A 72089-nucleotide genomic window follows, 5' to 3' on the forward strand; every position below is an offset into this window, starting at 1 on the left:
ATATTAGTGTGGACCAGCATGTTTGTGTGTGTGCTTTTTCAATACTAATTCAAGTGATAAATATGTGTGTGTGAACTTTGAAATTGTACTGATCATAAAACCGTTTTAGGGTCCTATCCTAGACGAGCAAAAGACTGACTATGCTGTTTCTGAATGACCTTTGATTTGGTTATAATTTGAATGTGCTAAAGTGTTAAAATGTATCAATGTTGTTAGTTAAACCACCTGATTCACAGGTAATGAAAATCACACATAATTTGACTTACAGGAAAATTGATTTTGACTATTAGCATAAACTATTTTCAGATGTTTTATGTGGGTATAACATTTGAATAAACTGCTATATAGTATTGAAATATAAACAAATTAAATTGGGGTTACAAATTCACATTAGTGTAATCCAATTTGTCTCTGAAATAGTTACAGAACTTGCCTGTAGAGTAAATGGTAGTTTATGGGCTCCACTATATTCTTTTCGATTATGAGGAAGTTAAATTAAAAATTGCTTTGGCTAAAGGTATCTGAAGTATTTCCATAAAAGACAGAGTACGAAAAAGTGCTTGTACAGTGATATGTTATTGAAATTCTGATACTTATGGGTTAGTTAAACCAGGACGCTTCTCATGCTTCACTTAGTCTCGTGATGTCTTTGATAACATTTTGGTGCTGAATTAATTAATGTTTGAGATGATAATTATTATCAGTAGAAGTAAAATGCCATTTACCTTTCTGTGATTGCCAGTTTATGCAAGTAATAACTGCTGCTATACACCGTTCAGTTCGTCTGGATGTCGTTTGAGTTTATTGCACTTTACAAAAAGAAAAAGAATGAAAGCCTTTTTTGAAAAATCATATTTAAATTCTTTGAACTTCATGTTTCTAATTACTGTGCCTTATTAGGCTGGCGTCCGTTTATTATTTCATTCACGAGACCTTCATTACTTTCTTAGCATCCATAATTAAAGTCTTTGCCCTTTATACGAAATTCACGTTCGGTACCCTGTGTCCATTAGATAAACACAAGGTCAAACTTCAAAATTCTTCCCTAAGGGTAACACTTATTGTTTGTTAACGTAATATTTGGCATAAAACAACATACGTACGTAAGTGTTATAAAGTATCGAGAAATCAAGGTTGGGTATGACTATCAGCGACATCACATTAGGATAAATGGGATTCATACAGAATTCCCACTCCTTCCAACAATATTCCGTCCATGAAAATATTGTCGCGACGTGGGAGGAAAACACAGAAGCATGCCTACAGCTGGTTAGATCAAAACACTGTCGCCTTCTTTAATTCTTATTCTTTTCCGTTTCAGCATACCCGTGAAGAATTGTTTAAAGGAAATACGGGTGGAACTGACGCAGCAAAATTTGAAAAATTCTGTGCATTAAGAACAGAATAGACCCGAAATATAAATTATTACTCAAACACAGCAACTCTTACTTGTGTTGACACAACGAGACTCACAGTTTTAACACGACTTACATTCTACATTAAATTTGGACCGAGCTGCTCAGCTCGGAGGCTAAGTGGGCATGTTTCAGAGACATGTGTCAGGCATTCAGTCTTTGTCACCAGGTAAGTAGCGTGTTGTTTATCACACTGACGTGAAATATAGGCAGATGAAATGAGCACTTGTTAGGACATACTCACTTTTTGGCCCTTACGGAAGGAAACCGAAGGAGTTATTTGTTCCAGCAAGAGAAATTAAAAATTAGATGAGATACAGATGGCTAGGGGTAGCGTCTTTCACTCATAATCAAAACGTGTTCGATCCCCGCCAGTGCTTAAATTTTGATGAATAATCAGCATTGGCGGCCGAAGACTTCCGGCATAAGAAGTCATCCTCATTCTGCCAACAGCCTTGTCAAAGAGGGCGGAGGAGCGGATAGAGGTTCAGGGCACTCTCTTGTCCTAGGGGTGGGAAATTGCCCCTAAAGGCGGAAGAATCAGCAATGATCAACGACATGAGGATGCAGAAGGCAATGGAAACCACTACATTAAAGACACGTAACGTGTATCCACAGGACATGTGGCCTGTAGTTGAAGAAGTGTCATGATGATCTCACCATTGGCAAAAGATTCTGGAATAGTCCCCCATTGGGATCTCCAGGAGGGGACTGCCAAGGGGAAGGTTACCATGAGAAAAAGATTGAATAATCAACGAAAGGATAATGCTCTATGAGTCGGGGCTTGGAGTGTCAGAAGCTTGAATGTGGTAGGAAAACTAGAAAATCTGAAAAGGGAAATGCGAAGGCACAGTCTAGATATAGTAGGGGTCAGTGAAGTGAAGAGGAAAGAAGACAAGGATTTCTGGTCAGATGTCTATAGGGTAATATCAACAGCAGCAGAAAATGGTATAACAGGTGTAGGATTCGTTATGAATAGGAAGGTAGGGCAGAGGGTCTGTTACTGTGAACACTTCAGTGACTGGGTTGTTCTAATCAGAATCGACAGCAGACCAACACCGACAATGATAGTTCAGGTATACATGCCGACGTCGCAAGCTGAAGATGAACAGATAGAGAAAGTGTATGAGGATATTGAAAGGGTAATGCAGTATGTAAAGGGGGACGAAAATCTAATAGTCATGGGCGACTGGAAGGCAGTTGTAGGGGAAGGAGCAGAAGAAAATGTTACAGGAGAATATGGGCTTAGGACAAGGATAGAAAGAAGAAAAAGACTAATTGAGTTCTGTAACAAGCTTCAGCTAGTAATAGCGAATACCCTGTTCAAGAATCACAAGAGGAGGAGGTATACTTGGAAAAGGCCGGGAAGATTTCAATTAGATTACATCATGGTCAGACAGAGATTCCGAAATCAGATGCTGGATTGTAAGGCGTACTCAGGAGCAGATATAGACTCAGATCACAAAATAGTAGTGATGAAGAGTAGGCTGAAGTTCAAGACATTAGTCAGGAAGGATCAATACGCAAAGAAGTGGGATACGGAAGTTCTAAGGAATAACGAGATACGTTTGAAGTTCTCTAACTCTATAGATACAGCAATAAGGAATAGCGCAGTAGGCAACACAGTTGAAGAGGAATGGACTTCTCTAAACAGGGCCATCACAGAAGTTGGGAAGGAAAACATAGGTACAAAGAAGGTAGCTGCGAAGAAACTATGGGTAACAGAAGAAATACTTCAGTTGATTGATGAAAGGAGGAAGAGCAAACATGTTCCGGGAAAATCAGGAATACAGAAATACAAGTCGCTGAGGAATGAAATAAATAGGAAGTCCAGGAAAGCTAAGACGAAATGGCTGCAGGGAAAATGTGAAGACATCGAAAAAGATATGATTGTCGTAAGGACAGACTCAGCATACAGGAAAGTCAAAACAACCTTTGTTGACATTAAAAGCAACGGTGCTAGCATTAAGAGTGCAACGGGAATTCCACTGTTAAATGCAGAGGAGAGAGCAGATAAGTGGAAAGAATACATTGAAAGCCTCTATGAGGGTGAAGATTTGTCTGATGTTATAGAAGAAGAAACAGGAGTCGATTTAGAACAGATAGGGGATCCAGTATTAGAATCGGAATTTAAAATAGCTTTGGAGGACTTACGGTCAAATAAGGCAGAAGGCATAGATAACATTCCATCAGAATTTCTAAAATCATTAGGGGAAGTGGCAACAAAACAACAAAACGACTATTCACGTTGGTGTGTAGAATATATGAGTCTGGCGACATACCATCTAAATTTCGGAAAAGCATTATCCACACAATTTCGAAGACGGCAAGAGCTGAAAAGTAAGAGAATTATCGCACAATCAGCTTAACAGCTCATGCATCGAAGCTGCTTACAAGAATAATATACAGAAGAATGGAAAAGAAAATTGAGAATGCGCTAGGTGACGATCAGTTTAGCTTTGGGAAAAGTAAAGGCACGAGAGAGGCAATTCTGACGTCACGGCTAATAATGAAAGCAAGGCTAAAGAAAAATCAAGACACGTTCATAGGATTTGTCGACCTGGAGAAAGCGTTCGACAATATAAAATGGTGCAAGCTGTTCGAGATTCTGAAAAAAGTAGGGGTAAGCTATAGGGAGAGACGGGTCATATACAATATGTACAACGACCAAGAGGCATTAATAAGAGTGGACTATCAAGAACGAAGTGCTCATATTAAGAAGGGAGTAAGACAAGGCTGTAGCCTTTCGCCCCTACTCTTCAATCTGTACATCGAGGAAGCAATGATGGAAATAAAAGAAAGGTTCAGGAGTGGAATTAAAATACAAGGTGAAAGGATATCAATGATACGATTCGCTGATGACATTGCTATCCTGAGTGAAAGTGAAGAAGAATTAAATGATCTGCTGAACGGAATGAACAGTCTAATGAGTACACAGTATGGATTGTGAGTAAATCGGAGAAAGACGAAGGTAATAAGAAGTAGTAGAAATGAGAACAGCGAGAAACTTAACATCAAGATTGATGGTCACGAAGTCATTGAAGTTAAGGAATTCTGCTACCTGGGCAGTAAAATAACCAATGACGGACGGAGCAAGGAGGACATTAAAAGCAGACTCGCTATGGCAAAATAGGCATTTCTGGCCAAGAGAAATCTACTAATATCAAATACCGGCCCTAATTTGAGGAAGAAATTTCTGAAGATGTACGTCTGGAGTACAGCATTGTATGATAGTGAAACATGGACTGTGGGAAAACCGGAACAGAAGAGAATCGAAGCATTTGAGATGTGGTGCTACAGACGAATGATGAAAATTAGGTGGACTGATAAGGTAAGGAATGAGAAGGTTCTACGCAGAATCGGAGAGGAAAGGAATATGTGGAAAACACTGATAGGGAGAAGGGACAGGATGATAGGGCATCTGCTAAGACATGAGGGAATGACTTCCATGGTACTAGAGGGAGCTGTAGAGGGCAAAAACTGTAGAGGAAGACAGGGATTGGAATACGTCAAGCAAATAATTGAGGACGTAGGTTGCAAGTGCTACTCTGAGATGAAGAGGTTAGCACAGGGGAGGAATTCGTGGCGGGCCGCATCAAACCAGTCAGTAGACTGATGACCAAAAAAAAAAAAAAAAGGAAACAGATGGCTTGGGCATGTAGTGTGGTTGGCAGTAAGCAATGGACAATCTGTTTCTTTAAGTAATTTGCATCGTTTTATCTTGCTTCAACCTTGATGCGAAAGAATATACTTCACTGTCGGAGATTACACTACGTTGGAAGATTTTCTGCGATAAGTTCCATCACCTAGATTAAGAAGCGTTAGATCGCTGTATTTGTCTTTTCCAGATTCCCAGTTACAAACTGTACATTGTGTTTAAAATAAAAACTGTATTTCCTTTAAAATATCCTTTGATTACAGCTGTTAAGAGGTTTACGAGAAAATAAATTTTGCTGTGAGTATTATCATTCGCCGAAAAGTCTCGATAGAATACCACACAAAATAATAAATGAAAATCAGAATTGCGCCTTAGGCTGAACAATGACACAAGTAGGAGTGTCACAATGTACTTCACGCAGAATGTAACTTGGCACTTCCCCTTGTAAATCCTGGGACTAGGAGACGTTTAACAAATAGTATACTTTGTATTGACAATATTTGGCAGTACGTGGTACTATTTTTGCATAAAGCTTCCAATGTCAGCTATATAACATTGTTTTACTGATTGTTACCTGTCTGTGTCCCTTCTGCTTCCGCAGTAACAAATTTGCAAGTTAATGTTATATTACAACCGCTCTACGAGGATTGTGTGTGTGGGCGGAGCGACTGCGTATATCCGCAAGAAGTGCCGAGTTACGTTCTGCGACAGAATTCATCTTCGAGCACCAGTGGGAAAAAACCGCTTTCTGTCTTTATACGACAGTAATACCACCTACACTGCATGCAGATGGTATGTACGCTAAATATCTCAAGTGACACGCATTTATCAGCAGCACGAAGATAGTAACTGTTAACATTCCATCTTGTCACGGAGGATACTTCCGTGAAGCAGCATAAAGTCCAGAGATGGCAAGTGTGTACCGAAACTACGGATGCTTTGTAAAACTGTTATCAATATTCAACCATTATTATTATTCAACTGGTATATCGATGCACCTCCTCGGTATAATGGGTTCTCGTAATTCTGCATTTGTTTCTCTTTTCCCTAAGTATTGCATGTAAGTAGTCACTGTTATTCCCCCACATTGCCAAATACTGCCGTTTCTGTTGTGCTCTTCAGTTTAAATAAAAGGTGTTGACAGCTATTTGCATGTCTATTAAGGGCATATTCCTTCATCTCTACATACTTTCTCCAACCTACATCTGTTTGTAGAAGCTTTGATCTGGCTGTGGAAATTTTGTGCCTCAATTTCTCGCTGCTTTCTAATGCTTATCAAACTATACCTTTCTTCAGCCAAGTTTTGCTGTTATCTCTCTGGTAGTTGTATTAATGTAAGTTCAATGTAATTAACATGCCTAACAAATTTTCTTTTATTTAATACAATATAAATCTGAACAGTTTTTTTTTCATAATAAACAAAACTTGTCAAAGCTTGTGCGAAACTAATGACAGACCTCTTACGGAACAAATTTAAATGAGAACATTTTTCCTTTTTGAAAGTAACAAAAAATTTTCACTTAACAGTCACTTATTTTGAAACATGTATGAACAATGTGATGTAACGAAAACATGGATATAATACTTTCTATAAAACCACAGCAATAATATCACTTAGATGTTCTATCGAAATATCAGCATAGCAGTTTTTGAAAAACATTTTCCGTCTCTAATTAAGCCTCGAAACGCTTTACATGAACATGAGCCAGTAAATAGTGACTTCCTACGGTGAACAATTTTCTGAGGTAGTTCTCATTTACCGTTAGGCCTCAGTTGTACTTTTTAATTAGTTTTTATCGCTTTCGATGATGTTCAAATCTGAGGAGTTGCGTCACAAACCCGTCTTATCTGCTCAGAACCAAATATCAGAGTACTGACACTACTCTTATATTTGGTTCGGAGTATAGAAGACAGGCTGCTTACGAAACTACTTACAAGAGAACCTCCTCCTCGCACCCCCGTCAGATTTATTTATAAGTTGGCACAGTGGATACGCCTTGAAAAACTGAACACAGAGCAATCGGGAAAACAGGAATAAGTTGTGTGGGACTATGAAAAAAATAAGCAAAATATATAAACTGAGTAGTTCATGTGCAATATAAGCAACATCAAGAAGAGCGTGAACTCAGGAGTGCAACGAAACTAGAGGTGCTTTGGAAGTCTTCCCTCGCGCGAAAAGTTTGATTTTTTATTTTCAGTTTATGTCACATCTCTTTTTGGGAGTGATTATCACATCCACAAGGCAACCAGAATCGGGTAACGTAGAAGAATCTTTTTACCCATTCGCCAAGTGTACAAGTTAGGTGGGTCGACAACATATTCCTGTCATGTGACGCACATGCCGTCACCAGTGTCGTATAGAACGTATCAGACGTGTTTTCCTGTGGAGGAATCGATTGACCTATGACCTTGCGATCAAATGTTTTCGTCTCCCTTTGGTGAGGCACGTCCTTTCGTCTACTAATCGCACAGTTTTGCGGTGCGGTCGCAAAACACAGACACTAAACTTATTACAGTTAACAGATACGTCAATGGACGAACGGGAAGATCATATCTTTGCGAAAATAAAGTAAACCTTTCACTCGACGAAAGACTTGAATCGAGGACCTCTCGTTCCGCAGCTGCTCACGCTAACCACGGAACGACGGCGCTCATGAGCTCACACTCTCCTTGATGTTGGCTATCTTTCGCATGGACTATTCAGTTTCTATATTTTGATTATTTTTTTCATAGTTCCAAACTACTTCTTCCTGTTTTCTAGATTGATCTGTGTTCAGTTTTTCAAGGCCCATCCACTGTGCCAACTGAAAGGTGGCTACACTGAGTCACAGCACCAGAGATTGCGCCATAGAGTATTATTTCGCCGCCTCCACTGGCAGTAGTTGTTCAGAGAATTTCGAGGGCAGTTGTATTTCAGAGGTTGCCGTGGGAAGTGCTTGTTGAGAGGATGTCGCAAGCAGTACTAGTTGAAAGCATGTCGTGTGCAATTATTGTTCTGTTGGGCGAGAGAGTAGATGCTGTTCGGTATGTGTAATGTATAGATGGAAAATGTTGCAATGATCACAGTGTATTTTTCGTCAATATACGTGGAGGTAACAAAAAATTGTTTATTTGAAATTTCCTAAATAACAATGCCTGTTGGTCACACGTTCAGTCAACAAAGCATCTGGCTCGTGTTTATGTATTGGACTGTAATTCTGGTTTCTATGTGCAATTATCTGGCTTATTTTTAATTACTTTATTGTACAAGGTGTTTAAAATTTCTTGTCGTATTGAGGAAGAACCGTGCCAGATACATATACGTTGAACCACACTACCACACACAGAACAGTTACACTTGTGTTTTGTTTAGCTTTTATAGTTGCTGGGGACTTAATTAATCAATGGTGTTGACGGAAATTTCCTTTCATTCTTTATTGTTATTATATGCAGTCAGATTGGGTACTAATGCTACTCAGGGCAAAGCGGTTATGAGACTTTGTAGCGGCATACACAGCTTCTAAAATTATTATATTTTCATTATATAACTAAGTCCCCATGCACAACTTATAACTAAATCGGAGGGGGGTGCGATGGGGAGGTTCCCTTGTTAGATCTGAAAATGATTCAGAGTAATCGAAACATGCAGTCTAATTAAAAATGTGCTGCTTGAGACGTAACAACAAATGAGAATTTTCTTAAATGTCTATGCAGTTGCTGCATCTCTCAAGACTATTATGTGGAGTTCAATACAATTTTCGTTTCGTACTATTGTCTTATGCAGTCTCAGTGGGCTCTAGCTTCAAATGTCCTTGCCGAGAAGCCGAAAAAAAAAAGTTTGTGAGCCTCCTCCAAAGATCAGTCTCTCCTACAGGACGTGCGTAACGCTGTCGATAGTCGTGGCGCCGTCGGTGTATCGATTCCTGTGCGCGCTCAGTCGACCTCTTCGATGACGGGCCCGTCGTGCTGCTGCTGCCGGCTGCCGTAGCCGCCGCCGCCGCCGCCGCGGCCGCCGGCCTGCTGGTGCAGCCTCGACATGAGCGGCGCGCACAGTCCCTGCACGTCGCGCAGGCGCTGCTCGTAGTCGGCGCGGTCTGCGCCGGGGTGCGCGTCGAGCCAGCGCAGCACGTCCTCGCAGGCGTCCCTGGCGCGCCGGCGCTCCCCGTCGGGCAACCTGCAGCCAGCGTCGTCCAGCGCCTGGCGCGCGCCGTACACGTAGCCCTCGAGGCGGTTGCGCGCGGCAACGCGCTCGCGCTGGCGCTCGTCCTCGGCGCGGTATCGCTCCGCGTCCGCCAGCATGCGCTCGATCTCCGCCTTGGACAGCCGGCCCTTGTCGTTGCGGATGGTGATGTTGCGCGAGTGGCCCGTGCTCTCGTCGCGAGCCGACACGTTCAGGATGCCGTTCGCGTCGATGTCGAACGTCACCTGCAACAGTGGAGCAGCAAGTTATTTCATGAGGTGCTACATTCCTCTATTCACCATAAGACGCGTGACAGAGTGAACAGGCCTCATCCCCCCTGCACGCCTTCTCCCTTCCTACTCTCATCTTGGTCCAACGTTACGCTTAAACATACGCTTCCATAGCTGACGATGACGATGATGTTTGGTTTGTGTGGCGCCCAACTACGCGGTCATCAGCACCCGTAAAGAGTCCCACTCTTTACACAGTCTAATCTAGCCACTTTCACGAAAGATGATGACGATGAAATGATGAAGACTACACAATCACCCAGTCTGCGGGCAGAGAATGTCCCCAACAGGGCCGAGAATCGAACCCGGGACCCCGGGATCCAGAGGTAGCAACGCTAGCCACTAAACCACGAGCTGCGGACACACCTGAAGACATATGTACACACAACATAGTGAGCGCTTCGTGCACTATAGTAAGTCTTGAAAGTCACTTCGGGTTTGTTGCCGGATCCTAAAATCGGCCCGATTCGATATTTCAGAGATCCAACGGTTCGCCATCTTCAGGAGAATGCTACTTCTGCTGATGAGTCACCCAGCGGGACCGATTAGCAGAAGCAGGATTCTCCTGAATATGGTGAACAATTGAATCGCCGAACTACCGAATCGAGATGATTTTAGGACCCGGCAGCAAACCCGAAGAGACTTTCAAGAAAAACAAACACCGTTTACAACTCATTTATTTTATTGGATAAGCATGCTCTACATCATCCTATCCGTCTGACACTGCACTTGCAATACCCATTATCATCATCATCATCAGTTTACTGCCAAAGGGCAAGTTTTCACTTGGTAGTTCTCCAGGCTGTCCGGTCTTCTGTCATCCTCTTCAGGTCTGCATAATTTCCTCTTTCCTTTATGTTGTCTATCATCTTGTATCTCCTTCTTCCTCTCGGTCTTCTCCCACAAACCAATCCCTCCAATGCATCTACTAGCAAGCACTCCCTTCTCAATGAATGTCCCAACCAGTTCTTTTTCCTATCTCTTACAACCTTCAGCAGACATCTTCTCACACCAACCCTTTCCAATACTCTTTCATTACTTACTCTTCCCATCTAGCTTATTCTCTCCATTCTCCTCCACATTCACATCTTAAATGCTTCTAACAGTTTTTCATCCTCTCGTCTCAGCGTCCATGTTTCTGCCCCATATAGTGCCCACAACCCACACAAAACATTTGCCTAGCCTTTTCCTTAGTCCTTGATCTAATTTGCCACATACAAGTCTCCTCTTTCTGTTGAATGCCTCTTTTGCTAAGGCAATTCGAGTTTTCACCTCCTGGTGACATCTCAAGTCTTCTGTTATTGTGCTTCCAAGATATTTAATTGCACGTACTTGGCTAATAGTAGATTGTCCTATTCTAATATTTGAAAGTCTGCATCTTGTTCTGATGGCCTTACTCTTTGTTTCCGCTGTGTTTATTTGCATCCCATATTCAACAAAAGCTTCATACAGATCTTTCAGCGTGTTATTCTCTGTCTGCTCACTTTCTGCCACTAATACCATGATATCAGCAAATCTTTTACATTCTACTCTTCTTCCACCAATACCTATTCCTCTATTCCCATCTAAGCTCTTCGCAACAATCTCTTCAAGGTATACTTTAAACAATAACTGGGAAAGGCAACAAACTTGCCTGACACCTTGTCTAATGCTGCTTCCTTCTGATACTTCATTTCCAATCCTTATCCTTACTTTCTGGTGTAAATATAGATTCTGAATCAGTCGTCTCTCTTTCCAATCTACTCCTTTCCCCTTCAAAATATCCATCAGCTTGTTCCACTGAACTCTGTCAAAAACTTTTCTAAATCTATAAAAACAGCGAAGATTGCTCTACCTTGTTTCATATATCTTTACCCTATTGTTCTTAACAGGCCAATAGCATCTCTTGTTCCTTTTCCTCTTCTAAATCCGGACTGCTCTTCTGCAATCCCTCTATCCAGCTTGCCATATAGCCTTCTACTCAACGCTTTCGCTTGAGAACTTAGACTGATGGTCCGGTGATCTTCACATTTTTCAGTATTTCTCTTTTTCTCTATTGGTACCATAAGTGTTGCAAGGAAGTCCTCAGACCATTCCCCTTTGTCATATATCTCGTTACAGAGGTAGACTATTTCTTTTCTTGCCTTGTTTCCCAGACTCTTCAACAGTTCTGCTGGCAAATCACCAATTTCACGTGCCTTCCTATTCTTCATCTCCTTCAGCGCCTTTGCAATACCCAGGTAGCGTACATGAAAACAGCTTGTTTATAAAACCGTCTACATCGGTCATTAAAATTTATTTATTTATTATGACGTTTCGTCAACTTCCGTCCACATGAGTCACAGGTTTTACTATTGACACAGAATCTTCTTTAATAAATTCTAAGCTTTGTGATGGAAGTAGCAGAAACACTTTAATAAATAAATATATTTTAATAATCACTCTAGACGGTATTGTGCACAAAACATTGATAGTAATGCAGACTCTTTAGGAAACTATTTCAGTTTTTGGGCCAAATAAATATTAACAGACCACCGAGACTTGGTTTCCTATCCAACATGAGAGGGTGTAAGGTAATGGCAATATTCCAATAGCAGGGATTTGTGATTTCTTTGAATTCTTACGGTATGTAGTGATTCGCAACATTAGGGGTAGCGTCTTTGCTAACCAAAACGTTTTCGTTCCCTATTTCGAACCGTCACCAGCTTAAATTTTGAAAAAAAAATCATCAACAGTGGCGGCCGAAGACTTTCGCCGTAAGAAGTCATCCTCATTCTGCCAACGTCCTTGTCAAAGAAGGCTGAGGATCGGACAGAGGTCCAGCGCATCCTCTTGCCAATGGCGTGCGAAACTTCCGCTAAGGGCGGAAGAATCAGCAATGATCAACGGCATGAGAATGCAGTAAGCAATGGAAAACACTGCATTAAAGACACATAACGCCTGTTCACGAACATTTGGCCTGTAATAGAAAACGTCTCATAATGAATCCTCAATGTTCAAATGTGTGTGAATTCCTAAGGGACCAAACTACTGAGGTAATCGGTCCCTAGACTTACACACTATTTTAACTAACTTAACGCTAAGGACAACACACCCACCCATGCCATCAAAGGAAAAAGATTCCAGATTAACCCAATTTCGGATATCCGCGAGAGGATAGCCAAAGCGGAGGTGTCCATTAGAAAAAGACTAAATAACCAAAGAAAGGACATTGTTCTACGAGTCGGGACGTCAAAATTGAACTTGGTTGGGAAACTATAAAGTCTGGAAAGTGAAATGATAAGGCTCAACCGGGAATTAGTAGGGAGTCGGGGGGTGTGGTTGGGGTAAGAAGACAAGGATTTGTGATCAGTTAACATAGGGGATTCCCCTATGCAGCATAAAAAGAGACTAGTCTTCGTTATGAATAGGAAGGTAATGCAGAGGGTGAGTTACTGTGAGCATTTCAGTGGTAGTACTGTTCTCAACAGAATGAAAAGCAACGCGACAACAATAATTCATGTATACATGCCGATTTCGTATTCTGAAGATGAAAGAGGCAGGAAAGTATATGAGGATACTGAAAGGGTAATACAGTACGTAAAGGGAGATGAAAATCTCATAGTCGTGAGGGGACTGGAATGCAGTTGTAGGGGAAGTAGTAGAAGAAAAGGTTACAGGAGAGTATGGGCATGGCACAATGAATGAGAGAGGAGAAGGACTAATTGAGTTCTATAGTAAATTTATGTCAGTAATAGCGAATACTCTGTTCAAGAATCACAAGAGGAGGAGGTATACTAGGAAAAGACCGGGCGATACGGGAAGGTTAGGGTTAGATTGCATCGTGGTCAGACAGAGATTCGGAAATCAGATTCTGGACTAAGGCGTACCCAGGAGCAGATATAGACTCAGATCTCTATTTAGTAGTGATGTAGAGCAGGCTGAAGTCCAAGAGATTACTCAGGAAGAATCAATACGTAAAGAAGTGAGATACAGAAGTACTAAGGGATGACGTGACACGCTTGAACTGGTCTAAGGCGGTAGATTAAACAGTAAGGAATAGCTCAGCAGGCAGTACAACTGAAACGGAATGGTCATCTCTAAAAAGGTAATCACAGATGTTGGATGGAAACACATAGGCACAGAGTAGTGAAAATCAGAAGAAACCGTGGGTAAGCCAAGAAATATTTCAGTTGATCGATGAAAGACGGAAGTACAAACAAGTTCAAGGAAGTTTAGGAATACATAAATGAATAATAAATAAATAAATAATAGAATAACTAGCAAGTATAGGGAAGCTAAGCCGAAATAGCTGCAGGAAAAGTGGAAGAAATCGAAAAGAAAAGATTGACGGAAAGACTGACTCAGTACATAGTAAATAAAAAAAAAACTTCCTTGATTGACGGAAAGACTGACTCAGAACAGTAAAGCGGAAAAAAACTTCTTTGAAATTAAGAGCAAGGATGGTAACATTAAGAGTGCTACGGGAATTCCACTGTTAAATGCAAAGGAGAGAGCAGATAGGTGGAAAGAGTACACTGAAGGCCTCTTTGAAGGGGAAAAATTGTCTGTTGTTACTATACGAGAAGAAGCAGTAGTCGATACAGAAGGGATAAGGGATCCAGTATCAGAGTAAGAATTTAGAAGAGCTTTGGAATACTTATGATCGAATAAGGCAGAAGGGCTACGGAACATTCAATCACAATTTCTAAAATCACCCGCTGAAATAACATACAAAACTACTATTCACACTGATGTGTAAACTGTATGAGTCTGGCGATGTACCATCCGACTTTCGGAAAAACGTCGTCAACAGAGTTTCGAGGATTGCAATAGCTGACTAGAGTGAGGACTACCTCACAATCAGCCTAATATCTCATCCATCCAAGTTGCTGAGCAGAGAAATAAGCAAAATAACGGGAAAGAAAACTGGGGATGTGTTATGATTAGTAGTTTGAATTTAGGAAAGGTAAGGTAACAGAGAGGCAATTCTGACATAGCAGTTGATAATGGAAGCAAGATTGAGGAAAAATGAAAGCACCCTCATAGGATTTGTTGACCTGGAAAAAGCGTTCGACAATCTAAAATGTTACAATTTGTTCAAAATTTTGAGAAAAATATGGGTAAGCTATGGGGAAAGACTGGTAACGTACAATGTGGACAAAAACCATGGAGGAATAAAAAAAGTGGAAGAGGAAGAACAAAATGCTCGGATTACGAAGAGTGTAAGACAGGGATGTAGTATTTCGCTCCTACTGTTCAGTCTATACATCGAGGAAGCAATGACAGAAATAAAAGAAAGTTTAAGAATGCGATTGAAATTCAAGGTGAAACGATATCAATGATAAGATTCCCTGATGATACTGCTATCCTCACTGAAAGTGAAGAAGACTTAAAGGATCCGCCGAATGGAATGAACAGCCTAATCAGTACGGGGTATGGATTGAGAGTAAATCGAAGAAAGACGAAGATAATGAGAATTAGCAGAAATAACAACAGCGAGAAACTTAACATCGTGGCTGATGATCACGAAGCAGACAAAGTTAAGGAATTCTGATACATAGGCAGCAAAATAATCCATGAAAGTTGGAGCAAGAAGGACATCAAAAGCACACACTACCACCTGCAAAAAGAGCATTCCTGGCAAAGAGAAGTATACTACTATCAAAAGCAGGTCTTAGTTTGAAGAAGAAATTTTCGAGAATGTACATATGGATCACAGCACTGTATGGTAGTGAAAGATGGACTGTGGGAAAACTGGAGCAGAACAGAATCGAAGCATTTGAGATGTGGTGTCACAGGAGAATCTTGAAAATTAAGTAGACTGATAGAGTACGGAGCTAGGAGATGCTGTGCAGAATCGGAGAGGAAAGGAATATGTAGAAAACATTGACAAGAAGAAGGGACAAGGTGATGAAATATGTATTAAGACATCAGGGAATGACTTCCACGGTACTATAAGGAGCTGTAGAGGAGGACAGAGATTGGAACGCATTCAGCAAGTAATTGAGGACGTAGGTTGCGAGTGCTACTCTGAGATGAATATGTTGGCACAGAAGAGGAATTCGCGGCGGACCGCATCAAACCAGTTAGAAAACCGATGACTCAAAATAAATAAATAAATAATAAAATTCTGGCTTTACACAAACATAGGTAATGTGATACCTCTGCAAAGGAGCCAGCGGCTCAAGAGAAACCACTACCGCTTGGAGGGGGCACCTGATTTGTGGACATTGGAGCCATTCTACAGCCACACAGGGGGTAGGCGGGAGGAAGCCTCGCCTCGCTTAAAAACGGACACCTCGCGAAGACCCTAGTGGGCAATGAAAATCGTGCCGAAACTGATAGAGCCCTGCAGACACTGGGACGCACAATAGCCACAAAGGCATCAAATATGAACCGATGTAGGTGCCTGAATTCTGCTGGCTTACTCTTAGAAAGCAAGAATATGTCGACCATTCCAGCACTCTACAGGCACTGGGATGGAGCATAAACAAAGCGCCAAGAATTCGCACAGGAAGTTGCTTGAAAACAAAGAACAACAAAAGAAGTAAGCATGCTTAATAAAGTTTTGTGGCGAGTAAGGACACTCTTTGTAAATCACAAACTCGAGCAGATTCTCAGACAAACAGAATCGTGGGATTTGCAAGGCTTCACGCACAGACAGTCGTTCACAAGGAAGAGTTCTGTGGCTGCTTTCACAACAGCTTAGGAATCCAGAAGAGCATCGAACAACATGTCTGAGGAACGCTTGGAAAGCCTAGGCAGTGAAATCTTGAGAAAGATGCCAGTTCCCAGCTCTCGCAATATAAAGAATTTCCTCCCTGCACTGGGAGGTGTGGTCATGAAACAGCGATCAGTCACTGGACAGCGTTGCAAATATATTCCGCCAATGACCACATCGAGAGGAGAAAACTTTCGAAGAGTCGTTGAGGTATGGATGAGGAGTGAAGGAAGCGCGGAAGCATGGCGTCTCTTCCACCCATCGCCAGTATCCAACTTCCATATCGCGAAAACCCTGTTCGGCTGCGGAAACATACGGAGACCTTTCAACGTGGAAACCGATCTAGGCTGTCGCTACACGGGCGCGGCACACCGACGAGAACTCCCGACTCAGCCACACGGCTAAGAATGAAATGATAATTAAATCAAGACCCTAAGCTGTCGGCAGGCGTTGGTATACATTAACCTGGACAGTTGAAAATGTGTGCCCCGACTGGAACTCGAACCCGGGATCTCCTGCTTACATGGCAGACGCTCTATCCATCTGAGCCAACGAGGGCACAGAAAACAGTGGGACTGCAGCGATTTATACCATTCACGCTCCCCGTGAGAACCACTTTCCCAACTTAATGTCCACACACTACATTCGGAGTGCCCTTGCCCATTACACTTATTACTTGCGGTAGACAATCTTACCGAGTCCCGTAAGAGTTTGGGCAATGCGTGTGCTTCCAGCACAGGAGGAGAAGGTCAGTGGCCGATTAGACTTGTCCGAAAGAACAGATACGATCTTCACAATACTAAGAGGCGACACGTCGTCTTCAATCATCGCCTGGCGCCGTCATGACGATACGGCAAACGTCTATGAAGAATGGTCAGATGATTCATTCCCTCCTTTTTCCCCTTAATAATTGAGTCTTGTCCATGCCCAGTCAAATCAGCCCTGAGTTTGTAATTTTTTTGTTTATTTTTGTGTATAAGTTACTAAAAGTAATGTAGTCGTGTCATACTTTATTCATATAAACAAACTGTTCCACTCGTTTATCAATGTCGTAACCGTTTCCCTTTTCGATATCACTGAGTTAGTGATGTCGCTTTATTGTCGATTCCCAAAGTGGGCAAATGTAATTAGTAATATGTGCGACATTTTATGAAAGAGATCAAATATTCACCATTCACTACATTTTTGGAGCATCCGTGTGGGGCGATCTCATTGGTCATTACCATGCACGTGGTATCATAAAGAAGTTTCCCTGATTCACTACATTTTTGGCGCCCAATGCGGGACCATCTCAGTACTCATCTACATGTAATTTGATGTACGAGATGAGAACTTCTCCCGATTCGCTGAAACCGAGTCAGGTGGGAAATACAAAGAAGTAAATTGTTTCTTATTTCAAAAGTAATCGCCATTAAGTGTTAATACATTTATTCCACTATGAGACATGATAGTGCCATCGTGGAAAGACATTTGCGGTTGCCTACTGAGCCATGATTGTACAAAGGTGTGCACATCTTCGTCTCAAGCAAAGTGATGAGCACAAATATCTTCAGGGCTCCGACAATATGGAAATTGCACCGGCAGAGATTGGGACTATACGGAGCATGTGTGAGGGCTTCCCAAAGAAACTTGTGCAGCGTACTCGGAATAACAAGCACTCCTGCTCCGGGAAAATCAGGATGACCTTTTTATTCCACTTCAAGGGCCTTCGTTGTATATTAACTTTCTGGAGCACGACGCCACAATTTTACGCACAGCGGTACGTGGACACCTTGCAAAAATTTAAAGGTGTCTTCAAATCCAACCGCCCAGGAATCTTGATTGGCGGCATCATTCTGTCGCATGATAATGCCCGAGCACATTTTTCCGACGTTATTTCGAGTACGCTGTAGAACTTTCGTTGGGATGCCCTTACAGATCCTCTTTACAGTCCCTATATCTCCAACACGTGATTTCCGTATTTTTTTAGCCCTGGAAAAAGACATTCGTGGCCGTCGATTTTCGGACGAAGATGTCTGCGTACAATCACGCTTCCGTAGGCAACCACTAACGTCAATCTTTGCAGTCGTTGGCCGTCTTGTCCCACAGGGCTACAGAGTATGAACAGTTATTCCTCTCACATTTGAAATAAGCAAATTTTCTATTTTAGTGCCTCTTATATTTTAACCAAAGTACACTCATTTAAAAACAAATCAGAGGGAGAGAGAGAAAGCTGAACCATGATTCTTACCACCTGCCTGGCGCCTTCGGTCTTCTCTCGCATCATTAAACACTCGCGACCACCAAGCGAGCGAAAAGCAGTCGATATCGGACGAGATTGTTACGGACTAATGAACAGTTTACCTTTTACTATTGCATGGTTGTGAACGCCCACAGGAAGACGCGGTCGCGGACGATGACCATGCTGTAACAGAATGAACCTCATGTGTCTCTGGGCAGACCTTCTGTAGGCTAACTGGTGACACCCTCTGCTTAGCCTCCGGCATCAAGGAATAGCGCCTTACTTCGCAAGAAGGTGAATGGCTGGAGTGTGCTTCCTACGACGTAGTGTCCACTCCATTTTTGCCCCAGAGGTTCCCTGCCCTGGCGCATTCTCAACTACTGGAACTGTCTTTTCTTTTGTTATCTGTGTGTGTCCCAGAAGCAAAATCATGTTCCTTTAGAACTTCAACCGTCTTTAACTGTTGCCATAACCCAGAGTAAATTATTAACTCCTATGGAAATGGAAGGAGCCGAAATCTGTTGCCTGATTTCGGTTCCTCGTATGTTTGGAATCATTCTTATAAACCTTCTCTTATCCCTGAGATTTCTGTAATGGTTTGATTCGTCTTCGATTTTCAAGTACTTCGACATAAAATTCATGTTTCAGTAAGTAATACACTGAAGATCTATGCATCATCAAAGTGACCTGAATATATGGTCTTATTTTCTACTTATTGCGTTAAAATATTGACCAGTCTTGATCGGAAGCTTTATAATCACTCTTCAAATTGGTAACCGATTTCGATTTTTATCACAAATCATCTTCAGTTCATGTCCCTTCAGACGGTGAACAGAGAGGCTGGAGCATTGGTAAGCGTCGGAGGACACCACTGGTAACTGCTATGGTGCAATTTCGTATGACAACAGCAGCACTCTGGTGCTCATCCCACACACCCTGACTGCAAACTTGTAAGTCGGTCTGGTGTGTGGTGATTCGACCAGTTATGCTGCCATTCATGAACATCAGTACAGGGGGCATTTTCCAACAGGATAACGGTCGTCCACACACCGCTGTTGCAACGCAACGCTCTCCACAGAGTCGACATGTTGCCTTAGCCTGTGCATCACTAGATCTGTCTCCAATCGAGCACATATAGGACACAATCGGACGGCAACTCCAGCGTCACCTCCAACCAGCATTAACTAGCCCTTTATTAATCAACGAAGTGCAACAGGCATGAAACTCCATCCCACAAACTGATATCCAACACCTATACAACACAATACCTGCCCATTTGCATGCATGATTCGATATACTCGTGGCTGTACCAGTTACTTACGATCCAGCGTTTCATTTTTGCAATGCCCTTCCTTGCACTTACATTAACCTGTGACCTTGCAGTGTTAATCATTTAAAATGGTTACCTAGACGAAGGAATTACCGAAATTTCATTACTCTACATTCATTATTAATTAGTGTTGCGATTTTTTCTTCCATTGTAGTTTAGCTAGCGACCAACTTACGTGGAGTAAACAACCGTCTTCATCATCTGCATTTGTACTTTTCAAACGATGATATAGGACATATGGTGTACCAGTACTATACGGAACTTGCTTGCATCAGTAAATATCATTTTAACCGCGGTATCTGGATGTCGCATTCCTAATCACTGATGGTGGTCGTAAGGATGATGTCTAACCTGTAGTGCAAAAATTTCAGTTTAACGACAGCGGCGACGATTTTCTAAACCCCTTTCGAAGGAATCATTGCGGCTTTTGGCGTAGCCAGTTTAAAGAAATCACGGAAAACCTTAATGTGGGAAGCTGGATTGAGATTTGAACCACAACATTCCAGAAGAAGACCACAGTTTCTTATGACACTCTCTCTTCGCTCCATTATCTCAAACATCGCCTAGTCTATTAACAACGTGCACAGGAGCATCCGGAACTTGTGCGACCCTCGAACAGATAACAGTACAGGCGAAAAGAAAAATATATTTTCAGATTATATGGTAAGCCCATTCGCATGAAGTATCTCTTTATCCCTCCACCCCAACATGCATAGACTAGCAGGCACATAATTCAATGACCAATAGGAATGTTAAAAATGCCTTTAGTAAAACTGCGCTTCTGATTGAAACGAAAACTGTTAAACTAAACTAAACCCGAAACTAATGGCTAGCAGTACACACTCAGAAGTAAATTACCTAAATAAAATAAATCAATGAACAAACCAACCATAAGCGAATGCGAAAACACACCAACAAACTGCTTCTCGTTCCAAGCCAATGATAAATTATGCCGCATACACCGCCTGACTCAAAAATTAGGAACGCAGAAGATAGGGTCGGATCTCAATGTAATTTGGCACACGTACGGCTGGAGTTTGTGTGACAGGAAAAATGGTCACTAGACTGCATTCATTTTCTTTGTGTTAAGTTTCGTTATTGGTCCTGGAAGGGTATATAAGGGGTGTGAACAGCGGCGGATATTGAGTGGTGATTGTGAAGTACACAGAGATGGCACGTACATATGTGAGACACCGTTATCACCAGAAGGGAGGATCGCAGTATGGTGCATCATGAACAGTGTAACTCCTTCCAATCCGCGCCTGCCATTCGAAAACAAGTAATGGACTCCTTGCAATATCGTCCTTCCGCGTCATTGGTCAATAAGAAGCAGCGGCCGGACTCCAGTTTGTAGCACAATACAAATGGCTGGTTTGCAGAGGTCCCGTAATCGTGAAGCATGGACTGCAGATGAATTGCGTCACACTGCTTTCAGTGTCTAATCGTAGTTCTATACTGCCTGGAATGACCATTGTCAATGAGTGTGGCGACGATTCTTTCAATTTATTCGAGACGGACAGTGGTGTTATTGAGTGGGGAGCCATCGGTTGTGACTTCAAGTCAGCAGGTAGTGATACGGTGGCCGCACAGTTATACGTCACGGACATTCTATGTCTCCGTGTCTTACCTCCCATCCGACCGTGCTGTGGTGCCAATTGTCAGCAGAACAATTTTCATTCAAACATGGCACATGTCTCTATGATCCGTTGCGTCATACTGAACCACTCCCGTGGCCAGCAAGATTCTCACATCGTCCTCTACAGAACACGCGTCCAACTAATTCGTACGTACACTATGTAATCAAAAGTATCCGGACACCCTCAAAAACATACGTCTTATATATTAGGTGCAATGTGCTGCCACTGCCAGGTACTCCATATCAGCGACCTCTAAAGTCATGGCATCTTGAAAGAGCAGAATGGGCCGCTCTGCGGAAATCACGGACTTGGAACGTGGTGATTGGGTTTCACTTGTGCCATTCGTCTGTACGCGAGATTTCCACACTCCTGAACATCCATAGGTCCACTGCTTCCCATGTGATAGTGATGTGGGAACGTGAACGGACACAGGACAAAAGCGTACAGGTCGACCACGTTTGTTGACGGACTGAGACTGCCGACAGTTGAAGATGGTCTTCATGTGTAATACGCAGATATCTTTCCAGACCATCACACAGGAATTACATGCTGCATCAGAATCCACTACAAGTACCTTGACAGTTAAGCGGGCGGTGAGAAAACTTGGATTTCATGGTCGAGTGGCTACTCATAAGCAACACATCACGCCGGTAAATGCCAAACGACGCCTCGCTTGGTGTAACGAGCGTAAACATTGGACGATTGAACACTATAAAAACATTGTGTGAAGTGACGGGTCACGGTACATAATGTGGCACTCCGATGGCAGGGAGTGGGTATGGAGAATGCCCGCTGTACGTCATCTGCCACCGTGTGTAGTGCCAACAGTAAAATTAGGAGTCGTTGGTGTTATGGTGTGGTCGTGCTTGTAATGGAGGGGGATTTCACTCCTTGTTTTGCTTGGCACTAGCACAGCATAGGCCTACATTGATGTTTTAAGCACCGTCTTGTTTCTCACTGTTGAAGAGCAATTCGGGGACGGCGATTGCATCTTTCAACACGATCGAGCACCTGTTCATAATGCCCTGCCTGTGGCAGGGTGGTTACACGACAATAACATCCCTGTAATGGACTGGCCTGTACAGAGTCCTGACTTGAATACTACAGAACACCTTTGGGTTGTTTTGGAACGCCGACTTCGTGCCAGGCCTCACCTACTAACATCGATATCTCTCCTCAGTGCAGCACTCCGTGTAGAATGGGCTGCCATTCCCCAGGAAACCTTCGAGCACCTGATAGAACGTATGCCTGCGGAAGTGGAAGCTGTCATCAAGGCTGTGGGTGGGGCAACAGCATACTGAACTCCACCATTACCGATGGAGGCCGCTACGAACTTCTAAGTCATTTTCAGCCAGATGTCCGGATACTTTTGATCAGATAGTGTAGCTCCATCCAAGTGCCAGTATCCAGTGTCAAGCACTTATTTACTGTGGTCCAGCTTGCCTCACGAGAGAATACAAAGAGCTCATGAGACCACCCTCAACCGAGTCAGTGCCTGAATCCAGGACAGAGATAGAGCATCACGATACTAATTAGTGTACTCATACTGTCTAGTTCTTTGTAAGTTTGACACGATTTTGTCATCATTGTAATAACATCACATATCTTTACAAGCAGCTCTGTTTCATTTAATTCTCCTCATTTCTGGGCGCTTCAGTTTTTTTTTTTTTTTTTTTTTTTTTTTTTTTTTTTTTTTTTTTTTTTTTTTTTGGCAGGCAGTGTACTACCTTAATAATCTATAAAGAAAGTTTTCAAATAATGCGTACCCTGTCTGATCCAAAACGTCCAGCAATATATTAGGGGGCGTTAATGTGAGATGTGTGCACCTTTCGCCTTCACGACGGCTTGAACTCCGCTGTGAACAATTTCAGTGATGTACCTAAATGATTTTGGAAGAATGTTAGGCCATCGTTCCTCAAGAGCAAGAGGCAAAACCAGAGGACGTAGTGAGGCGGGCACCGAAGAAGACATTGTACCTAATCCCATATAAGTTTTCTTGGGTTCAGGTCGGAGCTAATGACACTCCAGTCCATTTCAGGAATATTATTGTCCACAAACCATTTCCTCACACTTTCTTCTTTGTCGGAGAGTGCATTGTCATGTCAATATAAAGAATTATCGCCTTTGAACAGTTCCTCTATTCTACGCCGATCACAATGCTGTAAAGTATGTTCATATTCGTCCGCATTTTGCGTTCTCTCAAGTACGAGGCGTGTTTCTTAAGTAAGTACCGTTTTGAAATTAAAAAAAGACGTGCTAAGACATCTCAATAATTTTATTTTCACAGGAAAGCCTACACCTTAATCTACGCACTGGCGCCATTACAGTCGAATTCTTCCTTGTTTACGTTGTGTACTGAGTGTTTAAGGTGCCTCCGATAATCGTGAGCCCCGCCGACTGTGAACTAAGGGCTGTTACAAGATTTCTTAGTGCTAAAAGCCTAAAAGCGATCGATATTCGTCGTGAGATCTCTTCAGTTTCCTCGAGTCGTGGTATGGTAAGAAAGTGGGTGAGAGCATTTAAAGACGGCCGCACAAATGTGCACGATGAACAACGGAGTGGGCGTCCTTCGGTCGTAAATGAAAGTTTGGTGCAGGAAGTGGACAATAAGGTGAGAGAAAACAGACGCTTTACGATTTTCTCCTTACGGGATGACTTTCCTAATGTTTCTCGTAGTGTTTTGTATGTCATTGTGAGCGATCACTTGAATTACCGAAAATTCTGCGCACGTTGGGTACCGAAAATGCGGACGAATGTACACAAAACCAAACGTTTAGACAGTGCATTGACTTTCCTTGAGTGGTACCACAACGACGGTGACGATTTCTTAAGCCAAATTGTTACGGGCGATGAAACATGGGTGGCCTACGCTACACCAGAATCAAAGCAACAGCCCATGGAAGTTGAGGAAGGGCATCGTTTTGCTGCAAGACGATGCCCGTCCTCATGTGGCGAATCAGACCAATGATCTCATAACATCTTTTCGATGGGAAAGTCTAGATCATCCTCCGTACACCCTCGATCTTGCATCTAGTGACTACCATCTGTCCCTGCACTTGAAGAAACACCTGGGCGGTCAGCGTCTTCAAGACGATGACGAAGTCAAAACAGTGGTGATGCAGTGGTTAACAAGTCAGGCGGCAAAACTGGTACAACGTTATGACAAGTTCCTCAATAATGACGGAAATTATGTAGAAAAGTAGATTTTTCATGTAAAAATAAAATTATTGAGATATCTTAGCACGTCATTTTTTAGATTTCAGAACGGTACATACTTAAAAAACACGCCTGGTTTAGTAAAGAGATCATATCCCAACCACGAAAAACATCTTCATATCGCAATACCACCTGTTCTATTACCCACTGTTACTGGGTATCGTTCTCTAGTCAATCGCCAAACTCAAAAGCTTCTCTCGAACTGCCAAGTATTCATCACCAAAAATCACCTGTTCCAGTCATCCACTGCCCCATTTGACGTCATCTCAGGCATCACTTAGAACTGACTACAGATGTTTGTGGCTTGAGAGACCCTGCTCTTCCATTGTATCATACTCTTCTTTAACTCCCTACGTACAGTCATTCTGTTACCTTGGCAGTCGGTACCAGTTTACAGCTCACGAGTGATTCCATTGTTGATTTCTTGCGATGTTTTACAACCACCCTCCGTAGTGCTTCAAATGGCTCTGCGCACTATGGGACTTAACATCTGAGGTCATCAGTCCCCTAGCAGTTAGAACTACTCATACCTAACTAATCTAAGGACATCAGAAACATCCATGCCTGAGGCAGGATTCGAACCTGCGACCGTAGCGATCTCGCGGTTCCATACTGAAGTGCATAGAACCGCTCGGTCACAAAAGCCGGCTCTCCGTAGTGGTAGACGGTCCCTATACGTCAGTACATGAGGACCGCCTGGTCTTTGATTTGTAGTCGTTCCTTCGAGTTTCTACTTTCCAGTCACATTACGACCGTTCGACTTGGGTAGCTTTACAAGTGTTGAAATGTCTCTTAAGGATTTGCTACGCAGGTGACACCTAAGAACTATCTCGTTCGTAATCGTGAGCTCTCTTGACTGAATCATTCTGTTGTTACTACTTCTGTAGTGACAACAAAATACTCCCCGCCGCCTACTGTACTATCAGGTTCTCCTCTCATGAAAGGTAGCAGTCAGTTCTACGTTACGTAGTGCTGTCTGGATACATTTGATCAGCTAGTGACGTAGACCCTCCTTGACACGCTATCATGGTCGGTATGTTGCAGCTCAAACCAATTTTCAACCGCGATCCTATGACCGCGTAAATGTGGATGGTTCATACGATGACACAATGCAGAACTGCTTCAAGTACGCTCAGTCGAGGTAATGTCAGCAGGTTTCCCATGCCATTAAATTCTGTTGATGGTTGTCTCCTTTTGGAAGGTGTTCGGTAGATGGGTGTGATGTGCTCGTACATTATTGTCTTGAACCCATCGCTCGAATTTTGACTGCAGATCTAGACAGCGTGGTGGAGGTAACCGTCTCGATACTGCACAACGCTCAATTTAGCCGCGAGATCGATAAAAGGCGCCCGACGTACGTAGATGATACCTATGTGGCCCATCTTCCTGCAGACCCCATCACTCTGTTCTACGATAAGCATCAGATGTCTGACAAATCATATACTCGTCGGTGAAGAGAATCTAACGCCATCGCCTTAGCGCAACACGGTAAATCGCCCCACCCCTTTACTAGCGGTGCTTTGGAATGGCTTGTACGGTTGTTGCTAATGCGACTTGATACTTCATGTCGTACATTGCGTAACTAAAAGTCGAGGGAGTATTTCATGCAGCCACTTACGTTATTAACGTATCATGTACACATACTACCCAAGTGTCGTGAATTTTGTTCATAGTAATTGACAAGATCGATAAGACTGAATACTGGCAATGCTCTTTACACAATGTTATACAATAACGCCATACACATGTATAGTATTTTTTCTTTGTGTCCATAAAAATAAATAAGATGAATACGTATAATTGTTCTTGTTTGGGACTAGAATTGTGACAATATTTCATGTCCGTCCAAACGTACATCACAGATCATTGTCACTAAGTCGGCAACATCTGACATCAATCAACAACGATATTATCACTGCAGGTATTCTTTCTGAGAAGCAGCTAAGCAGCTAATAAACTAGCCCGTAATCACTAATGGCACTACACAGCAGAGTCGTTGATACCAAGATAATAAAAGTGCTTCACAACCTAAACAGAAAGAAAAAATAATAATAGCACTTGCTTGTAACAACAGTAGAAACTGATAGACGTTACCTACGTTGATTGCATTTACGTTCCAACCGCAGAGAAGAATTGTGACACGTATGAGGCAAAAGCTCTGCATAACGTACGTACGTAGACACTCACATCAGCAGTCTCATTTTCCCTTGTAGTTTATGGCAGCCTGACAGTTTCCGCTGCCAAATGAGATGGAGAAGAGCCAAATACCGGGTTACGACATTAACTCGACGTCTAGGATATTACGTGCACACGACGGTAGACTGTCGAATGAGAAACTTGCTTATAGAGTCGCATGCGTCCAATTCTGTACATATTCTGATAATTCTGAGCCATTTGTTGCTGTTCCCTTTAATACTCACGAGAAGGTTATTTTTCGAGCATTCTGAGAATCTTCAAGAAATTACATCTTCCTATGACGCACAACAGTAGGGAGGAAGAAAAATGTATTTTCTCGTGTATTATTTTCGTTTCTAATTCTAGTATTTACTAATTAGCCAAGACATTACACCTTGTTAACAGTGTATCGGTGCACCTTTGGAACGAAATACAGGAGTTAATCTGCGTGACATGGATTCCACAGTAACTTGGTATGTTTCTAGATGTCTACGCATAGGTCACGTATTTTGGTTTTTGAGTACGGAGCTCGCACCCAACAGCATCCCACATCTCTTCCGTCGGCTTCACGTCAGGCGAATTCGGTGGTCAGGGTATCAGTGCGAATTTACAGTCATGCTCGACTAACCACTTTAGCACGAGTAGTGCCTTTTGACATGGGCAATTAGCCTGCTGGAAGATGACATCGCTGTCGCGGGAAAGCTCAATCATGAAACGAGGTAGGTGGTCCGCAAAACGTTTTGCGTAATCCACATCCGTCACGGTACCTCCGATTATTACCACATCTCACACGTGAATGTGCGCCATAATTAATAAATTAAGACTGCCCTCGTCAGTTTGTTTCTGTAGCGCTGTGCATGTTTCGCCAGGATGACGGCGCGTTCGGACACAGTCATCACCTTGACGTAACAAGCAACGTGAATCGTCGAAAGAGGCAACACGTTTCCATTGATACACGGTCCAAACTCGATGATCCATTGCCCACTCCAGACTTAATTGACTATATTGTTGGGTCAGTGTGGCGACAGTTTGGGGCCGTCTGCTGCGGGTTCCCATATTCAGCGGTGTCTGCCGAAAGCCGTGTTCCGAAACACTAGTGCCTGCAAGAGTCCCAGTTACCTAGATGCTGACAACAGTAGCACTCAAGTAGCCGACCTGCTTCGTTATTCAAAATTTGTCCTTGCTCCGCTTGTACACCAGTCCTTATCGGACTAAGTGTGCGCGATATCACAAGGTGGCCTTCAATATCACGGCGGGCAGTGGCAATAATTTTTTGTGTACCTTAACATCGAATCCTGAGACTGGAGAAATGTTTTGTTAACGCCTATGCGGTTATGAAAGAAACTTGGAGTTTCACGACACCGATTCCACAACATAGAACACGAGTTTCTACGAACGGTCTTTAAAGACGCTTTATTTCAAAAATAATAGTTATGCCAAAAGGACGCACAACTACTTTTTATCAGTTTTAAGGAAAACATAGCTGGAATTTAATATATTAAGTAAAGACAAAACTCTTACATTTTTGTCTCTCTATTAGAAATTCCTTTCGCTGTTAATATAACACGTACGAAAGTTTCCCACTTTGCGAAAAAAGTGGTATTTACATAAAAGGAGAAGATATTTGCGTTTGATAGAAGTATCATCTGCCTGTTTATAAGAGCTTTTAGTACTTTTCTAATTTAGTGGATTTCTGTCGCAATGGCTGAAAGATGATTGACACAACAGACTTCACTGAACTCAGTTTTACACTACTGGCCATTACAATTGCTACACCACGAAGATGACGTGCTACAGACGCGAAATTCAACCCACAGGAAGAAGATGCTGCGATATGCAAATGATTAGCTTTTCAGAGCATTCACACAAGGTTGGCGCCGGTGGCAACACCTACAACGTGCTAACATGAGGAATCTTTTCAACCGATTTCTCATACACAAACAGGAGTTGACCGGCGTTTCCTAGTGAAACGCTCTTGTCATGCGTCGTGTAAGGAGAAATGCGTACCATCACGTTTCCGACTTTCATAAAGGTCGGATTGTGGCCTATCGCGATTGCGGTTTATCGTATCGCGACATTGCTGCTCGCGTTGGTCGAGATCCAGTGGCTGTTAGCAGAATATGGAATCGGTGGGTTCAAGAGGGTAATATGGAACGCCGTGCTGGAGCCCAACGGCCACGTATCACTAGCAGTCGAGATGACAGGAATCCTATCCGTATGGCTGTAACGGATCGTGCAGCCACGTCTCGATCCCTGAGTCAACAAATGGGGACGTTTGCAAGACAACAACCATCTGCACGAACAGTTCGACGACGATGGCGTTTGCAGCAGCATGGACTATCAGTTCGGAGACCATGGCTGCGGTTACCCTTGACGCTACATCACAGACAGGAGCGCCTGCGATGGTCTACTCAACGACGAACCCGGGTGCGCGAATGGCAAAACGTCATTTTTCGGATGAATCCAGGTTCTGTTTACAGCATCATGGTGGTCGCATCCGTGTTTGGCGACATCGCGGTGAACGCACATTGGAAGCATGTATTCGTCATCGCCATACTGGCGTATCACCCGGCGTGATGGTATGAGGTGCCATTGGTTACACGTCTCGGTCGCCTCTTGTTCGCATTGACGGCACTTGGAACAGTGGATGCTACATTTCAGATGTGTTACGACCCGTGGCTCTACCCTTCATTCGATCCCTGCGAAACCCTACATTACAGCATGATAATGCACGACATCATATTGCAGGTCCTGTACGGGCCTTTCTGGATACAGAATATGTTCGACTGCTGCCCTGGCCAGCACATTCTCCAGGTCTCACACTAATTGAAAACGGCTGGTCACTGGTAGCCAAGCAACTAGCTCGTCACCATACGCCAGCCACTACTCTTCATGGACTGTGGTATAGTGTTGAAGCTCCATGGGCAGCTGTACCTGTACACGCCATCCAAGCTCTGTTTGACTCAATGCCCAGGAGCAGGAAGGCCGTTATTACGGCCAGAGGTGGTTGTTCTGGTACTGCTTTCTCAGGATATATGCACCGAAACTGCGTGAAAATGTAATCACATGTCGGTTCTAGTATAATATATTTGTCCAACGGATACCCGTTTATCATCTGATTTCTTCTTGGTGTAGTAATTTTAATGTCCAGTAGCGTATACTATATGAAACCACAAAATGTGGAATACATTAGATGCATTCGCAGTTGTGAATATGGACAACCATTAGCTAAATGATGGAATGTCGATAGTGGAAATCTGTTCCGAACTGGGTTTTGAACCTTGATTTCCCTCTATCACGAACTTTAGTAATACCATTAGGCTATCCATGCCATAAGCGGGATAACCTAGCTGGAGTCCGGGTCCGACACAAATTTTCACTGTCATCTTTCCATTATGCAGCTACTGGTCATCCATATTAGCAATTCGAATATTTTTAATGCATTTCATAACGTCTGTAACACAACGCAAGCACTGAAACATCATATGTATTGAAGTTATGAAAGACACATCGTTATATTATGTACACTGTGATCCGAATATAGCCCAATAATGAGATGGATCTAGTAAGAGATGCCGCCGATGGCGCCTAGACTCAGTGTAAATCAACTGTTTTATTCAAAATAATTAAACGAAGAATTTGTGAATGTAATATAATATGATGTATGTGGTGTCACCGCCAGACATCACACTTGCTAGGTGGTAGCCTTTAAATCGGATCCGCGTGTCGCCACTGTCAGTGATTGCAGACTGAGCGCCGGCCACACGGCAGGTCTAGTCTAAAGAGACTCCCTAGCACTCGCCCAGTTGTACAGCCGACTTTGCTAGCGATGGTTCATTGTCTACGCTCTCATTTGCAGAGACGACAGTTTAGCATAGGCTTCAGCTATGTCATTTGCTACGACCTAGCAAGGCGCCATATTCAGTTACTATAAGTACTATCTTCAAGAATGTATTCTGAGCAGATAATATTGTGACTCATGTACCCTCAAGAGCGACGTTCATCATTAATGGATTAAAGTTAAGTATCAAACCAATTATGTCCGCTTTCTGAATTCTCATTCCTTGTCATGTTCCAGGTCTCACGTCAGTATAGTTCTTCCCTCTTCACGCTAGCCTGCGTGAGCTAAAACGTGTGCATTTCGGCATCCACTCGTAACACGGTGTTGGCTCTTCTGCTAACACAAAAATGTATGTTCAATGATAAATCAGAACATAGTCCCACCGACCTACTGTCGATATAAACGCGTCCAGGCAATAGCAGCGATACCTTGCGAGGGATGCCTGCTACTCAGACACATGTATGGTACATGTAGCATCATAGAGCGTGCTGTCCGTGTGTAGAATGGAGAAGGCACGCGATCTATCAGCGTTTGACTCAAAAATGGTGTAAATGGCTCTGAGCACTATGGGACTTAACATCTGAGGTCATCAGTCCCCTAGAACTTAGAACCACTTAAACCTAAGTAACCTAAGGACATCACACTCATCCATGCCCGAGGCAGGATTCGAACCTGCGACCGAAGCTGTCACGCGGCTCCAGGCTGAAGCGCCTAGAACCGCTCGGCCACCCCGGCCGGCGGAGTTTGACTCAGGGCAGACTGTGATGGCCTGGAGGCTCGGCACGAGCGTTTCGGAAACTGCACGACTCATAGCGTCTTCGAGGAGCTTTGTGGTGAGTATCTTCAACATGTGGCGAAACCAGGGAGAAACCACGTCCAGACATCGTGAGGCTGGGCGGCCGTTCCTCATTACAGATGTCGGAGGTCGTAGGCTGGGCAGACTGGTAAAACAGGACAGCGAACTGTGGCGGATCCAACATCAGACTTTAATGCTGAGCAGAGTACAAGTGTGTCTGAATACGTAGTGCACAGAACACTCCTAACTAGAGGCCTCTTCAGCAGACGACTCATGCATGTGGCAATGTTAACACCCAATATAGGTGACTACGACAGATGTGGGTGTGTAGCCTATGGCTCTAGACGTTGGGCGAAGTTGCAGAGCGTTACATGGTCTGACGAATACTTTCTTCATCATGCCGATGGGAGAGTGCGAATCTGTCGTCTTCCAGTGAAACAACTCATTGACACTTGTACTGCGGGGCGGAGACAAGCTGGCGGTGGCTCCATTATGCTCTGGGTTACCTTCACGTGGGCATCCATGGGTGCAGCCGAGCCCGTGCAGTGTACCACTACACTGTTTGTAGACCACGTACACCACTTCACGACGACCATATTTCCCGACGGTAGTGGCAGCTTTTAGTAAGCTAATGCGCCATGTCACAAGGTCAGAAATGTGACCCCTCCTTGTAATTTACGGGAATTAGGTGACTTGTGTGTGCAGATGTGGCTCTAAGTTCCTTCCATGACAAGACAGGTCTCCGCTGTTATCCGTGCCAAACGTGGACATACCAGCTATTATACAGGTGGCCATAATGTGCCGGCTGATTAATGCTTTTAGGGAGAGTAAGACTAGTCGTGAAAGTACCTAAGTATAGAGCATTGTGTGTAGTATACACATACATAATAACAAATACGTTTCTACATACAGTATTTCAGCTAACTGTATCTCAAACAGTTACTTTCGAAGAGACACAGTAGAGGGGCAACTTCAAATAGCTAAAAGGGCTCTGAGCACTATGGGACTTAACATCTGAGGACAACAGTCCCCTAGACTTAGAACTACTAACCTAAGGACGTCACACACATCCATGCCCCAGGCAGGATGCGAACCTGTGACCGTAGTAGCAGTGCAGTTCCAGACTGAAGCGCCTAGAATCGCTGGGTCACAGCGGCCGGAAAGGGTAACTCCTAGTTCTGCTGTTTTTTCAGTTTTTCTTATAGCATGAGCAATAAGTGTCTCTGCCATCCGTACTTCACACAACGTCAAATGAAAACGGTGTCTATGTTTGCTTATAAAGAGGTAACAAACAGCGTTGAACCATTTTTATTGAAATACTCAAATTTGTATACAGGAATGGAAGAGTTGGATAGAAGCCACATAATACAGACTTCGCAAGATGAATTATCTTACAACATACGAGATGCCTGATAATGGAGGTCCATATCTATAGTTTAACATCCCGTTGACTTCTGTCTGTTGGAGGTGGGGCAATAACTTCGAAGTGAGATAATAGTCTGCCTTTGCTCGCTGAAAGACCCTTCTAGGCATTCACACAAACTTAAGAGAAACCAGAGAGAACCAAATGTTGCATCAACACTCCAGAGTTTTAAGGAATACCACTACATTGCCCCTGTTGCTTCTACAAAATCGCTGATTACTTAGCTTCAAGCAAAATAATTGTAAATCGAAAAATGAACAGAGCGAAGAATCAACAATAAAGTGAAAAGAAGGAATAAATTAGACACAAATATTAGGAGAAAAGTAACAGTGACAGAAAAGTCTTGGAACCACGCCAGTTGACACACATAATAAAGAAGGTTACCAATACGAGAAAATGAAACGCCCATCATTGACAGAATAAGAGAGACACCAAAACGGTGAAATATGATATGCCAGAAGGAACAGGAGAGGGAAGAACAGAAAATTAAAATGGGATAAAAACACAAGAATTTAGATTATTATTTAACTCATCGTTGATCTTCTCTCTTTATATATCTTCGCCACCTAAAGGTCCTTACCAACTCGCACAGATTCCAAATGGTAGGTGTCCCACTGTCTAACACCTTTATGATGTGACATGCCAGCTGGCACCAAAGAAGTGACATTGAAATCTATCTGCTGGCGCCAAAACAAACTTTCTCTTTTCACTGGAAGCGTAACCTCATTCAGCTGGCAGACTGCTTACAGAGACCCACGTAACATAATTGAAATACAATGCATTTTCTGCCTACGTCGAGCGCTGTGTTACTTAACCAGGTACATTTTTAATTTCCTTGAGACCGAAATTAATATTTGTTTGTGTTAATGTACGAGCCTCTCTAATAGAATTTTTTCTTTCTTGAAACCTGACTCCAACATAACAAATCTGGTCGTTGATGATTTACGCCCTGTGCTCCGGTGTCCACAAGCCATTAAAAGAAAAGCTGATGGCAGAGGTAGGCTGCTACATCTACGAGGAGCCAGAAAGCATCTTATAAAATCTTAAATCTTGCTACTGTTTCAGACAACATGTTTTCCCCAAAAACTATCCACCGCCACAGTGAAATGCTCTTCTGATTTTTATCTATCGATTTTCTCATATTGTAGTGGTGTACTGAATCCCATGTTGAGGACCAGCGACATTAGGACATGGTTATACGTTCAGGAGACTTAGAAAGTCCACTGTGATGAGCGATTCGGAAGACCGTCCGATGTTAAAGCAATAAGCAATGCGTTGTTAACGCATGGTTGCTCAACAGGGGTCCTTCTAGCCAGCGATCTTCCATGCTTGCAGTAAAGATTCTTAAAAAGAAATTAATTTCATTTGGTTCCCAGCAATCCTTAGAAATGCAATTGACTCTCTCTACGAAAAACTTTAGTTCGTGCTAATGAAATTAATTACTTTTGCTTAATTTTATAATACTGCGTGTCTAAAATAAGGCAAGGGGTATTTTGGACTCCTTAATGAGCAAGTCATCTTTCGAATAATTCATTTAACTTTGATCTGAATGGCACGCTATGTTGATAGCAATTAATAGTAGACTCTCCTTCGTTCATTGTTAAAATATCAGAAGTACTACGAAAGCTAAGCATTTCTTTACTCCGTAACTGTTCCAGTTTAGCGTAAGTTTTAGTTTCATGTACAGAATAATTATGCGAGATATTCTTAGTCTCTACCTACGGAAAAGGAAAGAAAGCAACATATTCTGAAATCAAAATTTTGAATTAACAGTCCTTGAATGACCTGAAAATGAAGTTCTTTTTATCAGGAACATGCCGGTGATTAAAAGCTTGACTGTCCCCAGGATAAAGAATTCGCTTCTTCTAGGATTCCAAGTGAAGACGGATGACAGAAATTTCGATATCTTTATTGGCCCTCATGGAACTCAGCCAAGTGAACCATTGCCACAATGCAGCAGAACTCTAATACCCAATATTCTAAAAGTTTATCAGAACCAGTAACAGTTAATATAACTGTCACTCCAAGAACGCATGCGAACGCTCTAATTCGCAAAAAAGTTAGAGAGGACCGTGCACTGCACTAATCTAGAGGTGCGAGGGGTAGCCGCTCTGTCTCAGGCGTCTTGTCAGGGTCCGCGCTGCTCTCCCCGTAGGAGGTTCGAGTCCTCCCTCGGGCATGGGTGTGTGGACCGATGACCTCAGCAAATTGGTCCAATAGGAAATTACCACCACCACTAATCTAGAAGATAGGCACATTGCTAATATTACGAAATAATTAGCAAAACGTAACGCCTGAGGAAATGAATGCTTTTTTTTTTTACCACGATTAGACCAAACAAATGAGGGTTACTTCAGCCACAGTAAAGACACTAACAAAGACATGGCAGGAACCTTAACAAACATGACAATGGATAATTTTTCCGAAGTTTGCCATTACTTCACGGACTGTTGCAGGAAAATTACAATAATGCAAACTTTGAGACAAAATAACGTCGAAATTCCTCACAGAAATGAAGACTTCCAAGTGAAGAGAAATTTTATCCTCATTGTCTTTTAGACTATTTGACAGCTGTAGGTTAACTTCCCAGAAAAACAAAAGTGTCACAATTCTCTGTTATCTGCACAACAGTGTCACAGTATATGAAGGGCGGAAAAAGGTGACGGAAATAGTTTTACGAGAGAATAAAAGATAATCAGGACTGGACCTTCTTCGTCAGAAGATACATACATTCAACTGCAAGGAACAGTCAAGAAGGTAGCATTCACACCTATGGACAAATGTAACGGGTGTCGCGTCCCTAAATGCTCTATGTTTATTTTCGCAGCGGCATCATAATAACTAGACAGCTGATCTGATAAAGGAACAGTTTTCCTCTGAATGTTTTTTATTTTATCCATGTTGGGTCTTGCGAACTATGCGCCCGTTAATGATAGTTGATGCTGTGGCTAACTAAACTAAAAGTCTGTGGCTTAGTTTCAGAAAAATAATAACGTAATTTATGACACTGTATTTCAGGTACTAAAATGGAGGTCAGGATATCATTATAACTGCTTTCTAATTCCTTGTCACCTAACCCAACATTATTGGATAACATTGTTCTAATAAATAGTTTTCCTATTTTTTCCGATGAAGGGGTCTTATAGACACCTCTCATGCATTTATGAGACTCTAGCCACTCATGCTTCCAAGGTTTAAATCTCGCTAGAACATAACCATTATTAGCAATAAACAGTTATCACATATAATAGTAGCACGCCACATATTTGCCGTCTGGTCACTATATGGAAGAATGCTGCATCGTGATGACGGATATTATCAACTCTTTCGAATAACATCATCTTGAGACATCAGGTTCAAATGTCTCCGAGCACTATGGGACTTAACTTCTGAGGTCATCAGTCCCCTAGAACATAGAACTACTTAAACCTAACTAACCTAAGGACATCACACACATCCATGCCCGAGGCAGGATTCGAACCAGCGACCGTATCGGTCGTGCGGTTCGAGCCTGTAGCGCCTAGTACCACACGGCAACTCTGGCCGGCGAGGCATCAGGCCTTCCTGCCTACTGCAAACGTCAGATTTCATTTATAAACTTCTCTTCTTCGGTCTGCCTACTCTCCGGAACTCTCTGTGTTGATACTTAGCACTTATCATACTAAAAGATCATTGTCCATTGCGAAATGTCAGCACTGTACAAATTTTTGTTTTGTTTATTGAAGGTTACATTATAGTACGGCAGTTCTTGCTTCTCAGTACTGTATCAAAGGATCTAACACGCTGTACAGCGAAGGGGCTGCCGCTCGAATCTCTTTGGTTTTTAGGAGTGTCCTTCATTATAAATTCTTTTTTCAGTACACAACATACGCCTTCACAAGACGGAGATATATGTTGAACATTCCCATCGTGCGGTCTACCTCTACATCACTTTCATGAGTAACAGTATTTGTCTTTACAGATTAATCCACGTTACTGAAACAATAGAAATTAACTAGTATATCTAGTGGACCAGAACCCAATGCAACATGTGACATGTTCTCGGAAGACATATTGTTTATAAAGCGCTACCACTTCAGACCCATCGGAATGTGATATCAGTTTAGAATGTATATAGTGAATTTAGTAAGAGAGCCTCAAACAGAAGCACTTACTTCATGACTGAGCACTGTAGGCTAAGCTCTCACTGGTACGTGGCCAGAACTATATCGTACCTCTGTCACGGTGTAAGGCCACAACGAGTGCTCTTATTATCTAAAATTTCACGTTGTCTTTTAACGTCCAGGTAGTCTTGATAACAAAACTAGAATACAGCAAACGCTGCACTCGTTAGAGTAACATCTGTACTATCAAAGAAGTCCACACTGACACTAAGGGATAGCGAAAAACTGATTTTCACGTCGAAACATCACTGATGAAAGTGATCTCCACGAGCATAAAAAGAAGACATATATATCATTAACGTAACATTCTCCCACTTGAACTGATATGCCAGTTGTTACTTCATTTGCTTTATAATAAATTCGCTTCAAACAAATAATCTGGCTCGAGAACGTATTCGCTTGCCTAAATAAGGCGTATCGTTGCGGGAACAATTTCAGTTTTATTTCGCGGCACAGTTAAATGTGACACGATTTCTGATATGAATTGCTGCCGCATACGAAAAACTTTATGATTATTTTTCTGGATTTAACTGGATTTGAGGAACAATACCTTTAGCATTTTCTGTAGTTTGAGATTTGTAGCGTGAATTTTTAAATACAATATCGGTTCTATTTTTTTATTATTATTTTAATCTGTAGCAGGTAATACGGTCTTCTGTATAATCCGTACAGAGTGACAGCTCAGTAATTTCCTGCTGTCACTCTTCCACTCAATTTATTTGTTGACTTGGTCGTGTTAAGACCGAGAGCGGGATTTATAATTCAGAATTTAAAGCGATTCCTCACGTCCTAGTTTGCTCGGAACAATTCCATCAAACACGCGTTCTACTTTACGGTGCCCAAACGGCATACAAAGAGCCAAATTAAAAGCAAGTGACATTTTGTGAGGATTGTGTAATTGGCCTGTTTCACTGGAAACTAAAACATCACTTGGTTTCTCATTCACAGGTCGTTGCATTCTGTGTGTCACCAGGTTACCACATACTCTAGTTTGTTGGTTAAAATACGTCACGAATTAGATATTTTCAATATTTTTTGATGGGACGCTGAAAAGAGAATATTAAACTGCACTTGATTTCCCTCTTTTATTACACTGGAATCATTAATGCTCATCACTAAGAAACTTATTGTGGGCACAATAGTTAACACAGTCCAGTTCAATTCTGGGGCTACACGGAACCTACACCGACTTCTGTTTTCATTGTTTCCCTAAATCAGTAATGACGGATACCGGAGCGATAACTTCCCATGAGATGAATATTGCCTACATCGAAACAGAGGTAATGTTCCGTATCGAACGGCACAAATTTAATTCAAATTGTCTTTTTTTATACCCCAGAGAATATTATGCAACATTTTGTTATTAAACAGAATGTCATTCATTCTGTTATGCATATTGCATCGAAGACTCCGAAATAACACGTATGAATTTGACACAAACTTCCCTATTCTTATCTTTAATACATTACGAAAACCACTGTAAGAAATGAATATGTCACACTACTCTCCCTCTTTCGCTCAATCCAAAGGTTATCGTAGACTCTGCCCTTTAGCTGAAATTCCATAAATGGCCGACAAGGAAGTGATTTGCAGATTGTACAAAGAAGATGAGATCGTTAGATAATTACAAAAGGGAGATTATGTTCACTAAAGGGTACCACAAGCCGAGTTTTTTTCCACAAGAGGATGTTGCAGAATTGGGCTTCACAAAAATCAGTAAATTAAATAGACCAACTACGAACACGTGCATGAGTCACATGAATATTTCCTTGATAGGCAGTGTTCAGAAAAACCTCTTTTTCTACCAATGTTACAGTGTCTGGAAAACATATGTAACAGTTTTCATGATTTATCGATATCGACTTAATTACCACGTACCACAAGAGTTCTTTTTATTGTGATTTCGTTTGGATTTTGCGTATACATACTGTTGTGGGAATAGTGATGAGAACGCGAATAATTAGTTTATAGGGCTGATGTATAATAAGCAGCCAATCCTGTTAAGGAAACATTTGGTTACAACACAAAAATTAACGACATTTTTTCGGACGAAATGCAACTAAACAGAGAAAATAAAATGAAAAGGTATTCTATTTTTGAAGATATAATAGACAGTGTATTATATGACTCCGTTTATGAGTATCACAACAGATGTCTAAATCCTTGTATAACGTTACATAGTTGTAATTTACAGCTTTACAGGGTTTTAATTTTTATAGGTAAAGCTTACATAACCGTTAGATTTCTTCACGTCTGCATATGTAAATATACAGTAACTTGTTGGTAGCATCAACTGCTTATGCGTTCAGCTTGCCTGTAAACATCAGAATTGAAACAATATCTACGCATATGTTTAAGCACCATTTAAGTACAAAATGTACACTGTTTTCATTTGGCAAAACACACTACCATACCGTCCCTCCTGCACATACACTTACAAATTTTAAGGAGGAAGATTATGTGTGCTCAACACATTTATTGTAGAATTGAAGTTCCTTTACGTACGGCGCTTACTAAGTGAAAATAAATTTTCGAAACTATCTTGACTGTAACTGATATGCTAGGCACTCTACAATAATATTAACATAAAAAATAGTTGCATAAACTGCACGCAGTCGCAAAGTATGTGAATTTTATCACGTCTTCTATTGCCTCGTCACATACTTGACAGTATCCATATTTTATTCATTATTGTAGACTGATGTTCGTGAAATAACAAAAAACATACGCACATAAAAAAATCGATGCTCGAAGATGGTCGTCCATTATGCAAAATATATTGAGTGTAGTAATAACATCCGTGCAGTTTGTGACTGAGGTTACCTTCGTATGTAATAATTCCTCGTTTGAATCGCCTCTGGGCTTACAATTTATGAGATTGGCAAAAAGAACAATGAGTACATACTAAAAAAGTAGTTTTTACGCATTTAAACAGACTGTGAGAACACCTAAAATCGGTAGAGGCAAATTTGGAGCACGACCACCGCAAATTTTGTAATGCTTAGAAATACAATATTAAAAGAATTCCTGCTGATTAAAGATATGTTAAAAACCGGGACTCGAACCCTAGAGCAGCTTTGCCTTTCGCTAGCAAGTGCTCTACTAACTTACTTGTTTTTGCATTTTGTTTGTTGTGTTTGATCGTAGCGGACGTCACATGAGATCCACTGAAGTTCTTTGTTGATCCTTTCACTCAGTTTTTTATTACAGAAGCCAGCCAGCTCTATGACCGAACACTAAGAGCTACCGTGTGGGCTACTAACTGAGATGCCTAAGTACGATTCACAATGAACCCTCGAAGCTTCACTTCCGCCCACATCTCAGTTCGTACCATCCATGGGGTGGTGAGTTGGGTAACTCAGCTGGCAAAGCACTTTCGCGCGAAGGGTAAGGTCTTAGGTTTGAGTCCCGGTCCGACACCCAGTTTTAATCTGCAAGGAAGTTCGATACCAACGCACACTCCGCTGCACAGTGAAAAATACGTCCGAATACCACATTAAACGATAAATGTACATTTTGAAAGAAATTTAGACATTTGACTAATTACTGTTCATTTAGTTCACACAGCAGTGATTTCGGCTTTGTGGATATTGTCAAGTGCATGTTGAAATGTTGCGATTTATCTAATCTGGCTACGTGACAAGTCATCGTTAGATATTTGAGACACATTGTAACATTTCCACGTGCAATTGATATGGCCTATAATAAATGTCAACATGCTCTTCAGAATGACCATAAACCCGAAATCATGCTTTTGTGGATAAATGAAAAGTAATTTACGGTAATATAGCGGAAATTTCTTTCAAGAGGTCATAGATGAATGAGATCCTCCACAATAAAAGTATTGTTTTACTATCTGTACAGGCCTACCTGAATCTTAGGAACGCCTCTGGGAGCAGGTGGGATGCCACACAAGTCGAAGGTTCCCAACAGGTTGTTATCCCTTGTAAGAGCGCGCTCGCCCTCGAAGACCTGGACGGTGACAGCGGGCTGGTTGTCGGAATACGTCGTGAATGTCTGCGTCTGCTTGCAGGGAATGCGCGTGTTCCGTTCGACGATGTTGGTCATGACGCCGCCGGCAGTTTCGATGCCTAGCGACAGCGGCGTGACATCCACCAACAGCACGTCTTGTATCTGGGAGCTGGAATCACCGCTGAGGATGGCGGCCTGCACCGCCGCCCCGTAGGCCACCGCTTCGTCCGGGTTGATCGACAGGTTGAGGGCTTTGCCGTTGAAGAAGTTCTGGAGCAGGCTCTGGATCTTGGGAATGCGCGTCGACCCGCCGACCATCACGACGTCGTGTATAGCCGACTTGTCCAGCTTGGCGTCGGTGAGCGCCTTCTCGACCGGCTGGAGCGTCGACCGGAAGAGATCGGAGCACAGCTCTTCGAAGCGGGCGCGCGACACTTTGGTGTAGAAGTCGACTCCCTCGAAGAGCGCGTCGATCTCGATGCTTGCTTCGGTGCTGGAGGAGAGCGTCCTCTTGGCGCGCTCGGCTGCCGTCCGCAGGCGCCGCAGAGCTCGAGGATTGCTGCGTAGGTCCTTCCGGAACTTCCTATTGAACTCCTCGGCGAAGTGGTTCACCAGGCGGCTGTCGAAGTCTTCGCCGCCCAGGTGCGTGTCTCCCGCCGTCGCCTTGACCTCGAACAGCGACCCTTCGTCGATAGTGAGCACCGAAACGTCGAAAGTTCCGCCTCCCAGATCGAAGATGAGCACGTTCTTCTCGCCGCGCAGATTTTTATCCAGGCCGTACGCCAGCGCCGCGGCCGTCGGCTCGTTGATGATCCGAAGCACGTTGAGGCCCGCGATGGCACCGGCGTCTTTCGTCGCTTGCCGCTGCGAGTCGTTGAAGTACGCCGGCACGGTGACGACCGCGTCGGTCACTTTGCCACCGAGGTACGCCTCGGCTGTCTCCTTCATCTTGGTCAGCACCATGGAACTTATCTCCTCTGGGGAGAACCTTTTGACCTCTCCTTTGTACTCCACGACGATCTTCGGCTTCCCTCCATCGTTGACCACTTTGAACGGCCACTGCTTCAGGTCGCCCTGTATCTTGGGGTCGTCGTATTTGCGTCCGATGAGCCGCTTCGCGTCGAACACTGTGTTCTGCGGATTCATCGCCACTTGGTTCTTGGCGGCATCTCCGATCAGGCGCTCGCTGTCGCCGAAAGCGACGTAGCTTGGTGTCGTCCTGTTGCCCTGGTCATTGGCAATGATCTCGACCTTGCCGTGCTGCCAAACCCCTACACAGGAATACGTAGTCCCGAGGTCGATACCGACCGCTGGCATCTTTGGTGCCATGGCGTACGGGGTTCGCGAAATGTGCTATACTGAGGATTGGATTGCTTCGCGCGACAGTCTGAAAGTACACGTGAGGGCTTCTTCGATGCCGGCTTTTATACGTCAGCTATGCAGGCACAGTGCCACTGGAAGTTTCTGGATGCACCACTCACGTCAGCGCGTTCCCATTGGCTGGCTGGGTGGAGTGCGGGCTATTTTCTGTCGCAAATGCAGGTGGGGGTCACAGAGAGGAAGGGGAAGAGAGAGAACGCGCGCACGAGAGTGCGACAGAGGCATGTGTTGTTTGGGAGTGCGCGGTAACCATGACAACGGTGTGAGTCAGAGCCGTGTACCGACGAGAATAGCAGAGGACGGGCCGTCAGGCGGTTACGTCACGCCAGACCGCGGCGCGCTCGCGAACAGACAGGGCCGCGAGGCGCGGTAAGCAGACCGTCCTACCACCCCTCCCCAAGCCCTCCTCCCCCCCCCCCCCCCCCGCCATCGCGCTTCCGGCATCTGCATTCGGCTGTAAAGTTGTCCGCGCCCTTGACCAAGGACGGTATGCAGACTGCCGCTTCGGCTGGCGTGCCGCAGCTGGGCAATCGATGAACCTGTCTCTGCATATACAGCAAGGTAGCTTCTCATCGTACATTTGAGGTGCAGAAGTAAAACCACGTTAGGGTAAACGAGTTATGTAATTTTGGTATAAGCACACCATAATCAGTAACAAATTATTTACGTACTGATTACAACGTCGTACTAGATTGACCAAGAGTTCGCCCAAGGCACCACAGTGCTTTACATGCTCCCACTTCAGTAGAAGCCCACATACAGAATACGGTCATATCCTACATACATATCTGTGAGCTCTTGTTCTTCTGCAAAGAACTTGGAGGTGATTCTGGATTATTATTTAGCTTGGACTGAACACACAACTGCTGTCTATGAGAACGTCTCAACGTCACTTCATTCGCTACAGAAATGTAAGAAGATATTCCTTCTCGAGCTTAAAAAGGAGCTCCCCATACCTGATTAAGGTGATCCTATTCTCCAAGGACTTTGGCTATGGGAATTCACGTCGGCCGCAACTGGCGTGTGTTCGATACATTTGTGACGTACTTTGTTCACTCTTGTCTACAAACAATTATCGTCGCTCTGTGCAGAAAAGCGTTGAGACTATGATACCGTATGTTTACTCTGTCTTCTTCTCGATCATTGCACTCGCTCTTACCCGCTAATGTTACGCTCCTATTTGAATAACACAGCAGAAATAATCCACTCTGTACCACTACGTAACATCGTCATTTTCTCTGCACCATCTTGTGTCTGAGGAACCCGAATAATCTTCTTCAAGATATCAGACAAATAAAATTCCTCCAAAATTTCAAAAGACAGGTAATGGTCCACCTGCTACAGCAATAGCTATGAAATCCATACACTTGTGTCCAGCTCAAATTCTCTCCTCCACAATTCTTTCCCCCCTTATGTTTAGATGGTTCTCTCTTTAATACTGTTCATTTCTAGCAGCCATTGTCACCATCATTTAGTCAGTCTCTTCGTTCATCATCCCTTCTGCTTCTGATAACTTTAAAAATGGCTTCAAACATGCTAAACTAATCAGTATCATTTTTAATGCTAATTATGATTATTATTATTTCTCTTTCCTGTCTCAGACGTTATGTCTGGTTAAAACTGGAAAGTGACACGGAACTCGATCAAACGTGACTTCCTTTTAACTGTATGGTATATGTTACATTGCATTTAGGAACTTTTGGGTAATTGAACATGTATCAATAATTACAGATTTCTGTAGTTGTATATATACGTTTGGATGTAGATGTTTTGCGTTGATGCACTGGTGGATATTGTGTGGTATGACTCCTGTAGTTGACAGTATAATTGGTATGATGTCAACTTTATCCTGATGTCACATGTCTTTGACTTCCTCAGCCATTTGGATGTATTTTTCAATTTTTTCTCCTGTTTTCTTATGTATATTTGTTGTATTGGCTATGGATATTTCGATTAGTTGTGTTAATTTCTTCTTTTTATTGGTGAGTATGATGTCCGGTTTGTTTTATCTGTTATAATGGTTCTGTTCCAGTATACTTTGTATTCATCATTCTCCAGTACATTTTGTGGTGCATACTTGTATGTGGGAATGTGTTGTTTTATTAGTTTATGTTGTATAGCAAGTTGTTGATGTATTATTTTTGCTACATTGTCATGTCTTCTGGGGTATTCTGTATTTGCTAGTATTGTACATCCGCTTGTGATGTGATCTACTGTTTCTACACTCCTGGAAATCGAAATAAGAACACTGTGAATTCATTGTCCCAGGAAGGGGGAACTTCATTGACACATTCCTGGGGTCAGATACATCACATGATCACACTGACAGAACCACAGGTTCATAGACACAGCCAACAGAGCATGCACAATGTCGGCATTAGTACAGTGTATATCCACCTTTCGCAGCAATGCAGGCTGCTATTCTTCCATGGAGACGATCGTAGAGATGCTGGATGTAGTCCTGTGGAACGGCTTGCCATGCCATTTCCACCTGGCGCCTCAGTTGGACCAGCGTTCGTGCTGGACGTGCAGACCACGTGAGACGACGCTTCATCCAGTCCCAAACATGCTCAATGGGGGACAGATCCGGAGATCTTGCTGGCCAGGGTAGTTGACTTACACCTTCTAGAGCACGTTGGGTGGCACGGGATACATGCGGACGTGCATTGTCCTGTTGGAACAGCAAGTTCCCTTGCCGGTCTAGGAATGGTAGAACGATGGGTTCGATGGCGGTTTGGATGTACCGTGCACTATTCAGTGTCCCCTCGACGATCACCAGAGGTGTACGGCCAGTGTAGGAGATCGCTCCCCACACCATGATGCCGGGTGTTGGCCCCGTGTGCCTCGGTCATATGCAGTCCTGATTGTGGCGCTCACCTGCACGGCGCCAAACACGCATACGACCATCATTGGCACCAAGGCAGAAGCGACTCTCATCGCTGAAGACGACACGTCTCCATTCGTCCCTCCATTCACGATTGTCGCGACACCACTGGAGGCGGGCTGCACTATGTTGGGGCGTGAGCGGAAGACGGCCTAACGGTGAGCGGGACCGTAGCCCAGCTTCATGGAGACGGTTGCGAATGGTCCTCGCCGATACCCCAGGAGCAACAGTGTCCCTAATTTGCTGGGACGTGGCGGTGCGGTCCCCTACGGCACTGCGTAGGATCCCACGGTCTTGGCGTGCATCCGTTCGTCTCTGCGGTCCGGTCGCAGGTCGACGGGCACGTGCACCTTCCGCCGACCACTGGCGACAACATCGATGTATTGTGGAGACCCTACGCCCCACGTGTTGAGCAAAACACATTCCTGGTGTGTCCGCTGTGCCGTGTGTGTGATCATTGCTTGTACAGACCTCTCGCAGTGTAGGGAGCAAGTATGGTGGGTCTGACACACCGGTGTCAATGTGTTCATTTTTCCATTTCCAGGAGTGTATTTGTTGTTTGCAAAGTCTGCATTTATCTGTTGTGGTATTGGGATCTTTAATAATATGCTTGCTGTAATATCTGGTGTTTATTGTTTGATCCTGTATTTCAATCATGAATCCTACCATCTCCCTGTGTATAATGCCTTTTCTCAGTCATGTGTTGGATGCGTCTTGATCGATGTGTGGCTGTGTTAGAAGATACGGGTGCTTGCCATGTAATGTTTTCTTTTTCCAGTTTACTTTCTTCGTATCTGTTGATGTTATGTCATCTAAAGGGTTGTAAAAGTGGTTATGAAATTGCAATGGTGTAGCCGATGTATTTATATGAGTGATTGCTTTGTGCGTTTTGCTAGTTTCTGCTCGTTCTATAAAGAATTTTCTTAAATTGTCTACCTGTCTATAATATAGGTTTTTTATGTCGATAAATTCCCTTCCTCCTTCCTTTCTGCTTAATGTGAATCTTTCTGTTGCTGAATGTATGTGATGTATTCTATATTTGCGGCATTGTGATCGTGTAAGTGTATTGAGTGCTTATAGGTCCGTGTTACTCCATTTCACTACTCTAAAGGAGTAAGTCAATATTGGTATAGCATAGGTATTTATAGCTTTTGTCTTGTTTCTTGCTGTCAATTCTGTTTTCAACATTTTTGTTAGTCTTTGTTTATAATTTTTTCTTTTAGTTCTTCTTTAATATTTGTATAATCTATTCCTATTTTTTCTGTATCCTAGATATTTATAGGCATGTGCTTTTCCCATCGGTTCTATGCATTCGCTGTGGTTATCCAATATTTAATCTTCTTGTTTAGTGTGTTTTCCCTTGACTGTGCTATTTTTCGTACATTTATCTGTTCCAAAAGCCATATTTATATCATTTCTGAATTCTTCTGTTATCTTTATTTATTGGTTGAGTTGATTTGTTGCTGCCAGTAGTTTTAGATCATCCGTGTACAGCAAATGTGTGATTTTGTGTTGGTATGTTCCAGTAATATTGTACCCATAATCTGTATTATTTAGAACGTGGGATAGTGGTTTCAGAGTAAAGCAGAAACCAGAAAGGACTTAATGAGTCTCCTTGGTATATTCCACGTTAATCTGTATTGGCTGTGATGTGGTATTATTTGAATTTCTTTGGATATTAAGTGTGGTTTTCCAGTTTTTCATTACTATGTTTAGGAACTGTATCAATTTAGGATCTACTTTGTATATTTCCAATATTTGTAGTAACCATGAGTGGGGTACACTATCAAAAGCTTTTCGGTAATCAATCTATGTGTAGTGTAGTGACCTTTGTTTAGTATTAGCTTGATATGTCACATCTGCATCTATTATCAGCTGCTCTTTACATCCTCATGCTCCTTTGCCACAGCCTTTCCGTTCTTTATTTAGAATTTTATTCTGTGTTGTATGTGTCATTAATTTCTGTGTAATGACTGAAGTTAATATTTTGTGTATTGTTGATAGGCGTGTTATGGGGCGATATTTTGCTGTGTTTGCTGTGTCTGCTTGATGTTTAGGTTTCAGATAAGTTATTCCATGAGTAAGTGTATAAGTGAATGTGTATGGGTCTGCAATGTAACTGTTAAATAATGTAGTTCGATGTGAATGTGTTGAGGTGAACTTCTTTAGCCAGAGTTTTGCTATTTTATCTTTTCCAGGGGCTTTCTAATTGTGTGTAGAATTAATTTGTTTGGTGACTTCATGTTGCAAAATTATTACTTCAGGCATTTGTGGTATCATCTTGTATGTGTGTGTTTCTGCTTGTATCCACCGTGCATGCCTGTTGTGTTGTACCAGGTTTTACCATACGTTGTTCCATGTATGTTATGTTTGGAGGGTGTCTATGTTGTCTATTTTAATGTGTTTGTTATGTATTGTCTGATAAAATTTCTTTTGGTTTGTGTTAAATGTAAGATTTTGTTTCCTTCTATTTTCACTTTTTTTGTATCTTCTAAGTCGTTTGGCCAATGCTTGTAATTTCTGCTTCTTTTCATCTAATTGCTCTATCGCTTCTTGTTGTGAGATTTTACCTAATCTTTTTCGTTTTTTGTCTGAAATTTCATTTCTTATAAATAGTGTTCGCTGTCCGGTGTCTTTTCTCAGTTCTTCTATTCTGATCTGTAGTCTGTGTTGCCATGCTGGTTTTGTGGGTTTCTTCTTTGTGTTGGTTTGTTCTGATCTCTGCCTAGTGTATAAATTTAGTGTAGTGAGTGCTGCTCTATAAACCGGTAGTTGCAACTCTTCCATAGTTGTATTTTGATTTATTTTGTTGTGTATGATTTTGTTGATAGTTGTTATGGCTGTTTCGACTTGTGGGTTATTTGGTGGTCTATGCAAGAATGGTCTAATGTCTGTATTTGTGTCTTTGTATTCTATATATGTTAGCTGAAATTTTTCTTCTATATCTAACATGTGTGTCACTTCATGTTCTATTTGTGCTTGTTCTGGTGGTTGTCTTAAGGTTTCGTTTTCCTTTGATTGTTTAATTGATGCGTGTTGTTCTTTGTTTGTTTGCTCTGGGATGTTTGAGTCTATTACTATATTTTCTTCTGCTTCTGATTCCACATTATTTTGCTCCAGTATTTGTTGTACTTGTCATTTGATGTTTTTTCTGTTATTTTTTATTATTACACGGATCTGATCAGCTAGTCGTTGTTCTGTTAAAAATTTTAATTCTGGGTATCTGGTAATAAATGTAGTGTATACTTGTGATCTGTATCCAGTTGTGTTGGTTCCTACGTTTGTTGCTTGGTAATAACAGAACATGAGGTGTCGGTTAACTTCATCTGACCATCTCACCGTCTGTCTTTGTTTTCCTTCTAGGGTGGTTGCAGGAAGTATATCCTGCAAAACACCTCTATTTGGATTTAAATCATTTTCCGAGTGGCTAGCAGTGTCATTACCATTGTGGACGGGCATAGGGTTCAAGTGTTGTCCCTGACCATGACAGCGCTTGTCCGAGGCTTCATTAGTTCTGTCCTGAACAAACTAATTACACTAAAAGGGGGGTTAGCCCTATCAGTGGTTTGTTCTTTTCGTCGCCTTTTACGACTGGCAGAACATACCAGATGCCTATTCTTTTCCCGGGCCTCCACGGGTATTATTATTTTTATTATTATTATACTATTATTGTTACTGATATTCTTGTGAATTTTTTTTAAGCTATTTAGTATGTGCTGTTCGTGGTCAGATTTGGGAGAGGGATTTGAGATCCTAATATGATCAGGCTAAATAAGTGATGAAAAATAAAAAAGTTAGTAAATTAAATTATAAACCAGAGTTATTGCGATTACTTGGTAAAATTTGTCATACCGTGTGCTAAAACCAATAAATCCAGTCTAAGACATACATTTTTCTAGAATAGGAGTCACATCTGCGACCGTATCAATCTAGTTCATACAGTATCCGGAATGGACTCTGTCTTTTATACAAAAAAAAGTTTATTTCCATCTGATTGATGCTAAAGCTTAGCTCTCCTTAATTGTTCCCGAGAGGAAATAACGGGAAATAGACCATTCAGCAACAGCAATGACGCGTAAATGGGAATGTAGTAACATCTGTGACCGTTAATTATAGAATTAATTTTCTTTTTTTATCTCTTCCTCCTATTTTTGGCAAGTATTATAATATGAATTCTTCATTTGTGTGGTCATACTGTCCGTAGTTGTCTGATAATTCTTGAGGGTATTTACGTTCTGTCGCTGCATCTACAAAATCTGTGTGTTTTCTTCACCATATGCGTTTCTCTTTATTGATGTAAAGCAGCATCAGTGGTGGTGATTCCCGCTTGATTTCTCGCCTACATCTCGAAATGCCGCCCGCAAGCACATTGTTGATGTTTTTCTGCTTTAGACACTGATAACTGTGGTCTGGTTTTTAGTTTCTCTGCAGCACTATGCATTTTTTATGTTTTACACTGCGCACACTTTCTCACAGCACTGGAAAAGAAACAGAGAGAAGCATGATGAATGAACTATTTGCAAAGAATATTTTTACCCATCAGTAATTATAGTACGTTTCCCGACCATACTGACAATATAAATGTGTTAAAGCAAATTTATAAGAAAGAAGAATACAAAATGAGTTTTCATAGTTATGGTGAAACTGTTACAGAAACATGGAAGGAAACAGAGAACTCAGATTCCCTTTTTTATGACTGTAAAAATGTAGCGAATTATTATTTGCCAATAAATAATTAACCACAGAAATAATAAAAAATTATATTAAAGCTTATTCATTATTTTAATTCTTCCTCACTCAATAACTGGAGATGTAGAAAAATTCAACTAATAAATTAATACCACTGGTATAGCAAACGTGGCATAGATTTTATTCTTACGCTAGAAGAAATAGAAAAATTATTTTGATCTTCTGAAAATTTATTAAGTAATAAATATTTTTAATAGCCATAAGACACTGTATCACAATTTTCTAGAACTACTCTTTTGTCATACTGAAAGGAGAGTTGTTTCTTAACTTGTTTGTTGATTAGATTTTTAGTATCAACATCTCTAGTGATCTGACTGTACTCTAATTGTATATTTTTTTCGTTTCGCTCTCTTGTAATCTTATCATAGATCCATAATTCAGCTTTTGAATATTGTTATAGTTTAAGGTGAAACCCTTTCCTGCAACACTGTGCTTTCATCTTTTTTTTTCACAATAAACTTTTTGGTCCAGTCAAAGCACAATTTGTTATCCATTTACAATCTCGTAACTCATCTGTCCATTCAACCAAGGTACCACTTTTTTCTAAATAGACTTTGCCATCATCAGTATATACTGTAGAACCGGTATCAAAATATATAACTATTTTCCTAAATTATCTAACCTTTCATAAAATCTAAGTCTTGCATTTGATGTAGTGAAGCCTACTACATAATACTTATAGCTGTGTTATTTTGCACATAGTACTACTTCAGATTGTACCTCATCTGTACAATATTAACACTAATAAAATTTATATCCATTGAAAGCCTCTATGAGGGTGAAGATTTGTCTGATGTGATAGAAGAAGAAATAGGAGTCGATTTAGAAGAGATAGGGGATCCAGTATTAGAATCGGAATTTAAAAGAGCTTTGGAGGACTTACGGTCAAATAAGGCAGAAGGGATAGATAACATTCTATCAGAATTTCTAAAATCATTAGGGGAAGTGACAACAAAACGACTATTCACGGTGGTGTGTAGAATATATGAGTCTGGCGACATACCATCAAAATTTCGGAAAAGCATTATTCACATAATTTCGAAGACGGCAAGAGCTGAAAAGTACGAGAATTATCGCACAATCAGCTTAACAGCTCATGCATCGAAGCTGCTTACAAGAATAATATACAGAAGAATGGAAAAGAAAATTGAGAATTTGCTAGGTGACGATCAGTTTGGCCTTTGGAAAAGTAAAGGAACGAGAGAGGCAATTCTCACGTTACGGCTAATAATGGAAGCAAGGCTAAAGAAAAATGAAGACACGTTCATAGGATTTGTCGACCTGGAGACAGCGTTCGACAATATAAAATGGTGCAAGCTGTTCGAGATTCTGAAAAAAGTAGGGGTAAGCTATAGGGAGAGACGGGTCATATACAATATATATAACAACCAAGAGGGAATAATAAGAGTGGACGATCAAGAACGAAGTGATCGTATTAAGAAGGGTGTAAGACAAGGCTGTAGCCTTTCGCCCCTACTCTTCAATCTGCACATCGAGGAAGCAATGATGGAAATAAAAGAAAGTTTCAGGAGTGGAATTAAAATACAAGGTGAAAGGATATCAATGATACGATTCGCTGATGACATTGCTATCCTGATTGAAAATGAAGAAGAATTAAATGATCTGCTGAACGGAATGAACAGTCTAATGAGTACACAGTATGGTTTGAGAGTAAATCGGCGAAAGACGATGGTAATGAGAAGTGGTAGAAATGAGAACAGCGAGAAACATAACACCAGGATTGATGGTCACGAAGTCAATGAAGTTAAGGAATTCTGCTACCTAGACAGTAAAATAACCAATGACGGGCGGAGCAAGGCGGACATCAAGCTATGGCAAAAAAGGCATTTCTGGCCAAGAGAAGTCTACTAATATCAAATACCGGCCTTAATTAGAGGAAGAAATTTCTGAGGATGTACGTCTTGAGTGCAGCATTGTATGGCACGGAAACACGGTCTGTGGGAAAACCGAAACAGAAGAGAATCGAAGCATTTGAGATGTGGTGCTATAGACGAATGTTGAAAATTAGGTGGGCTGATAAGGTAAGGAATGAGGAGGTTCTACGCAGAATCGGAGAGGAAAGGAATATGTGGAAAACACTGATAAGGAGAAGGGACAGGATGATAGGACATCTGCTAAGACATGAGGGAATGACTTCCATGGTACTAGAGGGAGCTGTAGAGGGCAAAAACTGTAGAGGAAGACAGGGATTGGAGTACGTTAAGCAAATAATTGAGGACGTAGGTTGCAAGTGTTACTCTGAGAGGAAGAGGTTAGCACAGGAAAGGAATTCGTTGCGGGCCGCATCAAACCAGTCAGTAGACTGATGACCAAAAAAAAAAAAGTATCTAATAGGTCATCCAACAGCATCTCATAAAGATGTTGTAAATCTGTGACATACTCACTTTATGCTAAGTTTGCAGGTATGCAACAAGTGAGTAAATTTTTGGTCGCGCGCATTACTCCACTGTCAGTTGAAACAGTTTTCTATGAAACCGAATGGAGGGTACGGAGACTTTACATACGCCTGTAAAGTGCGCTGGTTAAAAAGGGCTATGCCTGAAAAGATTTTTCGATATAAAATCTGATATTGTTGAATTTATCAAGGAAAAAGAAGACGACGAACATCCTGATCGGATTTCAGACCTTACATTTTAAATAGACGTGATTGCACGTTACGCACAGTAAGAAATTGCGAGATTACAAACAACTTCTTTATGACTTGATGGGGATTCATTTAGAAAAAAAACGCACTTTGGTAGGAACAAATTCTGATAAAAATCACCGTCTATTTCCCTACGTTTGCTGATATTAAAGAAAATGCGAAGTTTGAATAATTTATTGTGTCCTTTCTAAACGGTCTGAGTACACTCCCGATCTTACATCTGTTTCCGAACTGTTTTCAGGACCGTTGGCATTTCAGTTGAAAATGCCTCCGTGCAAACGCGTATGGAACTGATTGATCTGCATTGTAAGTCCAGCATAAAAGATAAATTATTTTTCGTTAAAACTGTCCAGGAGGACTACGTTGATCTCCGCGGAAAGAGTTTCACATTTACATAATGAGGATTCAAACATGATAAAATACATATTTCGATCAAATTATTTGTGTTAAAGGTTTTTTTACTTATGAAAATAAATGTCACTTGATTGCGAAAATCTACGAAATTGCCTGCCTCTGTCAGCTTGCCAATAGTTTGCACAAGATAAAACTTTATGTCTTCAGCATCAGACATAATTAAATAATACTAAAAATGGGTTGTGTTTTTGATCTATGTTGTTGAGAAATATGAAATCAAGTCCTGTGCTGTATCACTACATTAACATCAAAATGTGGGACTTTCACACTTTTCCCCTCCTTCCCTTCTCATGCTCAAACAGAACGGTGGGGTGGCGGGGGAAGAGTGTAGCCTCGTGACAGAGCTACGGTACATGATTAAGAACACTGCTGACATGGTGAATTAATGGCCGTCCCTGGTTTTTACAGCCTATAATGACACAAAGTAGCCTGTAATGTAATGCGTTGTGATCCATTTATCTGCTGCTAGAATCAGCAGTAGTAGAAACAACTTTCATCCTCACATTGCTGTCTACACCGGGTGACTTCGATGGCAGATTTTCCAGGTCTCACATTAATCCCTTTATACAGTAGCAATTGATAAGAGCAGTGCACGTACAGTGGCTCAAATGGCTCTGAGCACCATGGGATTCAACATATCAGGTCTTCAGTCCCGTAGACTTAGAACTACTTAAACGTAACTAACCTAAGAACATCACACACATACATGCCCGAGGCAGGATTCGAACCTGCGACCGTAGCGGTCGCGCGGTTCCAGACTGAAAAAAACCTAGAACCGCTTGGCCATAGCGGCAGGCTCACGTGCAGTGCCATGAATGGTTCAATGACTACGTGATTTAAGACTGTTGTGGTGTTAACTTTGTAGAGCAGGTAGGCTAACTGTCACTGCGACTATACGGTTTAGGTTGCATGTGTACCTTTCATGCTAATCCCTCAACAAAAGTGCTCTTGTTCTGTCTTCCTCTTTTCTAACAATGAACCGTCAGAAGCGTACAGTTGTATATCTCATCAGTAGCAACCATCAGTTAGCTGTCTCAGTGCCATACACCAGACGTTGGCCAGTGCTTGTTGTCCCTGGGTAACTGTCTTCTGTCAGTAGAACAGTGACGCCTCAGTTTAAAACACATCTAATGCCATTCAACTGCTCCCCAGCCACACTGTGTGGATAAATACCCACCTACATCTAAACCCAAATCTATCATTCACTTCACAGTATTTGACGGAGAGTGCTTCTGGCACCACAGCTGTCTTTCGCCCCCCCCCCCTCCCCCCACTCTCCAACTCCTCGCCTCTCGGCTGTTATTTTCACAAACGGATTGTAGAAAGCGTACTTTTTCGTAAAGCTTCATCTCAGGTCTAATTTTATTGATTTTCTCGCTGTGGTCATTTCACGAGATGTGTTAATGAGGAACTATTATGTTGCTCGTTTGTTCCTAGAACGCACGCTCTGCAAATTTCAACAGTAAGCCTCTCCATGATGCACAACGCCTCTCTTGTACCGTATGCCGCTGGAAATTATTCAGCAACTTCGTAACGCTGTAGCAGCGACTTAACGACCTCTTGACAAAAAGCGCCGCTCCTCGTCGGATTTTTTTTCACTATGATCTATTAATCTAATCTGGAAATTGTGTCTCCCGTGCAGTAGCCAAGAATTGGCCATAAAGATGTTTCGAAGTCACTTGTTTTGTGGAACAGCATTAGTTTAAGATAGTTCAAGGGGGTTATAGCCTAACATTTGTTTTACGTGGTCATTCCTCTTTATGTGTTCCATAATTTTCGGATGACTTTTGGCTCACTCTGGACATAACGATACATTGCCGAAATATTAGAAGAAGAAGCTGAATTTATGGAACCGCACACCAGAAATTTAATGGAGGAGTCACCGCGCCAAGTAAACACAGATGCATTCCACTAGCATGACAACTACACATGCTTCAACTACACATCCTTTTCCAGTGTTCAGATTTAAAGTGTCCCAATGTTGCATGAAATAAGCCTCAGTGAATTAATTTATGATCTGATTAATCGTTAAATCGACGGTTTTTGCACTGAGGCACTGGAATATTATTCCCTGTCCATCATTAGATTAGATTAGATTAGATCCAACAAACTTAAATGAAATTTTATTTCACAAGTTAAATCATACGACAATAGCGACTGCGAGAAATAAACATCACTACAGAAATGTGATACTACATGCATAACACAGTAACTATTTCAGTAACTATTTTTCAACACGTGAGAAAAACCTCGGTTTGGTATAAAAATGAATTCGTCTTATCTACATGCACACGCACATTCATCCCACAGTACACCCACAGTATGAAAAGAACATAAAGATACATTACATATCAGATAGGAAAACGATGAAGCAGAGGAACATGAGTTTCAACTGACCAGTCTTGGGGTAGGTAGCCTGCGTAGACATTCTAACCTCGCAGGTACTAAACATACAGAAATATATAGGATGAAAGCCAACCCTCATTCGATACGAAATTCAATTTAAACAGTAATCTTGAATGAATAGGAACGGTACGCTGAAGGTTATCCACGTTGCGGAAAGGCACGTGAGCTAGTTTACGTAGTCAACATAAACATACATGAAACTCACGAACTGAATTTAAAATTCAAAAGACGGAAAAGAATTCTTAAACGGTGAACGTATTCACACTTCGAGATACAAGATAGGGCTTTGAAAGTGGGCTCTAAGGTAGCTAAGTGGCAGTAGGAAAAAGAATCGCGTTAAATGTCTCAAATATTAGTAAGTATCGCCGCATCCTCTTAAATAGAGGATGCGGCGACTGTGTTCTGATTTGTCTTTATTATACTGCTAAAAAACGCATTCGTGTCCCAACATCAACAAAATCCTTACACGTTACAAATATCTTAATTTACGGGCCACAGGAGACAACCTCACTTTCGAAAGAACCTGTGCTGTTCCGCACGACCGGATGTAGGTTCCCCGGTAGAGGCGGGGATGGGTAGAGAAAACACGTTCCGGCTACATCTTCCAATTTATATAGTACATGCTGACCCACGGAAAAATTTGTGTGTAAAGATAGTTGCAAACCGGTCAACGAACGTGGGTGCATGAGAAACTAAGTAATAACCTAGTACACACCATAACTGTATCCTCAACACTACAGCAACCTCACTGTGTAGGACTCTAACATACATAAGTCGACGTTATTGTATTTGTTTACTAACGGCGATTTACAGAGTTACAGATGACAGGATGAACGTCGAGAAAGACGGCAACAGAAAAATACAGAAAATATGCCGCAAACACATCAATCTTAAAACCATGCTTTAATGCGGCATTATGACAGTATTCACAGAAAGCAGTATTTAAAAAACAAGCAGTACACATGCGGTAACATTGTACAGTGTTTTGTAACTATGCTGGTTACTGCATGTTTTAAATTTAAAGAAGCCACTGATAATGGCGATATTTGTCGCTGAAACCATTTTGGGGAATAAATAAATAAACCAAAAAAGGGTTTGCATCAAAGCGGACTCACAATTCTCACATTGTTGCTTTTGTATGCAAACGCGAAGCAAACGGAAGAGTTCAAAGATAAAATTATTACTACATATCCTCCCGTGCTTTAGTGACCTACGGTAAATTATAGGTGGAAGAGGAATAATGTCTTTCGCTTAATGCTTTTAAAATCCCACACGTACTACGTGTATATTGTACGGTCCAGATACCAGTTTATTTTCTACTTTTCGAACACATTCCGGCCACTTCTGTGTCACTTTTAGTTTCACAGCCCTTAGGGTTACTGATAGCCTAAGTAGATGTTTTCCACCCGATAATCACTGTCTTTCCTCTAACGTTACGCTTGGCGGAAGTTGCTTTAACATTAATCGAGAAGAGAAATACCATGCCGTGACAAGCACCAACCGCTTATCTTCGCTACCATTTATCAAAGCGCCAGACGTGAATCGAGACTTTAACAAGAGCCAGAATCAGGATTATGATTTGTTTTATTCGATTTTGACAAGCTGTGACATATTTTATGAAACCGCATGTTTCTAAGCAATAGCTGTCCTTCGTGACTCTTAAATGCGTGATGACGACAGCGCACGTCTGGAACGTTCCGCGCAGAATATGCAAATCTCTCCTGAGTGCTCCCCTTACGCCTGGGGCCACCCACGGCCACAAACAACCCAACAAACGGGAAATGTCAGTTCTAAGGTATTCACTTGTTCTCTGTACTAGCCGCCTCCGTTCCAGATCCCTGTCACACGTACATCGTCAGTTTTGGCATCACATACATCTGAAAAGAGGAATCCAAATCTAACGTTATTATTTGGGATATGATTAGTAACTAATCTGAAGAGCATCTCTGACTGCAGCTGTTTATAATCTCAAATTCCACAACGTGGAAAATATTGATTAAGTTGTAACTGTATTAATTTTGCCTTCTGCTGTTTTAGATCTGTACCTTGCTAAACAACCTCAACCTCCTCTAGTATACTCTTTTAACTGTCTACGTACTCAGAGAAGTTGCTTATTCATTAACCTCTCGTACTTCCACAATTAAACTGATTCTTACGCATCTATTCGTAGGTTAATCCAACGTTAATAAAATAATACTACTCTTCCACACAGGAAATCCACTATGGCCGAGCGGGGTGGCTCAGTAATTAGCTCACTGGATTCGCATTCTGGAGGACGAGGGTTCAAAACAGCGTCCAGCCATCCATATTTAAGTTTTCGGTGATTTCCCTAAATCGCTTAAGGCAAATGCCGGGGTGGTTTCTTTGAAAGGGCGCCGCCTATTTCCTTCCCCATCCTTGACACAATCCGAGGTTGTGCTCCGTCTCTAATGGACTCGACATGGACTCGACGTTAAACCCAATCTTCCTACTACCCTTTTTGAAATTCTATATGTATAACTTAACCAACTCTCTGTTTTAAGCACAAATTGAACGAGTAGAATTTATATACGCAGGCACTCACTTTCATTCAAACGTAACCTAAATGTATTAGTCAAGTCTGATGTAGAAATCAAAACTAAACATGAGATACATACGCAGTGCACATAAGCTGAGGTAAGTTGAAATTATGATCTGTGGCGGTTGTTAACTGTAATGCAAGAATACTGAAAACATTTCAGTCTGCTTAATATTCTGATGCACGTGGTAAACAAGCTTTGATTTACTATGGTGCACACTGTGGCTCAAATGGCTCTGAGCACTATGCGACTTAACTTCTGAGGTCATCAGTCGCCTAGAACTTAGAACTTATTAAACCTAACTAACCTAAGGACATCACACACATCCATGCCCGAGGCAGGTCGCTCCGTTCCAGACTGCAGCGCCTAGAACCGCAAGGCCACTCCGGCCGGCGGTGCACACTGTATGACGAAGTTAAGCTACAAAAGAAAATGTTTCCATTAACTTCTAGTAATCCAATACGACTCCGTTAATGAAGAAGACTTACTTTCAGGATTCTTCTGACTAAATCTGTTTTTAACTGAACTTATATACTGTTGACGTACTGGGTGGTCATATTAAACTTGCGCTACATGGGTAGGGACTATGAAAGACTAGTAATCCAAGGACAATGAAACTGCGTGGAAACACTTGTAAGGACATGCGGAAGAGAAATAACGAATAAACCGTTGAAAGAAACGCATTTATATTTCCACGTGAGAGGATAGCATTTGATAACTGCGTACCATGTTTACGTTCCAGGCCAGAAATGTTGCTCAGTGTGATGACCATTTCCATCAACGACAACCTGGAAACACACTAGAGATTGTTCTACTTCTTCCAGAAACGATGGTGAACCATAGAATGTCCAGCCCTCGTGACACAGCTCGTACACTGCTTGAAGATCGCATATTGCGTCCAGCATTTTCAAGCTATCGCATCAGTAACTTCTTTAACAATTTCTGGCACTGTTAGCCGTAGGTCTCGCCCGCAAACAGTTCCCAAATCGGCAGTAAATTCCAACTTCCGAATTGTGTTCTTCAATCCTAGTGCGGTGAAAGGGGCTTACTGTATTCTTGTATCGCGTCGATACTTACGAAGAGCAGTAGCACTGTTGCTGTTGTTTTGATGAACAATTTTACGAGTAAAACCCTAATTACCTTGGCCAGATTCATGTTGATTGTTTACTACTGTAATACAGGTTGATGCTTCTGTGTCAGTCCTACGCCATCGTAAGCAGTACCGAAGACTAAAGGGCAAGTCGTGGTAGTAACACTGAAAAAAATGATCGTATGGCATTGGTGGCCATTCGGAGGACCTCGAATGCCGTATTGCAAATCGTTTTAGTTGACGCCACGTCGGATACTTGCGAGTTCTAATATTCTGCGTGGTGTCTGTTTGTTCTACATCGTGTCTCCCTACCACTTTCGCGCAACGACGCTCCGAGCGAGTTTTTTAGGGAAATGACAAGTTTGAACCTGGGACCTGTTGCTGGTAAGGAGACGTCAGACCACACATGACATGTAGAGTTCAGAAGAGTGCAGTGAGATTAGCGATGATATAACCAAATACTTAATGATTTCAGCGTCAGCTCCACTGCACTCCCTGTAAAAGAATCTTAATACTAACTAAATTTAGTTTAAGGGGTGCAAGGCTTTCCTACTTTTAGTTAGCTGGTAAAATAACGTCGAAAAAGCAGTTACGTTTACCATTGGAAATTTTATTCTCCTCACAAAACATTGTATATAAATTGCACTATTGATAAAAGGAAATCTTTTTATACAGGATGGTAAAAACCAACTGCGTTCAACAAAAATATGAACGAATATTCCCTGAGTGGGTTTCCAAGTTCTACAATGGATCGAAGGATGACCTATGCTATATCACATCTATAATCTAGGTTTAAATTAAGTTTCACAAGAGAGAAAACTATCAAAATGGTCAACAGTGACCCTCAACTATCTTTAATTACTTATCTAACTTGTCGTAAATTACAGTGGCTGATGTGGCTTCTCAATAACTCATCATCATCATTTAAGACTGATTATGCCTTTCAGCGTTCAGTCTGGAGCATAGCCGCCTTATAAAATTCCTCCATGTTCCCCTATTCAGTGCTAACATTGGTGCCTCTTCTGATATTAAACCTATTACTTCAAAATCATTCTTAACCGAATCCAGGTACCTTCTCCTTGGTCTGCCCTGACTCCTCCTACCCTCTACTGCTGAACTCATGAGTCTCTTGGGTAACCTTGCTTCTCCCATGCGTGGTACATACCCCACCATCTATGCCTGTTCGCCCTGACTGCTACATCTATAGAGTTCATTCCCAGTTTTTCTTTGATTTCTTCATTGTGGACACCCTCCTGCCATTGTTCCCATATACTAGTACCTGCAATCATCCTAGCTACTTTCATATCCGTAACCTCAACCTTGTTGATAAGGTAACCTGAATCCACCCAGCTTTCGCTCCCATACAACAAAGTTGGTCGAAAGATTGAACGGTGCACAGGTAACTTAGTCTTGGTACTGACTTCCTTCTTGCAGAAGAGAGTAGATCGTAGCTGAGCGCTCACTGCATTGGCTTTGCTACACCTTGCTTCCAGTTCTTTCATTATGTTGCCATCCAGTGAGAATATGGATCCTAAGTACATGAAACCGTCCACCTGTTCTAACTTTGTTCCTCCTATTTGAAACTCAATTCGTTTATATTTTTTCCCACTGACATTACTTTCGTTTTGGAGATGCTAATCTTCATACCATAGTCCTTACATTTCTGATCTAGCTCTGAAATATTACTTTGCAAACTTTCAATCGAATCTGCCATCACAACTAAGTCATCCGCATATGCAAGACTGCTTATTTTGTGTTCACATATCTTAATCTCACCCAGCCAGTCTATTGTTTTCAACATATGATCCATAAATAATACGGACAATAGTGGAGACAGGTTGCAGCCTTGTCTTACCCCTGAAATTACTCTGAACCATGAACTCAATTTACCGTCAACTCTAACTGCTGCCTGACTATCCATGTAAAGACCTTTAATTGCTTGCAAAAGTTTGCCTCCTATTCCATAATCTCGTAGAACAGACAATAACTTCCTCCTAGGAACCAGGTCATATGCCTTTTCTAGATCTATAAAGCATAGATACAATTCCCTGTTCCACTCGTAACACTTCTCCATTATTTGCCGTAAGCTAACGATCTGGTCCTGACAACCTCTAAGAGGCATAAACCCACACTGACTTTCATCCAATTGGTCCTCAACTAATACTCGGACTTTCCTTTCAAGAATACCTGAGAAGATTTTACCCACAACGCTGATTTAAGAGTTACCTCTGTAGTTGTTACAATCTTTTCTATTTCCATGTTTAAAGATTGGTGTGGTTATTGCTTTTGTCCAGTCTGATGGAATCTGTCCCGACTCCCAGGCCATTTCAATTATCCTGTGTAGCCATTTAAGACCTGCCATTCCACTGTATTTGATGAGTTCTGACTTAATTTCATCCACCCTAGCTGCTTTATTGCACTGCAATCTATTGACCATTTTCTCCACTTCCTCAAATGTGATCCTGTTTCCATCATCATTCCTATCCCATTCTACCTCGAAATCTGAAACATTACTGATCGTATTTTTACCTACATTGAGCAAGTCTTCAAAATATTCCCTCCATCTGCCCAAGGCATCCAAAGGACTCACCAGTAGTATTCCTGACCTATCCAAAATACTTGCCATTTCCTTCTTACCTCCCTTTCGAAGACTGCTAATTACACTCCAGAATGGTTTTCCAGCAGCTTGACCCATAGTCTCCAACCTGTTTCCAAAGTCTTCCCAAGATTTCTGTTTGGATGCTGCAATTATCTGTTTGGCTTTGTTTCTTTCTTCAGCATAACTTTCTCTGTCTACCTGAGTTCTAGTATGTAGCCATTTTTGATACGCCTTCTTTTTCCTTTTACAGGCTTCCTTGACTGTGTCATTCCACCATGCTGTTTGCTTCATCCTACTTTTACACACTACTGTTCCAAGGCATTCTTTAGCCATTTCTAGTACTGTGTCCCTGTACCTTGTCCATTCCCTTTCCAATGACTGTAATTGACTACATTCAACTAACTGGTACCTTTCTGAGATCGCTGTCATGTACTTGTGCCTGATTTCCTTATCCTGAAGTTTCTCCACCCTTATCCTCCTACATATGGACCTCACCTCCTACACTTTCGGTCTCACAATCCCAATTTCACTGCAGATTAAATAATGATCAGTGTCATCAAAGAATCCCCTGAACACACGTGTGTCCCTCACAGCCTTCCTGAATTCCTGATCTGTTATTATATAGTCAATGACAGATCTGGTTCCCCTGCCTTCCCAAGTATACCGGTGAATATTCTTATGTTTAAAAAAGGAGTTTGTGATTACTAAGCCCATACTGGCACAGAAATCCAAGAATTGTTTCCCATCCCTGTTGGCCTCCATATCCTCTCCAAATTTACTCATAACCTTTTCATACCCTTCTGTTCGATTTCCAATCCTGGCATTAAAATCCCCCATGAGCAGAACACTGTCCTTGTCCTTTACTCTAACAACTACATCACTGAGTGCCTCATAAAAACTATCCATCTTATCTTGACCTGTCCCTTCACAATGCGAATATACTGACACAATCCTAATTTTCTTGCTAGACACTGTCAAATCTATCCACATCAGTCCTTCGTTTACGTACCTTATTGCAATTACGTTGGGTTCCATTTCTTTCCTCTTCTTTCTCACCCCTTACCCGAATGTCACTAACAGCTAAAACGTCCAGCCCCATCTTACTTGCAGCCTCTGCCAGCTCTACCTTCTTCCCTGAGTAGCCCCCATAGATATTAATAGCTCCCCATCTCATTACCATTTGTTTACCAAATCGTATCTTAGGAGTCCCTGGTTTGTCAGTTAGAGGTGGGACTCCGTCACCTCCAAAGGTCCGAGGCATTTTGCTCTGATTGTTGCCAGCATCATATTTAAAGTACCAGGGAAGCAGGTTGCTAGCCTCTGGCTGTCTTTTCATCTGACCAATCAGGGTCTCAATGTTAACCTTAAGCTCCGCCTACAAAAATTCTGTCTATCCAATGAGAAACGTTATACTTTTCGTGGTGGGGCAATGTTTTTAAGGTTTGCAACGTAACAGAGACGCGAAAAAGTCTCACGCTAAAACTTGCGGCTGGGGTGGTCCTTTTAGTGTTATTGTAAGATCTATACTGTTCTTCTGGAGGGCTCTAGATTTTAATATGGGCTGGGGGTGGTCGTAGCGGTTAGCTGGACACGTGGGTGTCCGTCCGTCACTTATCGTAGGGCCTTCCAGCTTAACACGGTTCTGTTCTAGGCTTCTGTTCTCGTTTCTCCCCTCGGAACTGCGTCCGTCTCACAGTGGGAAGGTATGACATGCATTTAGGCTGTAACCTCCCCACAAAATAAATAATATGAATAATAGTCTCATTTAGCGTAACTACCCTACAGTGAAAATATAATACAATGTGTCACACCTATAACCTTTCAATAATTGACAGTCAATTTAACCTGGTAAATTTTGGACGTCAGCAATGCTGTGGCATGACCCTGATACATCATTCTGAAGAAACTGAAAAATCTTACCTTGATTAGGTCGCCGGATAACGCGTATATATCTGCTCCTATAAGAAATTTTTCCTGGCGCAGCTAAGTGAAATGCTAGACGATAGATATGTTTTATATAAAAGGAAAGAACTGATTTTTCTTTTCAATAATCGGGATGGCCAAGGATTGGAGAAATTAGTGAATTCTTTAAATTGATATGAATGTCAAAAGTTACTTTTTATGAGAAAGATTATTATTAACAGAATTTTTAAAAACATTTACATTGGACTTGATGTAACAATACTACATATGCGCGAGGCTGCTTTTACCTTGTCCTACAACGCTCAGGCTCCGCCATCGCTGCATACGACCGGCCCAGCCAACACGATACACCAGACACGACTGCTCGCTAGCAACAACTTACTCCTACTAACACACAGTTCTTACTGCAATCAATACTGCTCTCTGGTCTCAGATTCTCTTCTAGCTTACATATCGCAGGCAGCGCGTGAGCAATACATCGAAATTACATCAGCTCGAGTGCGCTAGCAACAAGTTCTTTAATTACCCTGGACCTCTTACATAACCCTCCACTGGCGGGGCAAAAATTTGGCAGCGATGGTGAGTCAATTGGAGTTGCCATGAGCAACAAATTTTTCTATAATCTATTTAGTTTACTAATGCTACAATCACAGAGTATATACATCATTGATAAGTGCAGAACGTATTAAGAAATTAAATAAAGTGCACACGCACTGAGTACAAAACATATTCAGAAATGATAAAGTATATACGCAATGAGTACAAAATATATTAACAAATGACATAAAGTGCACACGCACTGTGTAGTGTTTAGCATTTTTACATGAACTGATCACATTAACAAATGAAATAAAGTGCCCAGGAACTGTATATGTCTTTATCATTTTACAAGAATTTAAATGCACTGTATACGTTTTTAACAATTTTTTTTCCATGAACTGAAAACATTAAGAAATTAAATAAAGTGCACACGCACTGCATAACTCTCTACCGTTTTACAAAAATTTAAACGCACTGTATAAGTCTTCACCATTTTATAAAAATTAGGAAAGGAATGGGAAGGATTGCATCATGGTTGTAGCACAGTAGGTTGCACGTAGCTGCACTGAAAGTCCATATCTTTCTGCAGAAGCACAACACCAAGTGAGACAATCTGAAGTTCTCTTCCATGAAGTATTTATCAGTATAGCCAAGACACTGAAATGTTGTATTAATATTCAATGTTATCATTTTGGTAGTACATTAGGTACACCAAACAGTGGGACCATAATAACATCTCCATCGTTCAAGATTGTGGACAGCTTGATATGTCAACACCATATTCTTGTAGAATCCATACTCTCACAGCAACGTAAAATTAGTGCAAAAACCAATATAGTGCTCCATGATCATGAGGATGGACAGGATAAACGGATATTGCAGCAATTAGGTCAAAAGGTGAAAGGACACATTAAGTCTTATGCTAGTCATCATAGAATTACACTAGTGCATCAACCGATATGAACAATTATTGGCACTCATTGGCTAGTTACTAAAGATGGAGGAAGTATTGAGTATTACAAAACACTATTCATAACTCATTTGATTGAATCAGTGGCATTCATTGGCCCGTTACAAAGTATTCATACAGTGTTACAAAACATTATTCAGTGTTATTCACAAGTCATCATTTAAAACAGGAGCTATTGAGTGTAGCATCAAGCTACTGGTGTTTATATATGATATCATGTAAGTGACATAAGACGTATATAAAAGGTAAGACATTGGAACTATTACTCAAGGTCGGTATTCCAATAATACCTAGACATAATGTAATCAATACACATAAAATTTGCATTATCTTTAGGACTAAAAATATATCTTAAACTGGTAGCATTATTTAGTTGTATACTGGTAATAGTTGGGACTCGTAATAATTTTTTTTTTTAGCAATGCATTGCACTGGGATCGATAATTAATTGCTGGGGCATGAAAATATTTGCTTTTGACTTATTGCTGGAAATAAGTATTAATAACGTCATTTGTCATGAGTCAGCTGTAGCAAGGTTATGAAACAAGTACAGTATATGTGATCACATTCATAAATGATAGACACAACTGGGTAAAAAAATGCAAGTACTAGAACAGGTTTAATAACTAACCGCTTATAGCGTGTTATGTCACAAAAAGCTTCTCCTGGAAAAAATACAAAATGGATTATTGAGCTGAAAGAAGAAATGCATATTATGCTGAAAAATAGTGGACTTTGAATTATCAGGTAATGAAACGTGTACTTAATATGTATGTACTCTAGCTTTTTTTTCCAAAACATTCAGTCATTATACTATGCGACATAAGACATACTGTCAAAAGGAACTGCAACAAATACTTAAATAACTACATAGCATTTCTTAACTAACAGTAAATATATTAACTTCATCATTATCATCATCTGCAAAGAAAAACTTCATTATTCATATTAGCATATTCTTCATATAACTATTCATCAGCATTTATTATCATCTGCAAAAAATAGACACTTCATTATGCATATTCATATTACCATTTACTTCATACAACTATTCTTTATCATTCATTACTTCATATAGCATAGAGTTTCTTACTTCTAGCATATTTCATCACTAAAATTAACATCTGTAGTTCTGTCTGACAGTCTGCATCAATCGCCTTGTATTCTGAAAGAAAAATAATTAGTCACGACTGCTATCATACGATGTGTACAGTATATTCTTGTTAATGCTTGTTAATTCTGATCCATTTACTCTTCATGACAAGATATTGCATTTTCTTTCCTTCATTCTGATGGTAAAATTTCCATTTCATAGTAAACCACTGTGGTTGTTTAATTCATTTCTTTTACACGGTATTGCTTTCTTATCCTACAACGCTCAGGCTCTGCCATCGGTGCACACGACCGACCCAGCCAACACGATACACCAGACACGACTACTCGCTAGCAACAACTTACTCCTACTAACACACAGTTCTTACTGCAGTCAATACTGCTCTTTGGTCTCAGATTCTCTTCTAGCTTACATATCGCAGGCAGCGCGTGAGCAATACATCGAAATTACATCAGCTCGAGTGCGCTAGCAACAAGTTCTTTAATTATGGACCTCTTACAAGGCATTGTTTTGTTAGTCTGTGGTATTCCATTTGCTCACTCGTTACTCGTATTACTTTGGTTAATTTAATGTCACGATTTATTCGGAGTTATGTGACATACTACTGGATTTGCTTATCATGTCAAGGTTTTCATGGAAGGTGTTGGATTTGCCTGACATCATACAGAGTCAATGGTGATGAAGATGATGATGGACACACAATACCCAGTCCCCTGCTGGGAATCGAACCCGGCCCCCCTGCGTGGTAAGCGGTAACGCTACCACTACGCTACGGAGGCGGACGGTACTAACAAAGCAATCCCTGCAGGGCATATTGTCAAGACCATTCCTATAAAGTTCGGTAGGAACAGGGTAAGTAGTTTTCCGTCTGCACTGGCTCAAGTAACGGAAGTTAAAATCACTTCATATACGTAAATGAGCAAGGCTGGCAATAATTGATAAGGCTCAGCCACCAACAGAGGACGTGTGAATACGCGGAACGGTCACCACCATCTAGTTGGGGGGAGTGTCCATCCGCGAGACGTTCATGTATTTAAGTATGTAATTACTCATTTATGTTTGTAATAACATTACTGGGCAACCGGCCGCCTTGGTAACCATGCTGGACCGCTGACAACCAAGGTAAGTAGTCACAATGTACAGAAACAGAGTAAGGTGACCCACATAAAACGGTTACGCATCACGCCAGGGATGCAAGTAACATTGAAGTAATTAAAAAAGAATGGATAGTAGTAACGTTAAAGAACATGAAGTTACCTCTTCATAAGAGATGCTGAAAGTGATGGACATGGGCATCCAGGCATCGCTGACTTCGTCTGACGACGTTAGCAGCAACACGCTGTTATTCTGTATGCGTGATGTCGTTAATTTCCATAGTAATGTTCCATTTAAGACTGTCTGATGTGCGGGGATTGTCAGCATACACTTTGTTTTTTGGTTTGTTGTTGTTGTTGTTGTCTTCAGTCCTGAGACTGGTTTGATGCAGCTCTCCATGCTACTCTATCCTGTGCAAGCTGCTTCATCTCCCAGTACCTACTGCAACCTACATCCTTCTGAATCTGCTTAGTGTACTCATCTCTCGGTCTCCCTCTACGATTTTTACCCTCCACGCTGCCTTCCAATGCTAAATTTGTGATCCCTTGATGCCTCAAAACATGTCCTACCAACCGGTCCCTTCTTCTAGTCAAGTTGTGCCACAAACTTCTCTTCTCCCCAATCCTATTCAATACCTCCTCATTAGTTACGTGATCTATCCACCTTATCTTCAGTATTCTTCTGTAGCACCACATTTCGAAAGCTTCTATTCTCTTCTTGTCCAAACTAGTTATCGTCCATGTTTCACTTCCATACATGACTACACTCCAAACAAATACTTTCAGAAACGACTTCCTGATACATAAAACTATATTCGATGTTAACAAATTTCTCTTCTTCAGAAACGCTTTCCTTGCCATTGCCAGTCTACATTTTATATCCTCTCTACTTCGACCATCATCAGTTATTTTACTTCCTAAATAGCAAAACTCCTTTACTACTTTAAGTGTCTCATTTCCTAATCTAATTCCCTCAGCATCACCCGATTTAATTTGACTACATTCCATTATCCTCGTTTTGCTTTTGTTAATGTACATCTTATATCCTCCTTTCAAGACACTGTCCATTCCGTTCAACTGCTCTTCCAAGTCCTTTGCCGTCTCTGACAGAATTACAATGTCATCGGCGAACCTCAAAGTTTTTACTTCGTCTCCATGAATTTTAATACCTACTCCAAATTTTTCTTTTGTTTCCTTTACTGCTTGCTCAATATACAGATTGAATAACATCGGGGAGAGGCTACAACCCTGTCTCACTCCTTTCCCAACCACTGCTTGCCTTTCATGCCCCTCGACTCTTATTACTGCCATCTGGTTTCTGTACAGATTATAAATAGCCTTTCGCTCCCTGTATTTTACCCCTGCCACCTTTAGAATTTGAAAAAGAGTATTGCAGTCAACATTGTCAAAAGCTTTCTCTATGTCTACAAATGCTAGAAACGTAGGTTTGCCTTTTCTTAATCTTTCTTCTAAGATAAGTCGTAAGGTCAGTATTGCCTCACGTGTTCCAACATTTCGACGGAATCCAAACTGATCCTCCCCGAGGTCTGCATCTACCAGTTTTTCCATTCGTCTGTAAAGAATTTTTTTTTTGTTTATTCCATAAATAAAAATCGCACAATGATAAGTCCGGCCGGGGACCTTGGGGGCCAGAGACCTCTGCTGACAAGTTTGTCTTCGGGGAAAGTGTTGTTGGTATGGACCTTACTTTGGTTAGATGTGTGAATGGTTGCTCCATCTTGTTGGAATACTGCATTCAGCTTCTCTCCATCTGTTAATTGTGCATAGAAAGAGTCAAAAATCTATAGATATCTGGCACTGTTTAAGGTGTAATTAAAAAGTATGGGGCCAATAATGTGCATGCCGAACAATGCACACGTAATATCTATCTTCTCTGAGGGAAGAGATTCTTTTCACAGAATATGTGCGTTGTCCTGCGAGCACTATCTGCTATTCTGGGAGAGTACATAACCTGACAAATGAAACCAGGCCTTATCTGATACGAAGTTAAGCAAGAGGTCCAAGTAACCCAAATGGCTCTGAGCACTATGGGACTTAACTTCTGAGGTCATCAGTCCCCTAGAACTTAGAATTACTTAAACCTAACTAACTTAAGGACATCACACACATCCATGCCCGAGGCAGGATTCGAACCTGCGACCGTAGCTGTCGCGCCGTACCAGGCTGTAGCGCCTAGAACCGCTCGGCCACCCAGGCCGGCTCCAAGTAACCGTAAACAATTTATGTTAACAGTCAGTTCCAATAATAAACTCTTTTTTCCTGATCCTCACATTTCAATTCTTACACCACAATCACAAGATAGCTTTTCATTTCACGTGTTTTAATACACCACGACACGATGTACGAGATCGTCAGCCAGCTGCGATAACCTCCTTGCCTACTTGCGGGAACTTGTGGTAACATTCGCGAGAATCCTATCTACAGAATTAAGTGTCCTCACTGTCTGTTGCTTAATCCTCTGCACATTCTGAACAGATCCTATGGCCCTCCATTTCTTGTACGGATCTTGAACAGTGTTGGTTGTGAGGAGTTTCCTACCAGAATGCTTCGCTTGTAATATTTCTTTACATTCTTTGATGAAGCCTGCCCTTATGTAACACCCCACAATATCAGTACCAATTCTCTGTTCCAGTGCAAACTGCCCTATTTCTGTAACAACGCAGCAATACGAGTTTCTCGCAACGAACGACGCACGAACGCACGGCTGCACTCACATTTCCTTTAAAATGCAGTATAGACAACTTTCGAGACAGTGTTTGCATTTCATAAGCAATTCGACTAGCGATGATTAGCTGAACGTGAGGCCTACCGGTTTTATGTTGGGCACGCGTTATAATTCTATGGAAAAATTCTTCACTACAAAATTAATTTCTTTATTTAAACTATATCCTCCTGCTTTTAAATGTCTTGTCAAGTTGTAATAGGTTGTGACTGAATACCGCGCTTAAGATACTAACAACCAAGTTAACCGCGTTACGTTGTTACTGTTACGCGTCTGTAACCAGTGATGTGTTTATCGTCGCCTCCCACATTGCTGACGCAACAGAGTTTCACTAGGATGCTGTCTGTTCCTCGCTCTTAGTAGTTGTGTGTCGTCGTCGTTACAAATGGTAGCCCTCTACAACCACTAATGATGCCTAGGATGAGTAGGTGAAAAGTGATTTGTAGACAAAAGTACAACGTTACGTTCCAAAAGACGGAATATTTCTTATCTCCACATAAGTATAATTGAACAGCAGTATTCATAAGTTGCAACCTAGCCTTTTTTTCAATTGTCAGACTACTAGCTGCGTCCCGCTACGACTCCCTTATTTATATAAATTTTTTTTCATCTCACGGAAGCGATTATACCGAACAACCTCATTTATTTCTTGTTATGTACCAATCTCTATTTTCCCCTATAGATTTTGCCCTCCATTGCTCTATCTAATTCCATGGAATTTATTCCCGGATTTCTTGATACATATCCTATCAATCTCTCCTAGTCAGTATCTGCTAGTTCCTTTCTCATCGATTCTGTTGAGGACCTCATTTCCTAACTTTCAGCACATATCCATAGCATCAAATGTCAAACGCATCGACACTCTTCCTGTTTCCGCCCACATACTTACAGTGTTCTAGACGTACATCTCCAGAAATCTCTTCCTGACACTAAAGCCTATGTACGATTCTAAATACCTTTTAGTGGGAATACTCTCTTTCTTGCGATGTTCAGCTTCTGTATACTAATTACTTGGCCCCTCATACGTTATTTCGCTTTCAAGGTAACAGTATTGCTTCAATTCTCTACCACATGCTCCGTAATTTTGATGGTAAGTTCTTTGCCAACCGCATCTTTAACTTTTAAGTTTATTGCCAGTCGTCTCTTTTACTTCTGTCTTTCGTTGGCTTACTGTCAGTATATATTTTATGTTCAGTAGACTGTTCATTGACTTCAAGAGTACTGTACTTTTCCGACACTTCCGCTACGGATACCGGTGATATTACAGAATCTTGCCATTGCTCTCCTTTCACCCTGAATTCCATTTTGTACCAGCGAAACTTTCATTTGTATTCGCCATTGCATCCTAGCGTTACCCCTTTTCTCTTCCTCACTTCTCTCTTAGTGCTCCGTTCTTGTAGCTCCATCTTGATTCTTGTATCTACTGAATGTCACTCGACTTTCCCCGTAACCTATACTTTTTATGAGGCACCATTGTACCATCGAATGTTTCCTATAAGTCAATAAATTCTATGAAATGGTCTTATACCTGAAACACAGTTATTAAATGACCGCTTTTAACGCACAGTTTTTACTCTTTTAAATTTTCATTACTTCGCCAAATATTTATCGCAGTGGTAGGAGCGTGAGTGGTGGGGAGTGAAACTTGCTGGGTGGTTTCACTGAAGATAGTTGCTAGTTATCTTTTATTATTAAACATGCTATCAACATATTAGATTTGGTGACAAGAGTGACTTAACAAACATAAATCACGACCCAGATTAATAGGCATTTGCGTTTGGTGACATTAGCCAATATAGTCAATACGTTAAAACGCCCTTGGTCTTGATAATCACGTTAGTACCTACTTCTCTGGATCTACAATAAAAACGCTTCGAACCACATATTAAAAATATACAAAAACATTTATTTATTGACTTTGGGTCATGGTAGTCCCATGGCATACATCGCAGCAACATACACTATCTTGGCACTAGCAGCGC

General features: G+C 41.6%; 1 protein-coding gene and 1 non-coding gene across 2 annotated transcripts; both read right to left on the reverse strand.

Annotated features, from left to right (window-relative positions):
- Positions 1 to 6436: 6436 nt before the first annotated feature.
- LOC126278961 (heat shock protein 68-like) lies at positions 6437 to 42388 on the reverse strand. Its single transcript, XM_049979250.1, has 2 exons — positions 40877 to 42388; positions 6437 to 9477 (listed from the first exon to the last, which is right to left on the reverse strand). The coding sequence occupies exons 1-2, from the start codon at positions 42305 to 42307 to the stop codon at positions 8986 to 8988; spliced, it is 1923 nt and encodes a 640-aa protein (XP_049835207.1). The 5' UTR covers positions 42308 to 42388; the 3' UTR covers positions 6437 to 8985.
- Positions 42389 to 69497: 27109 nt separating this feature from the next.
- Positions 69498 to 69581, reverse strand: Trnat-ggu (transfer RNA threonine (anticodon GGU)). Its single transcript is given in 2 exon segments — positions 69498 to 69532; positions 69542 to 69581. It is a non-coding gene; the product is annotated as a tRNA-Thr (tRNA).
- Positions 69582 to 72089: the final 2508 nt, after the last annotated feature.

Source organism: Schistocerca gregaria, chromosome 1 (genome assembly GCF_023897955.1).
Source record: "Schistocerca gregaria isolate iqSchGreg1 chromosome 1, iqSchGreg1.2, whole genome shotgun sequence".
Classification (NCBI taxonomy): Eukaryota; Metazoa; Arthropoda; class Insecta; order Orthoptera; family Acrididae; genus Schistocerca; species Schistocerca gregaria.

What these genes read in the sequence shown, in the direction of transcription:
- LOC126278961 (XM_049979250.1), bottom strand. Translation starts at nt 42,307, where the DNA reads ATGGCACCAAAGATGCCAGCGGTCGGTATCGACCTCGGGACTACGTAT. An exon ending in GAGGCGTTCCTAAGATTCAG is followed by an intron (nt 9,478 to 40,876) that starts GTAGGCCTGTAC and finishes CCACTGTTGCAG; the next exon opens with GTGACGTTCGACATCGACGC.